Source organism: Lacerta agilis, chromosome 3 (assembly GCF_009819535.1).
Source record: "Lacerta agilis isolate rLacAgi1 chromosome 3, rLacAgi1.pri, whole genome shotgun sequence".
Classification (NCBI taxonomy): Eukaryota; Metazoa; Chordata; class Lepidosauria; order Squamata; family Lacertidae; genus Lacerta; species Lacerta agilis.
In genome coordinates this window covers 47,999,039-48,071,127 of record NC_046314.1, presented here as the reverse complement: position 1 = coordinate 48,071,127, position 72,089 = coordinate 47,999,039, and the positions used below count along the sequence as shown (strand labels likewise).

Genomic DNA, 72,089 nt, shown 5'->3' with positions numbered 1-72,089 from the left:
TGCAATTTTAAATTGCTTCTGTTTGGCACGATAACCCACATTGCTAATATTCACTTATCAGGCCTGTGCAACTTTATTTAAAATATTCTCCTCTGTTCTTTCCATTATTGGTGGCCAAGAAGGCTCACAATACTTACAATTGCCATCTGAAACAGCAACTAATAACCATTAAAACTTAGCTAATAGACCTACAACAATCAAATCAGAAAAACACCCACAGCTTTTATGTATGGTCATATACCAAAGAGCCAATGAATCAGCAGCCTTTGTCTTCATGATATCACAGCTACTGTTAGATCAATGTTCCATCTTCATGGCACTGTTCTTTTACTGCGGTGTTGAAATTCATGACCAATAATATTTAAAACAGTTTCTAATTCCTAAAAGCCACGTTATATGATGACATTATGGGATCTACTGGAAGGGAACAAGGTCCACTAACAAATATGTGTCCGTGAATTCTTATTAACTCCCTCCAGGAAGACTGTTACATAAACAACTTCAGCTTCAGTATGTTTGTGATCACAGAGGAAATCCATATGTATCAAGTTCCAGAAGACGATGCATAATGTGAACACACTCTAAGCATACTGGGCATGTATGACCCAAAATTCTATAAGGCAGTGATGTGCTGATAGAGTGCTCTGTATTTGTGATGCAACAGAACTCTGCATGCACACCTGCTCAGCTTTCAGAAATGGAGAATACACTCCGTGGAAGATAGAAGACTCTACATCCTGTCTGTTGCACAGCATCTTCCCAGGGAAAAGAAGTCCTTGTTGCATATACTGTAGAAAGTACCATTTATTTGTTGAAGCCCTCATATATTCATCAATGTCCGAAATTATGTAGAAGTTCCATTTAAATCCATATTCAGGATGAGGAATGAAGTGTACAATATTTCTCACTACTTAAAAAATTGTTTTACGTATGTGAGAGAGAATGATGGAGGGAGACTACAAGAGTTCTGACCATGATCTATGGCAGCATGTATAATTTTACAGTGTATGTTTAGCATACTCATTCAAAGAACCATAGAATTGTAGAGTTGGAAGGAACTCCAAGAGGAATCTAGTCCAACCCTTTGCAATGCAGGAATCCTGCCCACAGCCTTCCCTGGGTGGGCTTGAACCACCAACCTTCTGGTTAATTGCCAGAGACACTGACTCATTGCAGCACAGGTAAATGAGCAGAGGTTTTACTGCTATTATAACTGATCATAGCACAATTTGACACGGTAAACACATGGGTAAAGCACACATGAGATTCTAATTGATTTGCTTTAACAAGTATGCTAATGAACCAGAGTTATGGGATGTGCATGGTGTGAAGCCATAATATCTATTAAGCAACTGCAAGGAGTCACAGCAAAGAGGTAGGTGTTGTCATAAGCACCTTTCGTTCTAGGTATAATGGTTCATTTGTGAAGGATTATCATCACGCAGTGAAACAATATTTTGAAAGCAAAAGATACGATTGCAAATTCACCAAGAAGATTAGTGTGGAATCCCACTAGTACTTCACCATTTCCTCCTGTTTGTTTAAATACAGTATTGTTGCATTTAAGGCTGTTAACCGCAAGTGGTTTGAACTAGTGAATACTTGTTAAAGACCACCTGGAGTTTTGCTCTGTATGAGACTAAAGGAACAAATCACCTCATGGATGAACAACAGGTCCTTGCCTTTTCTGATTTGTCTTTTCTGCATACGTGAAAGAAATATGCTCAACAATATGTAACCAAGGTGCCTACTTCTTCACTAGAGGGAGGAAATGAGCTGGGCCAACACAGTCAGCAGCAAGGACCTCAACAGAAAAGGCACCTTGAGCTCAAGCAGCACAGTGGATTTCATTTAGGAATAAACAAAATCCAAAACGAAAAGCACCATCTAAAACACTCTTCTGGCTAGCGTAACAAACCAGGTAAAACAACTTAAGACAGATAAAGTTACAGGTAGGTAGCCGTGTTGGTCTGCCATAGTCAAAACAAAATAAAAAATAAAAAAATCCTTCCAGTAGCACCTTAGAGACCAACTAAGTTTGTTCTTGGTATGAGCTTTTGTGTGCATGCACACTTCTTCAGATACTGAAGCTCATACCAAGAACAAACTTAGTTGGTCTCTAAGGTGCTACTGGAAGGAATTTTTTATTTTTTATTTTGTTAAGACAGATAAAGTAAGATGTTAAATAATTAAAGCCACAAAGCCCAGCATCATAACTAAAAGCAGATCAAAATTAAAAGATTTCCAAGTCCAATTTAAAAGCTAGTATAGGAGGAGACAGATGGATATCTCAAACACAAATTTACCTCCACTTGCTATTCACACAAAGTACACAGTGTGCACATGTTGAAACTGAGTAACCTCTGACTTATTCACAGCCCACCTTTCCTGAACATTCAACTATTCTGACAGCCTGACTCTCTGAAACCAGGTTATAGGAGGCATCAGAATTTTTAAACTTGATATCTTTGAATTTTTATATGACAGATCAAAAGCTTTCCATTAAATTCCAGTAGCTACAAGTTTTTGAAAATTTGTGATACTTGCTATGTAAGTTATTTCTTTACATCTTGACCACATTTTGTAGTCTTAAAAGTTTGCTTCTCATAAAGATGACATAGACCGGTGCATTATATGAACACTAAAAGTCAGGAAATGCTCAGCGTACAAATGGGACCAACCAGTAAAACATCTGCTTCATTTAGATGGGAAATCTGTGCACTGGGGTCTTGGAATAAGTCTTTCTGTTGGGCAGTGGTGGTGAGGACTCATGCAAAGACATAATTTTATATTTGGAGTGGGTGGTGGGAAGCAATTTTTGTAGCGGGGCACAAGATTCACTGTAATGCCCAAAGGCACTGCTAGACTAAATTGCAGTCAATCAATCATAATAAATTTTAAGAACATTTGTTGTAGTCACTACTTATACTTTGCAATAACCACAGATATATGTGAGAAAGAATCACAAGTATCCTTAAGGCAGGAAGTATCAAGCAGTATAGCACTGTTTGAGATCTGCAGTTGGGAAATATTTTTATTAGGACCAACCAAACAACCTTCAGAGAGCACCAGGAAGCCATTCTTAATCTGTTCCTTTCAAATGTGAGATCTCAGAGACTCGCTTTAAAATATATGAATGCTAAGATGTTCAAGAGAGTATATTTTCTACCAGACTTTTCATTTGTATAAGTCTTTGAGGCACAAAGTACAATCGCCCCCAGTTCCTCCTTCGTGGGTAGGGGAAGAGATTTGTAAAATATCTTTTAGTTCTGAAAGGAAAGAACCAGAAGCCAACCTAAAACAATTGATCTCTCTCTGTGGCCTATTCTCACAATGATTTTTTTTTATAAGAATTTATTAAATTTTTGATAATACAACAAAACCAAAACACTACAAAAATAAAATACAATTCATAAAAATACAAAAACACAAAAACAAAAATAACAACAAAAACAATAACACTTATTTAATTATACTCATACTATTACTTAACATTGTTAAGTGACCTCCTCACGTCCTCTCTTTCTGCGTTCATTGTATATCATCTTTAGTAATTTCAAAACATTATATAATCATCATTCTCTTCTAATCTTATTTAACATTAACAAATTCTATTACCTAATTCTTATCTTCTATCTTAAAACTAACTAGCTTCCCAACTGTAACCTAATGTATCTTCTTATTTCATTCTCTGATAGCAATCTATTCTCACAATGATAAACCTGTGTATAATTTCAGGTTGCAGTTGGAATTTCACCGGACTGAATGTTCCTCTGTATGATTATTAAAACATTCTTGCACATAGAGAGCAACTAGGTCAGGGAGAAGCACCTTCCCTCTGAAATTTAGTTTTTCTGTATGAAAATGATTTGTTTGTTTGTTTGTTTTTGTGTTGAAGAGCATTTAAGCACCTGAGCCCCTACCTGCCATTTCAAGTAGTTCAGCCCAGAGACAGGTTTACCATTTCAGTACCATGCCCTTCTGTTGCCTCATACTTGAAGTGACTTATAGCTCACAGATCCGGATATCTTTCTGCTAGCCTATGTGCATGTATTCAGGCACATGCTGTACTATACGAGCTACAAAGCTTACCAAATGGATGCTCCCACTTTCACTCCACTGTAGCGAGTTGTAGATTTTGCAAGTTTTGCTCCATAATTCCTGCTGGGAACAAACAAGTTGCTGTATTCAGTGGCAATAGTAAAACAACAAGTCTCAAGGCAGACTCTCTTTAGCTGCATCAAGTTATGCAAAAATGCCACCACCATGTCTGGTGTACAGTCTTGGAAGAACCTGTTTGGATCATTCTTATCGACCTCTTAGGGCAGCATTTGGAGGCTGCCAAATCTGCCTGGCCTAATGCAATGCTATGTAGTAATCATGACAATGACATGTAAAAGACTCTAAACCTCCCCCCTCCCGACTTTAAGAAGTCAAAGCAGCTGTACAAAGAAGCTTGCTTGCTACATCTGTCTTGAGATGAACAGAGCCGCCTCATCTATCCCACCAATCCCGTTTTTAACACTACCTCAGACCATGGGCTCTCCTTAGCATACTGCACCTGCCAAGACTAGGCCTACAAAGAGACAGACAGAGAGAGATGCATCTTATAAAAATAATTATTATGTGGCATTTCTTTCCTTTTAAAGGTTGCTTCTGACAAATCTATCTATTTGGGGCAAATTGTCAGTGAGAAACTTCCGCTCGAACTCTTTGGGACAAAACTCGCTCTTTGAAAGGATAAATCCCATTGCATGAAGGCCCGAACAATGGCAAAATGTGTTGCTGTTGCCTTTGCTGCCACTGCTACTGCTGGGGCTGGGCCTCTGACAAAGGGCGGATTAATTGGTGCCGTGGCTGACTGGTTCGAGATGGCTCCACTCAGAGTGCGCTGCGGGGAGCCCCATTGACTGGGCCCCGAGTCCCACTTTTCACAAACTCCAAACAAAAGTCAATTTCTTTCTTATAAGGCAGGGGAGAAAGAGAGAGAGGGAGAGGGAGAGAGAGAGAGAAAATCACTTGGTGTTTGAGCTGGGGAAGGTGACTTGTTGGATTAGAGGACGTCATGCTCTCCCTGGCTGTCTCTCTCATGCTTTAATGTTATGTCTCCAAGAACACAAAAGTTAAAAGAGAGAGAGAGAGCGCGCAAAAGCAACTCATCTATTTCGATGAATATGTGACTTTCTCTCTGTTGTGCAAGTTAAACCTGGCATCCCATCTGAAGACTACTAAAGTGAAAACAACAGCATGAAGCTGGTAGTGTGTGTGCATCAACAGTGTGCAATCCTATACATGTATACTCAGAAGTAAGTCCTATTGAGGTTGGTGGGTTGCTCTCAAGTGTCATAGGACTGTAGCGCAAGACTTATACTAGCTCTTTATTTCTATGGTGTTTTGATGGGCACTGAATGCTTCATTTATTTTAATAAGATATTGAGAGAAGATCCTGCTGCTTATGGGGTTACTGGAAATGTCTGCTATTTTAAAGACTATTCTCTAAGAGTTGTATCGCAGAACATCACAGCTGCATAAAACACAATAGAAGTGTTTTTCTCAGAATGTAGTAACTCTACATAACTCAATGATACAGGCACCACCACCCTGCTTACAATGTCCTGTACTTTGAAAATTTGGATCTTATATTTTTATTTTGCAAGGTTAACTGGGAAGCAGAAGTCAGCCAGCATGGATGCAAGTTTTACACAAACACCCCTTTGTCTTGGCACATCAGTGTAACATCAGGCACAGGGAAGACTGTTGGAGATGAAATTTCATAACTGGCACATTTCATATGCAGAGGAGAAATTTATGACTTAAACAGGAGTCAAATGGGAAGAAAGACAAATCAAATGTGCCCAGCTCCCTGCAGATTTTGGTTTCCTGCAGTTTTTCAAGAGGCAGAGTTTAGAATAGATTTTTTTGTGTACTACTTAATTACCTCAGTCATTATGATGATTGCATAATAGTTGATTCTTCATGTCATCATCATATTCAGATCTTTTCTTTTCTTTTTAAAAACACCCTGTGATTCCCTGCATAACACCACACAAGAAGAAAGGACAGAAGCACAGCCCATGCCGGCAGGATTTCTTGTTTCATTAGTGTAGTATAATAATAGCTGTGGTCAACCTCCTTAGCATATGACAGTATCAAACATTGCAGGAGTTACCTGGGATGCACTCTCTTGGTGGTATTTTTAAAAGGAGAAATACGATTTTTCCATCATCCTTACAATAATTTTCATTGTTTTTTCATCTGTTTTGGCTGAATTTGTGTGGCATCAAGGGGGGGAGCATTAATTTAGTTTTTCACTTATGCTAAAAGTCCTTAAAATATTGCTTTAGTTGCAATTATTTTGGATCTGAACTGTGTTGTTATTTAAAAGAAAGAAAGAAAAACAACTGGAAACACAAACCGATTAAGCTAGAGGACTCCTTCTACCAGTGACCTCAGGTGGTGAGTACTGAGCCAATAACTTTGCAGCCCAAACATGTCCACTGAGAAACAAGAAGCTGGCATCAACATATTATAGATAACCTTGTGGTTTGCAGAAGTATACAAAATATTTTTTTAAGCCCTAAAGGGACAAGACTATGAGAGCAGAGCACATTCAGTGGCCACAAAGGTTAAGTGTCTGCTGGAAAAGAAAACTTGAAGCTGAGGGGATGATATGGGATGGAATATCTTGAAGAAGCACATGGCTGGTGAGCTGGTTGCCTAAAACTCTCAACAGGAATTCTCCTCTAAGGAGGAGCAGGTGCACTGCAACACTTTGCTGAAGCTCATACTTGTTTAAATTAATTCACAGTGTACATAAGAACATAAAAGAGAACCTGCTGGATCAGGCCAACGGCCTATCTAGTCTAGCATACGGTTCTCACAATGACCACGCAGATGCCCGTGATAAGCCTGCAACCAGGACCTCAGCACAAGAGCACTCTTCCCACTTGTGAATCCCAGCAACTGGCACTCAGAGGCTTCCCGTCTCAGACAGTGGAGGTATAACATTGACATCATGGCTAGCAACCATCAATATCCTTGTCCTCCATGAATTTGTCTAATCCTCTTTTAAAGCCATCTAAGTTGGTGGCCATCACTGCCTCCTGTGGGAGCAAACTTACTAGACACCGTGTTCTTTCTTTTGTCTATTCTGAACCCTCCAACATTCAGCTTTGTTTGATGTCAATGAGTCATGACTTGTAGTGTTATGAGAAGGGAGAAAAACTTTTCCCTTTCCACTTTCTCTATGCCTTGCATAATTTTCATGCACTGCTATCATGATGCCTCTTCCTCACCCTTTCTCTGTACTAAAGAGGCTCAAATGCTACAACCTTTCCTCGTAGAAAAGTTGCTCCAGCCCCATAATCATTTTGGTTACCCTTTTCCGAACCTTTCCCAGCTCTACAAAATCCATTTTGAGGTGACCAGAACTGTATGCAGTATTCCAAACGCAGCTGCAACATAGATTTGTTATAATGGCATTCCGATATCAATCCCTTTTTCTAATGATCCTTAGCATGGAATTTGCCTTTCTCACAGCTGCCACACACTGGGCTGAACCATCTACCACGACCCCAAGGTCTCATACCTGGTCAGTGACCAGCAGTTCAGACCCATTGAGCGTATATGTGAAATTAAGATTTTTGTTTGCCCTCCACACATCACTTTACACTTGCTTACATTGCATTGTATTTGGCATTTTACTATCCATTCTCTCATGTCCTTTTGGAGCTCTTCACAATCAATTTTTAGCCATCCTGAGCAATTCAGTATCATAAAAAACTTGGTCACCTCACTCCTCACTTCTAACTATAGATTATTTATGAACATTAAAAGTACAGGTCTCATTACTGACCCTTAAGGGACCTCCACTTTCTACATCCTTCCACTGGAAGAACTGCCTCATTTATTCCTACTCTCTGCATCTTGTTATATAACTAGTTACTGATCCACAAGAGGACCTTTCCTCTTATAACTGCTAAGATTATGTTCGAGAACTAAGGTACCACTGTACTAAAAAACAGACTAGGGCTGAGCGATATCTGGTTTTCAACATCGTGATATATCAGCAATTCAATATCATGATATTCCGATATATCCTGATGTCTGAAATTGGAGACCAGGTGTGGGGATGAAGGAAGCAGCAGCCATGGAGATCGGGTGGGTGAGGGAAGGAGACAAAGTATCCACTGCATGGTTTGAGTGGGAGGGGATGGGGATAGGGGGACAGCAGACAGCCAGTGGTGGCAGCCAGCGAAGATGTACACCCACTGTGGCTGCTGCTGCTGCTTTCCTGCTAACTGAGAAAAGCTGCTCTGCCTCAGTGCCAGGGAAAGGTGCCTTGAAGTGAGGGCAACCAGCTGCCTTGTTCTCCATTAGCATGAGGGGAAGGCAGCACCTCCCAATTGGCTACCCTGTTTTCCCTCAGCGTGAGGGAAGGCAGCTCAGGTCAGCAGTGTTATCGGCTGATATCATCATGCAATATCAGAGGATCCTTGAAATCCACTGCCCTGCTCTCCCTTGCGTGAGGAGTGATATGCTGCTGCGCATTGCCGGGTCAAAATCATTATTGTGGTGTGATTTTGACCAATATATTGAAGAATCACACAGCACTAAAACAGACAATAAAATTTGTGATATTACCATACAAAAATGACAGAAATTCAGTTGGGAGAAGGCAAGAGATGGGGTCGTGGGCCCCCTGGGTGCATTTTGTGGACCCCCAGGGTCCCTGGACCCCTAATTGGGAACCACTGCTTTAGTAGGTTACTGAGACAGGACCTATCCTTGCAGCAGCCATGCTTGTTCAGCTTCAGCAAAGCTTGTTCTTCTATATGGTTGGTTATTTTATATTTAATGGTTCTTTCCTCCAGTTTTCCCAGGACAGATATTAAGCTAACCAGCCTACAATTGACAATGGACACTTTCCAGTCCTAAGCTGTTTGAATACTCTACCTATTTTTTTAATTTTAAAAACTCTTTCTGTTTATAGAATATTAGATGTCAGGAAGGAGGTTTGTAGCCTTCCTGCTATGCTAGTTTTCTATGTGTGGGTATCTTATTCATACACACCATGTGCTGTAAACAATTGGCTAGTTACTTTGTCATATTCTGGACTCATGGTATAACTTCAGGGGTGATTTTCATCGGTATAGTCTAAGCTATTAACTACCGTAATTAAATAACTTTAGTTGCCTTTTAACTAATCCTGTAACAGTGCAATCCTATACAAGTCTATGCAAAGGTAGACCTCACTGAATTCAATGGAATTTACTCCCAGGTAAGTAAATATAGGATTGCAGCCTAAATATATTTTCAGCTTCCCTAAACTTCAACATGAGGATCTTTAGGTATTGAAGGAAGGATATTTGCTGGAGCTAGGTGGTGGCATTCAAATAGAATCCTTGCCTGTCGTGCTTCTGGTCTCTTAACACTCACTTAAGCTCTCACCCCCTCCCCACCTGCCAAAGCAATCAAGACTGAACTCCTGGTTGGGATTCCATTCTTCTTTCTACACTAGCCTTCCCCAAGCTGTTGTTCTCCAGATGTTTTGGACTACAACTCCCATCAGCCCTGGGCAGCATGGCTGAAAATCAGGAACAATGGGAATTGTAGTTCACAATATCTGGGAAGGCTGCGCCTGCCCAAAGAATTAAGACAGTGTTTAGAAAGAGTGAAAGGCAGAAATACCTGCAACAAAGGGATGTGACAGACACCACCTGCCTTCTTGAGCTGTGGATTTCAGCAGCTTTCACTTGTCTCCATGATTGGTCCCTTAGAGGACAGATGACAGTACAATGATTAACACCATTGACTCTGTCCCAACATTAATACGATTACCATTATCATTCTTCAACTAGCATAATCTATGGCTGAAGAAGGGCATGATAGCTCTGAGAACAGGCCTTATCATTTGTATCAAAGGTGGAGGAAAGATCAAGGAGAAAGAGGATGGAGAAGGAGCTGTTTGACCTCCCTGAAAGAAGGTCATTAATGATTTCTGTGAGAGCAGCTCCACTGGAGTGAAGTGTCTGAAACCAAACTGGAGAGCATCAGAGAGGAATAGAAATGAGTTCAAGAGACTGGGAGGAAAATCATCATGGAAAGACAAGAATGGCAAATAGGAGGAGGAGATGAATGCAATGGCATTGGGAGAGAGAGGAAAGGTTGAGAGGGTAAAGCACAACAGCAGTGGCAGAAGACGTATAATGTAGTGGAGGTGGGGATGTTACAGAAAAGTGATAAACACTGTGAAATGCCTTAAATGTTTAAGTGCCAATATCATATTTATGTCGGCTCCTCATGAGCATGTCACAAAGCACCATTATTCAGAGACTCCTGCATTACCTTTTACAGGATCCAAAGCTTTTTTGAGCCATGATGATACAATTAAAGAAGTCTGCAGAATACTATGGCTGTTGTTACTACTACTACTACCAAATCTCTCTGTGACCTTCCAAAAATTCTCCTGCCCATAAGTCTTTAGAACATAAAGTTTAAAGCACATTGATTACTGGAAGGATTAGAACTTTGTAGTGAGGTTCCCTGGGCCCAGTTTTCAGAATGGCACCATTGTGATTTGATTCTGGTCTTTAAAACATGTTGGATATTGGATTTTAAAACTGAGATTTTCATGTGCAGTGGACTTTGAATATTTTGATTATTTTACTCTCTCTTGTACAGTGAGGTTGATTTTTATAGCCTCTTCTTCTTCTTCTTCTTCTTCTTCTTCTTCTTCTTCTTCTTCTTCTTCTTCTTCTTCTTCTTCTTCTTCTCCTCCTCCTCCTCCTCCTCCTCCTCCTCCTCCTTATTATTCCTCCCATGTATTCAAGATCAATACTCTGTACTTCTGTATTACTAAATAGAGAGAGAGAGAGAGAACTTGCAAGAGGGACCTGTAATGACTCAAATGTGTTAATAATCCACAAAATAAATAGCAGAAGAAACCTTATAATAGCTATTCTAGTTGTAGATCAGCAATATGGGGACAGCTGGTCAATCTTGCATTGATCCCTTTGACCTGAGTGCAAATGGGAAGAGTGGTATTCTTGCCACAGAGGGAACAAGGGAGAGCCAGATACATGTGGGCTTCAGTTAGCGTGTGTCAGGTGGGGTAACTGGCAGCAGGGATTCCTAGTTACCAGCGGATGATCTTTTTTCCACTGGGGAGTGGGATGGGACTACAAGTCCCAGAAACCTTGGTGGAAATTGTGCTGGAAGAGATGGTCCAGCAGGGATGAGGCATGCTCGCTGCAGCTGCTGCCTCTGTCACCTCTGCCTACCCTCAGGGTACATCTTTGGGCCTTGGGGTAAGAAGTGGTGGATGCACAGGGTTTCCCCACAAGTGTTCTGTTGTAACTCTAAAAGGAAGGGGAGGGGAGATGTACATCACTGAAATTGGTAGTCTCCACCCATAAATTGAAATAGGAAAATATAACCTGTGCAGCTCAGTGTGTTTCTGTCAACCTGGTACTGTGGTATCTGATGCAATTAGCTGGGTGCCGTAAACTCTTTAGGAGTGCAAAACAGAGACTCCAAAGCAGAGCTAGAGTCTTGGTCACAGCCTGAGGGCTGCATGAGCCGAATTCCTCCCACTTTCTAAAATGTCCTTTAACAGGTATGAATTTGATAAGTTAACAGAATGAGACCACTGACAACGGTAAGATAATAAAAGAGGACCCTTAAGGCCAAGAGTTCTAAATAAAAATAAACTGCATTTAAAGCCCAGAGTAGTGCTCTAATAGAATAATTCTCTCCTTAACTACCAAATGCAGAATAGGCCTACTGGGTCTATGTGTTGTTTAACGGTGCTGGTGGTGGGATATAATATCACATACAAGGCACTGTTGATTTCAAGGTTCATAAGATCATGTTGGTATTGCTTTGCTTCTGTATACTACATTTAAGCACAGCGATGGCTGTGAAAGGTTAATCTGTCTGACCAAACAATTGGTTCATTAACTGCCATTAAAAAGTCTTTCTGAAAACAAAACAAAACAAAATGGCTTCTGTGAAACAATGTATAGAGTGAATAAGGCATATCCTGTTGTCAGGATACATGTTTGAGGCAATTATCCAGATAACAGGTTTTTTTAAAAAAAAATTTAGCTGAAAGCAGCAGCTATCTCCATGAGATATAATGCGGTAACAGATGAGGAATTCAGAGGTCTGGGGAAGACAGAGATGAGAGGTTTTGTCTGCTCTGCTTTCACACTGACTTCTTCACCCACTAGATAATGGGGAGACCTACTACCAAAATGCTCTTGGGATGTGGCACTGGGCTTCCTCAGAGTTTCCTCACCTGGTTACTCTACCAACCTTTGTGGGAAAGGGGATCCAGCGGAGGTAGAGATGTTCCCTGGGACTTTCAAGACTGAGCCATGGACTGCTCTTCACTGAGAAGCTATAGCAACATGGATTGTCAGATGGGGTAATGCTAAACATTGCAGTCCCTGACAGAGACACAGTGCTGGACCTCTTCTAAGTTTCTTCAACTCCCCCCTGTAAACTGAAGACTGGGGGTGAGTTTGCTTCTTCTTTTCTTCATCCTGAAGGGCCATCATGAGTAATTATCTCAAGCTCAGGTGATGGAAACAACAAACAAGGTCCAAAGAGCACTAGTCCCACTATGAGATTGGGACTGGATGAGTGATCACTTTATGTGGAGTGCAAATGAGCAAGCATATTATGGGTAATTTACTGGGCACCTTGAAGCAACCCATATTTCACAGCCCTGCTGACCACAAGCAGCAGAACACAGTGTGCATGAACAATCTTTTGACCACTGGCAATCTGAGAGTTGTGTGGTAGCAGGGAGGCCATTGTAACCTGTCCAAAGTATCTGCCTGGGATAGAAACTCACCAGCCCTGCTGAAGCTGCCCCCCCTCAATTGTTTACATATTGGAAATGGGCTTACAAATAGATGGATAAATAAAAATACAGCATGCAACCCTTCTATACTATAAAGATGGTCTTTTCAGTGGGAGTTAGATGTGAGTAACTATAGAGAGGGTGGCACTGTGGTCTAAACCACTGAGCCTCTTGGGCTTGCTGATCAGAAGGTTGGCAGTTTGAATTCCTGCAACGGAGTGAGCTCCCATTGCTCTGTCCCAGCTTCTGGCAACCTAGCAGTTTGAAAATATACCAGCGCAAGTAGATAAATAGGTACAGCTGTGGCGGGAAGTTAAAGGGCGTTTCTGTGTGCTCTTGCTTCCATCACGGTGTTCCGTTGTGCCAGAAGCGGTTTAGTCATGCTGGCCACATGACCTGGAAAGCTGTCTGCAGACAAACACTGGCTCCCTCAGACTGAAAAGCGAGATGAGCGCTGCAACCCCATAGTCGCCTTTGATTAGACTTAACTGTTCAGGGGTCCTTTACCTTTACCTTTTAACTATAGAGACTATTATATAACAGAGCAGAATTCATCTACAAGCTTCATATTCTACTTATTAAATCAGCCTTTCTCAACCTTGGGTTCCCAGAAGTTGCTGGACTACAACTTCCAACATCCCTGACCACTGGTCCTAGCTTGGAATGATGGGAGTTGTAGTCCAACAACATCTGGGGACTCAAGGTTGGGAAAGGTTGTATTAGACACTTCCTCCTAGGAGATAAGGATAGCATACAGGTTCATCCCAAGGTTCTATGATGTAGGTTCGCCTGAGGGGGAATGAATAGCCCAGGATCATCCAGCAAGCTCCATGGCTGAGTAGGGATTTGAGACTGAAATTCTCTGGTTCTATTTCAGTGCTCAAATCACCTATACCGCATGGGCTCTATTAGTCCATTCTTCAACCAGACACAAGGTAAATGCAACTCTACAAGCTCCTAGGCTATGTTTCAGCCTAATTGGTTCATTTCAAGTACGTTAAGTCCTGTAATGGTATGACGGACCTTATATTATTTAATGATTTATAATATTATTGTGGATGATTCAAGCAGGGTAACTGAAATGCAGATGCCAGCAAAGTACAGTTAATACATTTTACATACAGAAACGAGTCATCTTTATACTTCTGCATTTTGGTTGGATCATAATTTTTGAAGGAAAAAGATTTGCCCTTTCTACTTTCACTTCAAAAAACCAGAATCAGTTGAGATTCCATCAAAAGCAGTGGCAAAAATTTAACTTCGTGGTATTATTCCGCCGTGATCTTTCATAAACATTAAATTATATCCATAATTTGTAACTAGGATATGGGGTGTGTGTGTGTGTGTGTGTGTGTGTGCATGCGTGCTATTAACTCAGACTCTGCTTAACATGCCACACCACAACTGTTATACAACTGATAGCTGTTGCAGTAGCAATTTGTTCACTAAGCTGAAACCCTTTCATTGACTAACTGGAGTTCACATTCCCTCAAAGTAATTGGAAAAATGCATCTGGAGTTAGATGGACTTTGCTAATTTGTTTTATTATGCATGGAAATATTGGTATAAAAAGGTGTTTCAATTATTTTCTATGGCAGGGACCTATGTATTCTCTGTACTCACAAAGACTTTAAATGGAGTTATTTTTCCCTGCCTGTAATCATTCCCCCCACTTTTAAGTACCCAGGCAGAAAAAAGTAAGTTTACTGCTCCTAGCACAATGGCCCTCTTCACTTTTAGGTTTGGGAGACCTGGGTGACCTACGAAAGTTAATTAGAAGGCTAACAAAGACTAAGACAGAGTAGAATACATCGCCTCTCCTCCAGCCAAAGATGTCATCCATTAATTAGGGAAATCGTTAAGGTGGCCTTTATTGAATCCATTGAAAATCGGCAGTTGGCGGTCGACAGTTTTGATCAGATTTTCTTCTCCCCAATAAAGCTGGCCTTAATGGTACGAAAAGTAGAAGGGATGAGTGTGGTGAACTAGCAAGGAGAAGGGAAGCAAGGGGGGTGGAAACAGGGGAGGGGTGGGAAGTATGTGTTTCAGTGACATTACAGTTAAACAGCCACCAATTGTGATGGCTTTGATTCTCAGGCTACATGGCATAGTTTTTCCATGATGTAATCTTTATTGAACCTGGAATCTGAGGGGGAAGCTAGCTGTTGCCAGTCTCGCCTCTCTTGGACTTGGGGGACTCTGGATGTTGATAGCACAGCGATAAGAGGCGAAACTCACTTGGATTTTGCCATCTGAACACCATTTCTCTTAATACTGAGCTTGTTGCTGGTTAGTTAAAACATCTCTCTACAGTTACAAATATATACACATATGTTATAAATATATACACATGCTTAGCTTGATCTGGTGACACTTGTTTTCAAGAATGGGTTGAAGCACACATTAATTTTGTTACTATTTTTTTGCTGTTTGGGTTTCTCTCTCCTCTCTTTTCGCACTTTGAACTGCAACACTTCCAAACTTTATCTGCATGATATGAGAGTATCCATGTGACACAATATCGCCCCATGCAATCGTTTTCACGTAATAATTTTAACTTGTTTTTATTTGATGGTTGAGATGAGGCTCTCAAATGGGAAAATTGCATGGGGCTTGGTTTATAATTTTATGTTTTTGGGAAAGGGCTGCCCCCCTATTTCTCTCTTACACATACTCCCCCTCTTCCCTGTTAAACAAGCTGTATCTCTTACAGCAATTCACACACTTGAGAATTTGATGTCTCTTCTTGAAATGCAGTAGACAATGACTTACTGCACCACTATCTGTCCATCTGTGCAAGTTTCTTGTATCTAAGCAACTTTTCATTTGGGGTGTATGTGGGGGGGGGGAGGCAAAATGCAAGGGTGTCACTTTGCAGAGAGTGTAACACAGAAAACAGCTACTCCAGAGTGGCATGTTTACCTTCTCAGAATTGCAGCCCTAATCCTGTATTCATTGTACTGATCTAGTGAGAGCTTTAAGTACTTAAAGAATGACAGATCAGGCTCCCTTTGAGTGTTTGGATAAGTGCACATCTTTAGTCTGGAAAACTGTGTAAAAATGTTTTAGAAACTCCATTTTGTGTTGGGTTTTTTTAGTAAGAAAAGTATGAGGATCAGTAGAACTACGTATTTAAAATTCTTTCCCCATATTAACAATGAAATCCTAGGCATGTCTTCTCAGAAGTTCTACTGAATTCTGTGAAACTTACTCCAAGGTACTTGTGTGTAGGATTGCATACTTACCTGGGAGTAAGTCCTATTGACTTCAGTAGCACTGGAGTAGACATGCATAGGACTGCACTGGACATTGTTGTCTTAAATAAAGCTCAAGTTCTGTAGACAAACCAAATTGTACAAATTAACAGATTGTTTTATGTAACGGACCTAGCAGATCATTTTTCTCTTTTTTCCCATAAGCATGTTTCATTGGTATGTTTTATGTTGAATCTAATGCATGACATTTTGTAGAATCTGAAAACTTTTGGGGTAGGACACACAAGCTAGATCATAAAGCCTTTTACAGGTGCTTATTATTGTTTCCAAAAAGTATTTTCACAATCATTAGGGCTTCCTTAAAGTAAAAAAAATTAAAAATTAAATACATTTTCTTAAAATATTAATTGCCAGGGAAAGGATAAGTAACACTGCAGTCATATACATACTGAACTAGGAGTATGTCATGCTGAACACAACTGAACTAAGCAGACATGTTTGCATTGCACTAGAAGTCTACCTCATCAGTCATTTTAGGGGAAAAGGCAATGGTGTCTATCATTATATATTTATACAATATATATATTTATTTCCTTTGGCAATAAAACCATAAATTATCCTGATTTAATACTAGATAAGGCGGCTCCTTTTTGTTAAAACTAACAGTTCAACACTTCAAGTTTAAATCCTATACAGTGGTATCTCGGGTTACAGACGCTTCAAGTTACAGACGCTTCAGGTTACAGACACTTCAGGTTACAGACTCCACTAACCCAGAAATAGTACCTCGGGTTAAGAACTTTGCTTAAGGATGAGAACAGAAATCGTGCGGCGATGGCGCAGTACCAGTGGGAGGCCCCATTAGCTAAAATGGTGCTTCAAGGTAAGAACAGTTTCAGGTTAAGAACAGACCTCCAGAACGAATTAAGTTCTTAACCCAAGGTACCACTGTACTCGCTTACCTGGGAGTAAACATCACATAGCTCAATGGGTCTTCTTACTTCTGTGTGGACATGTATAGGATTACACTGTAAGTGGATTACTACAATCTTATATTGGTCCAGCCTTTCACAAACTTTTTCTCCTGCCATTCTAAGCATTTGTATGATCATTGTTACTCCCTGTCAACAAGTTGGGTAAGTCATTCATTTCTATTTAAAGAAAAGACCCTACTTTCTGGTGAGTTGTGCTTGAAGTGATTCACTGCAGTTGCAAATAGAGATTCAGATGTCGTCTGGAACTTTCTTTGGAGAAGAATATGCTATCACAGAATAAAATTCCTGGTTTGTGGCTCTGTGCCCCCCTGCCACCCGTTAATATATGCTGAGGATCATGGAGGTTGCAGGTCTTCCCTATAACTTATAAAGTGAATGTTCATAACTTCACAACTTAAACTGGTATGTACCCTGCTTCTAAGTGGGGAGAGAGCTTTTTAGACTGCTTTTATGTTTGGAATTCCAAGTGAGCAGATTTCCCAATAAACTTACTTGTATTAATAGTTTATTAACTTCAGCCTCTGTGCCTGGCCTATTCAAATAACCACTATATTAAATTTATTTCTATCCTGCCCTTCCACTGCATTTGCAATACTATAGGCTGCTTGCAACACACAATGAAATCCAACAAAAATAAATAATCAACAAAAACAATAAACAGCAATAAAACAGAAACGGCCATGCAGGTGGCAAAACCAAAAACAGAGGGGCATCCATAGCAGAATTCTGAATGTAGCTGGTCAAATGCCTGCTATATATTTAAGAAGCAAGGAGGAAGAGGGCCAAACTGACCTTCTGAAGTAAGGAGTTCTGCAATCCAGGCATAACCACAGGAGGAAGTCCTCTCCCACATCCCAACCAGCCATGCCTGTGTGTTGTACTGTAAACTACTGCTGAACTGCTATTTTTGTTTTATATGATGAATTGAGACACTCACTTCACCCACCCAATGACAAGTGGTCCAAAGGCAAAGTAGGAAGGCTGAAGGCACTAACTACTGGTTTTGTGTGTGTGGCTATATGACCCAAGGAAATGGTTTAGGGTGCAAGGTTAGGAGATTGGCAAAAATGTTTACTTGTCTTCAAGTTTTCTACAGAGAGCTGCATACCTTGGACTATTCTTCTCTTTTCTCGCTGTGCAAACAGAAGGAAAAAGGGGGAAGTGGATAAAGTTCTTCAGTGCTATGAAGAAGATAAGATACAGGAAGTAGAATGCAGAAGTACATGTAATTTGTGTGTGCATATGTGTTACCTATAGCACATTTTCCTGTGAGATTTTCCTAATAGTTTTGTGCAATGTTCCATGAGGATAAAAAGGAGAAATAGGGATAGTGGTAAGCCAGCAGCAGAAGACCCATTAAGTCTAGAGAGAATATTTTAGCAAGAGTTAGCACTTCATAAATATACAGTTGCATCAGTTGTAATTGTAATCCTATAATAGTTCAACAATGAATCAGATATGAAGGAGTCTGGAAAGAGCTGCCCCAGGTCTTGTGGCATTCCAAAGCCCAATGTTATCAGAGTTGGAGGGGGAACAATCTCTATATACTTTCCTGGAGGGAACCAAACATTCTGACCTGCACCCAAATTCCATTATTCCCATGACAAAGTTGGAGACCATGACTCCTACCTACCAGGAAATTTATCACTTCTCCAATGAAACCCAATCTATGGTTGCAGGAAGCTCACCAGAATGGTTAAAACAGCCTTCACCAACCTGATGCCCTCCAGATATTTTGGACTACAACAGTCCAACACTGACTGACTGGGGTTGATGGAAGATGAAGTCTTAAGTATCAGGAGGGTACCAGGTTTTGGACTGACTAGGGTTTATGGGAGTTGTAGTCCAAAACATCAGGAGTACAAGGTTGACAAAGACTGGATTAGTGTTTTGGGCTTGGACTGGGGAGACCCAGATTGAAATCCCCACTCAGTTATGAAGCTCTCTAGCCTTGTAGTCAGTCACTATAGCTCCTACATAATCTACCTCACTTGTTTGCTGTGAGGATTAAGATGGGGTAATGGAAACAAATCAAGAACAACAAAATCATAAATACAAATACAAATGACAGCAAGAATAAAAAGAACAGTTGCCAATTGCTCAGAAGTAGTACAATTTGACCTCTGGAGCAATGTATGAGCTTCAGAATATGCTTTTGACTATTTGCTGTCTGCTCCATCATTGCTTACTCAGCTAAACACTTAAAAGCCCAGTAGGGCATTGGTTCTCAACTGATGGGTTAGGAACCACTACCAGGTCATGGCCTAATCCAGCCTTTCTCAACCTTGGGTTCCCAGATGTTTTTGGTCTACAACTCCCATCATCCCTAGGTAGTAGGACCTAGGTAGTAGTCAGGGGTGATGGGAGTTGTAGGCCAAAAACATCTAATCCAAGATGGGTCACAACAGAGGAAATACTACTATGCAAATATATGGTGAAAAATTGAGAAGTGGGTCCCCAAATGCATATTGCATAAAAGATGGGTCCCAGGTCTGGAAAGGTTAAAGACTTCTGCAGTAGGGCATCTCCCAAGTAAATAACTCCAGCTCTGAACATAACATATATAAATTTGGCACAACTATCTCAATGAAGTTTGGGCTGCTGTAATATAGACAGACCCTGAGACTGAGAATCATTTTCTACTCCGGTATAGAAAATGGATGTGCACTGGTTCACTGTGAAAATTAGAATAAGGAAATGTACTCTAATGGTAAGTTCTGTGTGGGAGGCTCTAACTTTTCTGAGTGTTTACAAGTTCTAGCTGAATCTGGACTTCACATCGACCTCCACCCCCACACAAGTACTCCATTCATCTGGACTGCACATATAACTAATGGATGAGAACTATATATTTATTATACTTAAAAAAAAAAAAAACCCATTACCCACACAGGTCACAAGTAACTAAACTGGAGGTACCCTCTTCTACGAAACTGGCAGGTTTGGTATATAAAGTGTGATTCTGTAGATATGCTGAAACATAAATGGGATAAAAATATTAATAAACTGACACAGTGTCATAGTATATGAAACATATTTAAATAAAATATAATACAAATTAAAACCAATGTATGTTTCTAATAAAGTCTGAAGCAGCAAAAGGGTTCCAAGTTAGAATCATATGGAATGACCAAGTGTCTACAAACTGCTTAGTATGGCTCATAACTGCCATAAATAAAAATGAACTGAACAAATAAAGATATCCAGATGTGTTTCAACCAAGGTCTTCCTTAGTGGTCAGAACAAAATGATTTACCAGGCATTTTTTTCAACCTAAATGAGAAGCCAGAACCATTAATACTTCAAGATGCTAGGACTTTCCATTAAAGGGGCCTAAATGGCTTGGGGTTGAGATGTGGAAAGGAGCACATCTTCCATATCAACCTGCCAAGAACACCTTAGAGACCAACTAAGTTTGTTCTTGGTATGAGCTTTCGTGTGTATGTTATGTAGCTACAAAAGCCTTCTCAATACATACCCTGACTTTGGTACGCGTCCCACCAATTATTAGCTCCAATATTACAGTCAGCTTGGAAACATTTATATTTGCAGAGGCATTTTTAATGGTCATGTTTAGTCTGCTTTATAGGCTTACTCAAGTTGTCGTTGTGGCCTCTTATTTTGCTAATCTGTTGTGAGGTTTTTTTAAATGTTTTATTACTCTAATATAATATGAATAGTTCTTTTAACACTGTCAAATATGACAGAATGAAGCGGGATACAGCATTATTTAAAATAAACAAATAAATAATTCTCCCTCATTCCCTGCCATTTATTTTCCAACGATGTTCCTTCTCCTCTTAGGAAGGAGAGAGAGAGAGAGGGAGAGGGAGAGAGAGAGAGAGAGAGAGAGAGAGAGAGAGAGAGAGGGAGAGAGAGAATGCGGGGATGGGGGTGGGGAGACAGGGAGAAGGAAGGGAGAGAGAGAGAGACATTTTCTTTCACACGAGCCCTCAGAATTACAGTTCATGAACTATTCAGTAAACTGACCGGCCTGAACCTCCCCTTCAACGGCCTAATCTAAGGGGTGGATCTATGTGTTTTGTTGCTTGTCAAAAACAATCACTCCTCGGCCCATTACATTTACAGCACGTCGTCCTTTAATTGGTGTAACACACTGAGGGCTGAAAGGAAGAAAGTCCTACAAAAGAGCCCGAGTGAATGAACCCTGACTCACACAAAAATACTCTTCAGAAGTTCAGAGCCGGGCACTAACAAGGAGGTAGAGAGTTAGCTGGAAAAGAGGTTAAGTTCAGAAATGTGCCACCTTGAAGATCCTCCCATCAAAGCCATGATAACATTGACAAGAAGAAGGGCAAAGGGGTGGGGGTGGGGGAGAGAGTTAATCATTCCTGGGCTGGGGAGAGTTTAACAAAATAGGGGATCCAGAGGATCCTTTTGCCCCCTCCTTCCCCCCCCCTTCATTTTGAAGGATTTTTTTAAAAAAATTATTCTTTTTTTTTTAAGGCAGCGATATGTGCGCTTTTCTTTTCCTCGGCAATCTTCTTTCCATTAACATGTTTCCTCGATCTCTCAGCCTTCCTCTATTTAATCGAATCCATGAGAAGCATCTTTTTAAAAAAAACAACCTGTGTTTTTTATTTTAAGAGGTGGGAAGAAAAGTGTCTGGAGCGGGCATAAGAACAACAAGGCAAATCAAAGGAGGATTTAAAGATTGGGACTTTAAAATGATGGGTCAGGAGGAGGAGGAGGGAGAAAACAACTAAACTTGACGGGAGAGGGGAAAGGAAGAATAAATAGCAGGGGGTGGGTGGGGTTGTGCCGGGGGGGGGGAAAACCCGAGTCTTTTCTCTGACAACTTTGATTACTGTGATCTGCATGGAATAATTACAACATATCTTCTGTGTCACAAAGTTCCAGGGAGACTTTTCTTTCTCTGAACTCCCAGCCATTTCTTTGCTTAGTAGCTGTCAGGGAATTGGTGAAAAGGAGGGAGGGGGGAGGGGGGAGACTGGGCGGGGAAAGACTTGCTTTTGTTTTGCTTTTTTAAGGCTTCAGTTCAACGGAGCCGAAAAAGTCAGATTCCTCCGTTCTCTTCATTTGTCGCTAATGTTCAAGGGTAGACGTTCCTAGAGTTCCCTATCAAACAACATAGGAGGTTTTTTGTTTTGATTTGGAAAGGATTTTTTGTTTGTTTGTTTTTAGAGGATAGGGACGGATCCGAGGTTTGGGATGTGAGACTCCTGAATGCCCTGTGATGGGCCGAAGAAAAAGTTCAAACTATTATTATTATTGTCTCTTCTTCGCATTCTATCATCATCATCAACAACAAGATGAGTGAACTCCAGATTGACCAAAGCTCAGTGATTGCAGGTCTCCTATCCACTCAAGTCAGGCCTGGAGAGGGACCTCAGTGTCGTGCATAAGAAAGGCAGAAATATGATGGAAGAGGGAACTTTCTTTTAAGGGCGGATCCCTGTCTTCTGCCGAAACTGTGCTCTTACTGGGGATAAAGTCAGCTTTCTCCACCGCCCCACTCCTCCAAATTCCCACTTTAATGAACTTTGTCCAGCACTTCATTCCCTGCCCAGATCGATCTCTCTCTCTCTCCCTCTTCTCCTATTTCTTCTTCTTCTTACTATTTTAATGTAAATGCCATCTTTTGGGTGGGTGCCTGGAGTAGGGAGTTAATGATCCCTCCCCACCCCCACTCCTTGCACCATGTTAATAAATTAATGCACCTTTCATTGCTCCTACACGCATCTGAACCTCGAGCTTTGTGTTTTGCTGACTGACCCTTCGTCCTTTTACTTTTGTGGGCGAGTTGCCCCCATGCTAAAGCTGGGGGCTCTTCTCTTCTCCCCACCTCGCCCCCCTCCTTAAACCAGCTCCCTACAGTCCTACCCGAGTTTGTAATCCGTCAAAAAGCCGTTGATTGCTGCAAGCGTTGCTTTTTCATGAGGGAAACTTCGAAGCAATTTGAGAGAGAGCCCGGCTCAATGAATACATTTGCCCCCAGATGCTCCCCCCTCGCTCCCCTCCATTCTTCGCCTGCACTTGATGAGTTTCTCTGGCACAAATCAGCCCTTACAGGCACAGAATGAGGCAATCCCTTGATCCCCATCAATTGTCATCCCGAGTTTGGGCCACTTTGACCGCCAATAGTGGGGAAGTCAGAGCTAATCCTCAGAAGGAATCACGGGAAAAGAAAGGCAACAATAACCAAGTCAAGCGTAAAAAATGAAAGAGAAATCTCTATTATCACCCACTACATTTCCCAGCGATGTAGTGAAAAAATCAGCTCGTTTGTCATTCGAGTCAGACACCCGGAGAAGAATATGGGGTCGTGGTGGGTTGGTAGACTCACACGACGTAAAGGAGCAATATTTGAGAGCAAAAGGCCTCTCCCTTTGCCAAATCCTCCTCACATCCGCCATAACCATTAAATACAGACTGACTTTATTCTGTATGGGAAGGGCGAGGGGTGGGGGTGGGGGGTGGGGAGGAGCCCTCCGCCACATCGCGAGACAAAAAAGCCCAAAGAGCTCGGAGGAAGAAATGGAAGCGCCCGCAGCCTCAGCCTCCTCCTCCTCGCTTATAATGGCATAAACGGCTCTGCATGGGTGTCAGAGGTTCTCTCTCTCTCTCTCTCTCTCTCTCTCTCTCTCTCTCTCTCTCTCTCTTTCTCTCTCTGTGTGTGTGTGTGTGTGTGTAATGAAGGAGAGAGAGAGGAGAGCTGTATGTCGGTGTGTCAGGACGTGTAGGGTTGATACTGTATTCTATTTCAGAGAGAAGCCGAGGGTCTCCTCAGAATGTCAGTGTTTGTGTGACAGAAAGAAAACTGATACCAAGCTCGGGAACTCGGTGTGTCTGTGTGTTGTTGGTACCTGCGACCAATTGTGCTGGTATTGGCGACCAATGTTCTACTACTCCACTGTTGGGTTGAGTGCCACCTCAGAAACCACGTGCTTTTAGGATGAAAGAAGGGAACCTGCAAGGAAAAGCGCGGGAAAGTCCTGCGCGCGCGCGAAAATTATATTCCTCTGCTAGAGGAGACGATTGTGAGAGAGAATGTTTCATTAAAATGAATGTATGCTGAAAGAGTGTGATTCAAAAGCGAGAGAGTTCAGTGTGCGCGAGAGAGGGAAAGGGAACAGATATATATATATATATATAGTACGCTTGTGTGGCTAGAATATATGAAACGAAACGAAACGAAATGAGTGTGTGTGTGTGCGCGCGCGCGCATTATTCAGAGTAATTGCACTGGCATAATTGAACAGTTGAAAGGCGGAAGACCCTGTGCTGTTTGTGTGAGAGAGAAAGAGTGAAAAGAAAAAGGCACCTTACACAGAAAATGTTAAGGGTGATGGACGGAAGAGTAGCAGGAGAGGAATAGTGAGATATGTTTAGACTGAGGGGAAGGTGGATCCATTTGAACGACTGCATGGCAAATGGTGTGAAAGCGTGTACCAATGAATTCAGAGAAGAGTGGGTAATCATAGTGTGAACGTCACAAGGAGGAAGATCACGCCTGTGTGTGTGTGCCCCCCTCCTCATGCTTCTGTAGGTCTTGTTCTTCACCCATATAGCAGTACTGTATGGGGATGGGGAGAATACGCTGGAATGAGGCGAAGTATTTAGTTGAAATACCACTTCTGAGCGGGAAGTTGCATGCCACCTCAAAAGTGCCTCAAGAAGAAGAAGAAGAAGAAGAAGAAGAAGAAGAAGAAGAAGAAGAAGAAGAAGAAGAAGAAGAAGAAGAAATTGGCAGTGTGAGGGAGGGAATGTGTTTTCCTCAGGCATTTCCATGCACTACCACACAACACGCGTGTTTTGCCTCAAGTGGAGCATACCCCTCAGCTGTCTTCTAGGTTGCACCACCATCCCTGTAAGGGGTGTGCCTATGTTATTATTATTACTTATTTATTAAATTTGTATACCGCCCTATACCCGCAGGTCTCAGGGCAGTTCACAACACAAAATCACAATATAAAATATGCGCGTAAGGGAGCGCACGTGATTGCAAGAGGCGGTGGTTACGCCTGTATCGCAAGTCAAGTCAAGGGAAGCCCCGGGTGCAACTTGGTCAGTTATATCTGCGTGGCTTCTTCGGACACGGACAGTCGTGAGGGAAAGAGAACTGCGAGGAAGTGCTCAGAGAAGGCGGCGAGAAGTATGAACTGCGCGTGCGCGAGGTGCGCGGGTGGCAAAGGGAGGCCAGCCTGCGGGGCTGGAATAGAGCAGCCTCTGGGCGCATCCTGCCTGTCTCTGCGCTGGTTTGATCTGGCAGCAAAATGCCTCGTGTGGAGTGGTCATTGGAGGTTGCGATCCTCGACGCCCCTAGGTGGGAATAAGCCCCCTGAATAGGCTGCGTCGTGTAGGTTGTGAAAGCAGGTGGCTGCCCAGGGCTGCGAGGTTGGCTCCCAGGACCCCAACCAAACTGCCATTTCGGGTGACCTCCAGAGCCTGGTGCTGCCGTGGGTGATGGGGGGTGGGGAGAGACCGAGGTTGTGAGGGAGGAGGAGATGGAGGCAGAGCAGACAGAAAGAGGGACGCCGGGAGGGAGCTATTGAGGGGAAGAAGCAGCTCAGAGACTTGGGAGAGGGAGAGGGAGAGGGAGAGAGACGGCAAACATTGCCACTTTCCACGCTGACACCTACAATTAACCAATCTAAGGGTGTGATTCCTTTACTCCGCGGCCAAGCAAGGGGCGAAGTGAGCACTAAAGAGCCGGCTGCCAAGCGCTGGGGTGAAGGATGGAGGGCTTGGTGGAAACAAGTAAACAACTTCATAGGTCCGAGAGAGAGAGAGAGCTGCGGGCGGATGATCAGGTCCCCCCTCCCATTCTTTTGAAATCATCTCAGAGAGAAGGGTTTTCCTTGTGGTCCCCATAAAATCCAGGGGTTTCGCTCCTTTTGAGGCTGTCCAAGTGGACTGCGCTTTCAGAAAGCGAGGAGATCAAGGGCTTTGAGGAGCAATCCTTTGCATCTCTGCTCAGAAGTAAGCCGCGTTTAGTCCAATGGGGCTTACTCCCACCGAAGTGTGTATAGGATTGCAGCCTGGACGTGTTATTTACACATGGGAAGTGCCATTATGAAAAGACCATGGATCTTTTTCTTTTCTTAATAAGAAACTTTTGCTTGTTAAACGGTGCAGCACATATGGTTTATCAGAAACGCCTATTTATATTTAATTAATTAAATTAAAAAAGGACAATGTTTTAACAGCGATTTTAAAAATAACTGAATTGAACCACTTACATAGAGGACAACTGATTTTGTATTAAAGGGGAATAATTTATTGCTTAATATTTAACATACTTGGGTGCCCTATATTAGGCAAGCATCCCCAAGCGGCGTGCAATAATCACGTGCGTTAAAAGAATAATGGAGACATCTCAAATGTTTTCTTTCTTAAACATGTTGGTGGTTTTCTTGGGGGGGGGAGTGAGGGAGTGAGTCTACTATCAGAAAAGAATTTAAACTTCCCATAGGAAATACGTGTACTCAGAAGACAGCCCCACAAATTTCAGATAAAAGTGCTTACAGTCCTAGTAGAGGCCAAGACCTGTGAAGTTTGTCCCACCTCTACAATTCCCATACGTGTAGCTTATGAGACAGCAATTTCTCCTACTGTCTGCACTTTGCAGTACACAGAAAACACTACTGCTTCCTTTCCTAGCAGAAAGGATGGCTTTAACTATTATCCCGCGGTTTGGACTTTGGCTGAGAGAGGGAGGCTAACTCGAATGACCCATATTTGATGGTCGCCTTTCTTACGCCGGGGAAGGTAGAGAGAATGTGATATGGATGAACAACTACTTTTATTGTTATCCCTATTGTTGTTATTCTTATTCTATCGAAGCGTTTTCCAGGTGTGGGGTTAAATGCTGTCTTGCATTGAAGTACCTTGCTGTTAGCTCAGGGCTGCATCTCACATTTTTATCTGACGAAGGTTTTGATAACATCACTTCCAATATGCACGGGAATGTTTGGGCAGCTTTTAACGCCTGTTGGAGGTTGGGCTCCCGCGTGTATGCGTTAGGTTTACTTAAAAGGATCCGTTGGCATGACCTAAGAGTTTATCGAATAGACCTGTTTCAGAAATAACTGGCTTGGAATAAAGGCTTGGTGGGATTGTTTGTTTGTTTGCAGTGGATCCAGTTCTCTTCTTTCCTTACCAGACAAAGATGAACAAATTTCGCCTGGAGTGAGTCACCCAGACCTCCTCGCAGAAGGGGTCCAGCAGCAAATGTTTGGAGTAAGTAGGTGGATGCAAACGAGACTTCTGGAGGCTGCGGGATTCCACCGTGCTCCGAGCCTCGCTAAACTGAACGTCCTGGTGCTTCATCCGTAGAATAGACAGAAACTATTTTGTAATTGACACTTTTTTTAAGTGTGAAAGGATGGCTGAGGGCCAGATTTCAAAACAACGGAGACAATTGGGCAGCTCGGTAGACCTTTAAAAAAACAACCCCCCCCAAAAACAAAAAAACAGCAAGGCGAGGAAGGTGGAGCTTTTAGGAAGGCAAAATCCCCCTCCACACGCGTGGTAGGTGTTCTCTCTCATCTTTGGGCTGCTGCTCTTCCTTGTTAGACTGAACCGCTGCTTATAGGCAACCTTTCGACTGCGGTGTCTTGGCCCGGATTTACATAAAAGTGCGATCTTTGCATCATCGCAGCTCTCCGAAGGGTGCTTGACGAGCGCGGGAGGCACTCTGCAATCCCTAATTAGTGATTTTTGTCCTCTTGTTACTGGGCTCAGCATCTCATGCAAATGAACTCTTCAGCGCAGGCACCATCCACCCTCTCCTGGCCCCAGAATTAACTGACTCTTATCTTTAATGATATGCTACTGAACTTCGCCGAGCCCGGCTAGCTTTTTATCTTGATTACTCTAATCAATAAGAAATGATAGAGTAGAATTATAAACTCTATTGGCTTTTTAAATGTTGCCGACAAGCCCTCTAGATAGAAGCGCTTCCCTTTCATTGTTATTTATTAACACGATCTTCAGTTAACTGGGGATGCAAATAGGAAAATGAACCGGGAAGGGTGGGGAGAGAGAGTTATTACACGCAAGAGGGCCTCGTTGCCTCTTCCCCCATACGTTTCTCGTGCACACGTTAGAATATCCTGCTAGTTTATTAGCATCAGGCTGGGTGAGAACAATCCAAGAAAACTTTTGTTGGGTGGTGGTGCGGAGTAGAAACAGCAGCAACTAAGCAAGCCTCCAACCTTTCCTCTTTTCCACCCTGTGCCCAACGCCCACCGATATATGGTCCCCCTCTCTCTGGCTTGTAGATCAACACAAAATCGCCTTTTATTAATCAACAGCCTGCCTTCTTCAAAACTGTGAAGTTATATAACGGGACCTACCTTTTAGATCAATTAAAAACAAAAACCAAGCGAGTGAATTTGGCAAGGCACGAACAAGAAAATGCGTTTCACAGAGGACAATGGGTATATAAATCGACCCATCAGTCTCAGACACTAATTAAATTTATTGGCTTCATCGAAGCCTCACATCCTTGACTTCTTCTTCTTGACACAAGTTCTGGAATTTTGCATCCTAAAGATCAGCATATACTCCTATTTTCTCGACTTCTGGCATTTGTGATTGTGTCAGAGAGTACCCATACCTCTGGGGTGTCCAACAGCAAGAACAAAACAAAAACAAACAAACAAACAAACAAACAAAAAACCCAAACGCACAATACGCGTATTAGTCATGAGGCAAAATCAATTTGTGGTCAAAGTTGGTGGGGGACAGAACTCTTTCTAACTGGCACCTGCGCGGCCAATTAAAAACACTAATGGTTAAATAAAGGAAACCAAACACACAAACACATACAAAAAAGCCCCTGCATATTTATGTAGATGCATATAGTTTTCTGACATTCCTCATGAAAAACATTGGACGACTGTGTACTGTACTTCCACCCTTCCATTTTAAGCACCTCTATTGTCTCTTACAGCTCGTTTACTGAAAATGTGAAGGACCTAGCAGTTCGATCATGTACACGTTTCAGCGGGACTTCCTTCCTAAGAAAGAAAGAAAGTTTAGGATTGCAGCCTAGAAATGAAAATGCTTCAGATGATCGGAACAGCAACAAGTTAAAGACATCCACCCGAAGTCAAGCAATTGTACAATATGCACCATATTAATGGGCTGTGAAGTTATTTTTTGCTAATCGACCCTTGGCATTTTGTGCAGACGAGATCTCTCACAGAATCATAGAACTGTAGCGTTGGAAGGGACCACGAGGGTCATCTAGTCCAACCCCCTGCAACGTAAGAATATTTCACCCAATGTGGGGCTCAAACCCACAACCTTGAGATTAAGAGTCTCATGTTTCTTTAGAAGGTTAAATGCTAGGCAGAGAGTCCAATCATCTAAGGATGAGGGTGGCAATCCTGTGCAGTTTACTCAGGTAAGCAAACTGAACGCAGTGGGATTTGCTTCTGAGTAAGCATGTTCTCGAAGCGACTAGCATGAGTTTGGCCAAACTGCGGGAGGCAGTGAAAGGGCGTGCTCTGGTCCATGGGGTCACGAAGAGTCGGACACGACTGAACGACTGAACAACAAGCATGTATAAAATGGGGTTTCACCAATTTTATTACGATCCAGGCTGCCTTTGGCCAGAACCTGCTTCATCATATGCATCTCATAGGCTGCCACCCGCTATAGGGACTCTGCTGTTGTCGCTGCCAATGCCCAGCACGGCGACTCTCCGGCATTTGACAGAAGCACAGCTCAGCCTGCCTGGTTAACAATATGCAGAAAGTTGTGTACTTGAGCGTGGCACTCTTGGATGTAGGGGGAGGAGGGGCAGGGAAGGCTTAATGCAGCCAAATCATGTAGAAATCTCTCGTCCTAGCAACATCCTCGTTATTAGGAATGATGACTAAACTGCCAGGATTATTCTGGACTGTAAGTTATCAAGAGCCCACTAATTTCACATTAAAACCCATTGACTGCAACAGCGTGATTGAAGGGTTTTTAACAATTAACATAATCAGAAAATGAGCGGAGATAATTTTTATTCAACTCATTACTTTTTAATCATGTATTTCTTTTAATTAATATAGTCTCGGTGAAAATAAGAGGGGGGGGGGGAAATCTCCACTGCTGGCTGTGGCGGCGAAAGTGAAATTGACGAATAAACGTTTGAGCCAAATCCCAAGTCAGGGGGAGGGAGAGAGAGAGAGAGAGAGAGAGAGAGAGAGAGAGAGAGAGAGAGAGAGAGAGGATTTGGGGGCAAAGCAGGGGGCCGGAAGCGGACTATGTCTTTAAAGGAATATTGGTAAATCTTACAATCTTAGCGTGTTTCTCTCGCTCGCCCCCCCTCCCCTAAAGTCCATGGATGAAATTGAACTTTTCTAGTATAATGAGCCGGCTCTCAGGCAGAGAATGAGATGACACTTAATGGAAGCTTCTTTACCAAACAGGTGCTGGGATGATGATGGTGATGATGATGATGATGATGATTTGGAAGCTGAGAATGCAATCCAATGGCCACTTACCTTGGGGTAAGCCTCATTGAGAAGGCATACTATTAGAGAGGGGGAAATTTGAGGAGCGATTTAGACGTCACGCGAACGGCATGACCTGATGGCTAAACAGCTTTCAGGGTAGATTTCTTCTTTTTATCTTGTTGCACTGTTGGCAAAATGTCATTTTTAGCTAAAACTCTCTGAGCTTTCAAGAAGCGAGCTCAGTTTTAGGCGGCCGTACGGCTCACGATGCTAGCAGCAGAGTGAACAACCGGGTCGCCCCGTCTGTTTGCCTTCTTCTGAAACCGATGTCGGAAGATTTTCGAAAGCTCAGGGGCCTGGGAGGGGATCATTCTATCCTAAAGGACAGTTTTGAATAACGAGAGTCCTTCAGTTTTAAGCCAAGCAGCTATCGGATCAGATTTCTACCACCCACCCCCGCTGGCCTCTCCCACACAAGTCTTTTTCACGTATGATTTTTGCATATGCATTTTGTAAAGGAGAAAAAAAAGAAACATGAATTTGGTCAAGTTTTGAAATACATGTACAGCTAATCAGATTCTTCTTTCTCTTTTTCCCTTTCGATGAATATCGAGCCCTCGTTGGGCGCCAGCGGTTCAGGAAGTTACTTTGCAAGTCTGCTATACAAAAAAATAAAAAAATAAAAAGCAGACCCGAAAGACAAGTTGCAACTTTACAACGGTTGGCTTCTAGTGACCAGGACTGAAGCAGTAATGGTTTCGGTGACTTAGGTGTTTATTTTTTATTTTTTAGAATGTGGGAAGAGGAGGGTGCGTGGGGTGAAGATGTAAAAATGAATAAATCCGCGAATATCATTGGGGGGAAAAAGAACCAAAGTCGACCCCTTGTGGAAGAAATTGGAAACGCGCTCTCGTTATCTCGATCGGTCGTAACTGATTATGCATTCCGCTCATGGACTTTTCATATTCAGACGAGAAAACGCAAGGGGATAGAAAGTGGATCAAAGTTGAAAAGGAACGGTTTTTAAAAAGAAGCAGGGAAGGGAACGAAGTCCTTCTGGGAACTTAATTTTTGTGTGTGATTAAATGTAAATTAGAATGGTCTCTTCTTTTGGCCAGTATCGTGTTTGTCAACAATACTTTCCGAGAACGCACTTGATTTTATGTATTTTCCTCTCTCGCATATCACTCAGATGAATCAGATATACAGTTTTGTAAGTTTAATATTCCCTCTTCCCAGGGAATCCTGTGAACTTTGGTTCCATGAAGAGGGTGTAAAAAGGAGATCTAACAGTCCCAAGGCCACTTGTAATTCTCAAGATGGGTGGAGTGGAGCCATGAGCTGCTCAAAGACTGATACACGTTTGAATTGTGGTTCATTAAGGATTTCTGTTTGTGGGGAAATAGCAGCTTCACTTAACCTTGACACGGAAAAAGTTGTGGCAGATGGAAAGCTCCCCTCACCCCTCAGTTCTGTGGGAGGTGCAACATGGTCGGTCTTTGTTAGTGAAGCAATATATTTGGTAAATTCCAATACAAACCATCTCTATTTTCAGAGTGGGCAGTTAATGTGGAATAGTCACTTTGCTTACTCATTTCTTGGGGGGGCATCTGCATGACATTGTGAGCGGGGGACTGATGCAGATGGTCTGTCCCCCCCCCCCCAGTGGAACCAGATAGGTTCCTAAATGCTTGGGGGGGGGCATTTCTGGTGGTTTAGAGCGGTTTATCCTGTTGAGGTCCTGGTCTTGCTACAGGATGGTGAGGGTCATTTCTTTGGTAATGTAGAGTCCTCACTGCTTTCATTTACTGAAGAGCTGTGGGGAATGGAGGCTGGGAAATGACTGAAAAGCTGACCAAACGTATTCATATTTGTCCTTTTATGCTAATGTAGAAAGTTAGCCAACTCAAACAGGGATCATAAACCCATTATTGTGGGCAAAGTGCTGTATTCTCTTTCCAATCCTGGATTAAGAGAAGCTTAGCTGTTCCTGTAGCACACATGATCCATATTTCATGGCCTGGAGGTAGGTTCCAAAGAGTGGGACTACAGTAAAATGAAACATCATGCACATCTTTAAAATACAATGAGGTTTCCATTTATCAAATTTGTAGTTACCAAAATTTCACCCAAAAGGGAGCTTATAACTGGGCAGCTCTACATTATATGAATCAGAAGGGGATAATAATTTGTGATGAAACTTCTGTGGCATTCAATACTTCCAGAATATTAACTTCTGTTGGATGAGATTCAACCTCAGGTCAAGTAAGGACCTGTTGATAGAGCTGTGGATCATTGCTTAGGCTGAATGAGCTACACACTCCTGTTCTCTATTCCACTCTTCATGGAGCTAAGATGTGTCTAGTCTACAAACAGGCTGGCAGTCTAGTTTGAACCAGTAAGCCATCTAAGTCGTCCAGGAGATACGGGGGCACAGATGCTGCACAAGCAGGTGATCCAAACCAAGTTCCCTTTGTAGATCATGAAATTACTTGAATTTACCTTCTCAATAGTCAGAGGTCATAATCTGGAAAGCTGGCCAGTCCTTCCACATAAAGGTTCTCTAGCCAGGGTTATGCCCCAGTTAAGTTGTCATGTGCATATGGATCACTTCAAATTCTTCCACGCCAATCAGTTGGCTGTAATAGCAGGCAATTTAGAAACAGGGAGACTGAGATAGGTGGATCCAAGTACTTACCATCCTTATAATGGGTTCAGTACAGGTAGGAGACAGAGATAAAAGTGACCGCTGAGTGCTTGCCAATGGACTGAGGTGCTCCAAATGTATGCACAGTGAGAAAGTAATAGACTGTGGAAATTGACTAGCCTTAACTAGTAGTTGTAATTTGCTTAGGGAAAAACATGGCTTGGCCCTCACCCAGAGAAATTCCTCCCTCCCTTCCTTCTTGCCCTTTCCAACTGTTCCTAGGGCAGGAGTACAAGAGTATAAAAAGGGCCAGCAAATTTTTTTCAGCAGGGGGCTGGTCCACTGTCCCTCAGACCTTGTGGGGGGCTGGACTATATGGGGGGGGGGAAATGAACGAATTCCTATGCCCCACAAATGACCCAGAGATCCATTTTAAATAAAAGCACACATTCTACTCATGTAAAAACAGCAGGCAGGCTCCACAAATAGCCAGAGGTGCATTTTAAATAAAAGCACACATTCTACTCATGTAAAAACATGCTGATTCCCGGACCGTCCGCAGGCCAGATTGAGAAGGTGATTGGTCCAGATACGGCCCCCGGGCCTTAGTTTGGCTACCCATGGTGTAAAACAACAACAAACCAATAAGTCAATAAATACAATTAAAATATCACAAATCATCTTTAAAAACGAAAGATCAAGTAGCAGCAAAAATCCTCATACTGAGTTCTCAGATTTCACCCTACCCTGCAAAGCCTGGGCAAAGATGTGAATCTTCATCAACTGACTAAAAGTCTGCAAGATTGTTAGTACAGTAGATGCATCTCTGAGGGAAGGTTATTCCTCAGGTGGCACACTAATGTAGAAGAGGTCCTTTCATGTGCTACTAGTCCCCAAACTTCACTTAGCAGTGGGACTATGAGAGTAGGGCCTTCCCTGCAGATCTTAATGCCTGGGCAGGAATGGAATGGGTGATCAATAGGTATAAAATAATTTTTTTGAATGTGGTGGCAGTGGTGGTGGAGGGCAATATGCAGATTAATGAGAGAACATTAATTTTATCACATTTATTTTACCACAGAGGCTGAATGGAAATCCATCTGTTTAGATTTACCCTCATAATGCATAAATCCTGTTCATGTGAAAGTATGTTTTAATTGTTTGTGAAAGTGTGTTTTTAATGTATTCTGTCATTTGTATTGTAAGGTACATTGCAATGTATCTGATGGGGAAAGACTTCTGTCTGGTCAGGTGAAAGTTGGCTCAACTTTCTAATGGACTACTGCATTCTAATTTGAATGTGGAAGAAGTGGATTAACAGATAAATAATACGGTACTCAAATGTGGACAAAACTTGAGACACTGGAATGCATACTTCTCAAACAATCCTTGAGCAAGTGAGTTTCTTATTAATCACCTTGTTCCCATTTTGCCTGTTCCCTCTGTTTTGTTGTCCTTTGCTGGTAATTTTTCCTCTTGTTCCGCTAGAATTTTGTATTTCAAAAATAAATTCTTCCTTTTCTTTATTATCTCATACTCCACACATTGCTAAGATCTGTTCTTTCCGTTTCCTCTTTACTCCCTGCCCCCACTGCTGGTTCATTAGTTAATTCTTTTATTAATAGCTTGACTGGGTCATACCATTCTTGCTTGTTGGCTTGCCCTTATCTCATTTTACAGTTATTTTTGTCTTTTAATTATTTGGCTTATCACATTTTTTCACCCTATAAATTTGAACATGCCAAATGAAGAGAAACATCTTTCTCTTCCTTAGTTGCACCATATCCCTTCCATATTTAAGATGTTGTTATTCGTTTTAAAGTTTTAATCCACTCTCTCCTTTCTTCTTTGCTGTCATGACACAGTCAGTATAGATATCATGGCACCGCTAAGGGTGTGTCTGCTGAGCAACAAACCTACAGTGGAAGAATGCTGACAAATATTTCTTCCAAGGTTCGAGCTCAGAGGAAACCTGTTTTCCTAGTTTAGAGCAGAGATCAGATTTGCACAACACTCATTTGCGAGTGTTGTATCAGTCTTGTGGTAACTTATCTCAAAACATTGAGGACTCAACATTTGATCCAGGTGCTGTAAATGCTCTGGTTGAGGAACCAAGGTGAGTTGTGTTGAGGAGCAGACCTTATCCTGCTATTGAGGAATCTGAAACAATTCCTCTTTGAAGGGGCATATGTATGAAAATGAATTCTAATAGTTTCTTTATTCTTTGGGTTCTTTTATTCCTTCTAAATCATTTTTGGTTCTCTGTTTTGTTTGGCATGCTCTTCCTGTTGAGATGTGATCCCCTCAACCATACATTTCTATCCTTTAAGAAACATTTTAAATTAAAATTAACATCTTAACATAAAAAAGTTTCCATTAGCATATACTATCAATCTTGTCCCCTATCCCCCCCCCCAATCCATTTCTCTTGTTCTTGTTGCATTATTCTTTTGACTGTAACTTTCAGGTAGGGCCATTTCCTATAAAACAACAACACACCTCTTTAGAGGTTTAACCACAACAATGGCAATAATAAAGTGTGCAGAAAGCAGAATGTATCACATTGAAGACAAATTTCACATGATCATTCATCTTCCAAGCAGTCTTGTTTAGTAAGCAGCAAGTACTGTAATTCTTGTAAGTTGCACATACTGGGTGGGGGGTGGGGGTGGGAATCCCTTTCTGTTGTATTGTGCCTGTGCCTGTTCAAGTAATTACGGAAAGATAGTGGACAAGCCAGTACAAACTGCTTTTGAAAAAGAGTTCATAAGTGTATATGATTTTTGAGCACACATTATTGTCATTTAAAATTGTGCATCTTGAACTTATGCCAGTCAAAGAGTGGTATCCCATACTATAATGTTGGCTTTGAATATGCTTTTATTCCTTTTTTCAATACTGTTTTGTTCTTCTCAGAAGGATCGTCCTGTTCTCTTGTCATAAAAGATATCCAGTTTAACAGCTTTTCTTTCATTTTATAACGCACAGCACAATTATGGTTTAATTAAAAGCATATGAGTAAAAGCAACTGGGAGCTTGTCAGAATCCTTAGAAATGACATACCACTAAATTGCTCAGACATGAAATCTTTTTCCTTTAAAATTGTGTAAATTTGTTACAAGAGGGTTCTTTTCAAAATAGTATGATTGCTTCTTAAAACTGAACTCATTCCTTGTTATGCTTTCACCAACATACCCCCACCCTTGTTATTTTTTTCAAGGGGAGGGGGCAACAGGTGCATTAAAATAGCATTTCTATTGTGTTCAGCTCACAATGAACACTATAAGTAAATATTTCAAGGCAAAAAGCAGCTCCTACAGATGCCTTTTCCATTAGAATGTGCTAAAAAAACAAAAAAAACAACAACCCCACCCCACCAAAACATACACACCATCTACTGCCTCCATCCCAAAATTAAAATTTGGGTCAAATACTGCTATTCAGTAATATCTGAATTCTGTTCCAAAAGTTAGCCATGCCATGTTCATTCTGGAACATATGTTTTCATTACTGTCAATCTTAAACCTGCACCACAAGAAATTAAATATTTTGCATTACTGTATTATCATCATATTTTTGATATTTTAAAGCATTCACTTTATAACATACAAGTGTCTCTGCAAATTCTCATGAATTCAATGATAATAACTGAGACCTAGAGAGAAGCGCATAGGTAGGAGAATGGTGGCACAATAATTTACAGAACTTTGCAGTGGCCAATGGCTAAAGAATAAAACTTCACACTAGGCCAACTTAGTTATGACTAAGACCATATATTTTGCATGCCACCTTTCCACAGTTCAAACCATGCTCAAGACAGCTTACAACATGAAAAAACACATAATTACAACATGAAAAAATACATAACTACAACATAACAAAAGCAGCTATAAACAATAATTAAAAGCATAAAAATACACAACAAAACTGAACAATGTCCACCTAAACCACAACAAGATCTAAAATAAAGATATAACTAACCAACAGTAACAACTCCCCACCAACAACAAAACCCTCGAAATAACACCCAAGCCCAAGGTACATACTTGGGAGCAAACATCAATGAACTAAGCAAGACCTGTTTATTTATTATAAACTTCATATTATGCTTAATGCTGCAATGCAAATACAAGCTGGCTACTTCTGAGTAAACAACACAATAGACCTGGTTTCCATGTAATGCTAAGCCAAACCATGGTTTAGCACAGATGCATGATTGTGTGTAGGCTCCTAAAACTATCATGGCCACTTTGCTTCTTCTCTGGTCCTACTGCTGTAAGCTAAGCCATGGTTTGGCTTGGTAAGTCATCCAAACCTGAGCTTGTGGTTTGTCTTACTCCAGACAAACCATGAAGTACAACCAAGGCTTGTCCTTGGTTTACAATTCATGGTTTGTCTGAAAGAGATAAACCATGAAACTAGATTCAAAAATCATGCAAAGTCAAACCATGGCTTAGTTTACCACAACTGGAGTAGAGGAAAAGTGGGTGTAATCTCCTCTCTGGGAGCCCGCACACTCACATATTTGTGCCAAGCCATTATTTGACTTAGCGTTACATGCAAATTGAGCATTAAATTAGACTGGAAATCCCATTTTAATTAATAGATCAAGACGGTCATGCAACTCAAGTCCCATTTGCTCCATGAGACTTAGGTCACAATTATGTGCAAACTTACATGGGAATATACTGGGACTTATTTCTGAGTCAATATGCATAAGTTGGTGGTGTTAGTTGTAACTAACTTTAGCAGGATCAGGGCCTAAAGTTCCACGAACTTATCACACTTTTAATACTTCAGAACTCAGGAAACGTTGTGACCTTGCATATGATACTAACGGTTTATGCAGCTTTAAGACTACAACTTCTGTAAAGCTTTATGTCTGCAGAAAAACATCCACAAAAAACACCTGGAGTGTTTAATTAACGTGAGCAATTGACAATACTGAATGAATTAAGTGCAAACTGCAGATGGATATTGCGTGAAAATCTGCTTCTTGGCAATGGGGATAATGGATCTGGAATTCTTCCTGCAGATTTACAGGTTTTCGTTTTATTATCTGTTGACATTTTGAATCAAACTGAGTGGATGAATGAGGATCAAACACAGGTGACTTCGCATTATTTCATCTCGCATCCAGGCAAGGCTGGCAGAAGGATGAAGCAACATTAAATACTGTGGTATCCCATAGTCCTTTTAAAATAAGCCTTTGTATAGAGTTTTGCCATAAGTACAGAATGGGGCATGTCCTGATGTGGAACAGAACTTGGCAATGCAGTTTGTGATTTTATTTTTTTCTACTATCATGGTAGGCTCACCAGAGGGAGGGGGCTCCATATTTTTGTAATGGTGGATATCTGCCTCCAAGAAACAGATGTGATCAAATCCATCACCATCACACAGCCCAGGATCATTCTTTGCAAGGAAATGCAAAGATGCAAGGATAAACAAACAAACAACAATTAAAGTTTAAAAGCTTTATTTCCTAACTGAACTTTTTCGCAGCTAGGGTGTCTTCTCCCTTATGGAGAAGAATCCTGGAAAAAGAAGAATATAAATAGGATGGAACTATCCTACCCAACCAGACTAGCCCTCAGTCACACACATACCAAGGGTGGGGTAATTCACAAAGAAAATAGCCTGGCCAGGGCTCCTTGCAGTAAGCAAAAATAAGAAAAGGAGCAGGGCCAGGGCGGGAGAGTGCTAGAGTCCTGTCTAGTCAAGTTGCGTGGGATCAATTCCAATCGGGATTCAGGCCTCATCATGGGACTGAAACTGCCTTGGTCGCACTGGTCGATGATCTCCGGCGGGCTAGGGACAACGGTGAGAGCTGTTTCCTAGTTCTTCTGCTGGATCTCTCAGCGGCTTTTGACACCATCAACCATAACATCCTTCTGGACGATCTAGAGGGGTTGGGAGCTGGGGGCACTGTTATACAGTGGTTCCGCTCCTTCCTCCTGGGCCGTGTTCAGAAAGTGGTGGTGGGGGATGTGAGTGTTCAGACCCCTGGGCTCTCACTTGTGGGGTGCCTCAGGGTTGTCCTTTCCCCCATGCTTTTCAACATCTACATGCAGCTGCTGGGAGAGATCTTCAGGTGGTTTGGGCTAGTATGCTGATGATACCCAGTTCTACCTCACATTTAAATCAGAACCAGTGAAGGCGGTGAAGGTCCTGTGTGAGTGTCTGGAGGCGGTTGGAGGATGGATGGCAGCTAACAGATTGAGGTTGAATCCTGACAAGACAGAAGTACTGTTCTTGGGGGACAGGAGGCAGGCAGATGTAGAGGACTCCCTGGTCCTGAATGGGGTAACTGTGTCCCTGAAGGACCAGGTGTGCAGTCTGGGAGTCATGTTGGACTCACAGGTGTCCATGGAGGCGCAGGTTAATTCTGCGTCCAGGGCAGCTGTCTACCAGCTCCATCTGGTACGCAGGCTGAGACCCTACCTGCCTGCGGACTGTCTTGCCAGAGTGGTGCATGCTCTAGTTATCTCTCACTTGGATTACTGCAATGCGCTCTATGTGGGGCTACCTCTGAAGGTGACCCAGAAACTACAACTAATCCAGAATGTGGCAGCTAGACTGGTGACTGGGAGCGAACTCCGAGAACACATAACACCGGTCCTGAAAGACCTACATCTTTCAGTACATTTCCGAGCACAATTCAAAGTGTTGGTGCTGACCTTTAAAGCCCTAAACGGCCTTGGTCCAGTATACCTGAAGGAGCGTCTCCACCCCCATTGTTCTGCCCGGACACTGAGGTGCAGTGCCGAGGGCCTTTTGGCAGTTCCCTCGCTGTGAGAAGCCAAGTTACAGGGAACCAGGCAGAGGGCCTTCCCAGTAGCGGTACCCGTCCTGTGGAACACCCTCCCACCAGATGTCAAAGAGAAAAACAACTACCAGACTTTTAGAAGACATCTGAAAGCAGCCCTGTTTTAGGGAAGCTTTTAATGTTTAATAGATTATTGTATTTTAACATTCTGTTGGAAGCCGCCCAGAGTGGGCAGGGTATAAATAATATTTATTTATTTATTTATTTATTTATTATTAGGACACAGATAGTATAGGAACACCCGATACCAAAGAATGCTAAACCTGCCACAGCCAAAAGCACAGATTCCCCACTTCTACAGCCCCCCCTCCCGAGATCAGCGAGCATGTTCCATTTTCCAAAGAGGGCTTTCAAAGGAAAACATGAAGGAACCTCGAGTTTCTGTTGTAACCATAGGATCCAACTCCTAGGGACTGAGGTCCCCAATAAAATATTTGAGGGGGCTGCCCCACAAGTTAATGCGCATTGGCATTCAAATGGTGTGCGCGCGGCATGCATTATGTTCGATTATGCAGGGCGAGGCTTACTTCGACCCAGTATTTTATTCAAGTTGGTACCCTGATTGTAATTGAACGGAAAGGAAGTGCTCCAGAAAAACCCCATCACTTTTTCCTGTAACGCGTTTGCACTGATGCTACCCATGGGTGTAGCCAAGAGGCGGTATGGGGGGGGGCAGCTGCCCCCCATCAATAAAATACAGAGCAAACTAAGGTTCGCCCCTCTGCCCACAAACGGCCTGCCCCCTCCAAAAAATGATTTTAGTCCCAGAAGTCAAAATTAAAGAGTCCAAGAACTCTGGCCTGGCGGGAGATCAGTTTTTAAGTCTTCAAACAGTTTTATTATTATAGTACTGTATTGAAACAAATTCCAGTTGAAATAAATTCCAGGACAAGGCCCTGTTTCGATAATTCTTCGTCAGCTAGATTTTCATGGTCAATTCTCAGGCACGCAGAGAATTCTCTGTGTGCCTGAGAACTGACCATGAAAATGTAGCTGACGAAGAATTATCGAAACAGGGCCTTGTCCTGGAATTTATTTCAACTGGAATTTGTTTCAATACAGTACTATAATAATAAAACTGTTTGAAGACTTAAAAACTGATCTCCCGCCAGGCCAGAGTTCTTGGACTCTTTAATTTTGACTAATGATTTTAGTCCCAGACAACTAAGGATGTTATAGGACAGCGTTCTTGTACCGGTAGTTCATCTTTTCCATTCCACACACACTTACTAGCATTGAGGTGCCGACATAGCTATTGCTCCTATTGCCTTTCAGCGCCTCAAACCCTCCGCAATCGAACAAGCCGCCAGCCCTCAAACCCCGCCTCCGAATCTGCGAGGGCATTCTCGCTACACCCGCTGCTCCCTTCGGCCCCGCCCCTTCTCGCGGCCGACGCTACTACCTTATGACGCGTCGAATCCCCAGCACCCAATGAGGCGCCGCGCCGGGCCTGGTTCCCGAATGTTGACAGCGCTTCCTCTCTCCCCTCCCTGTTGCACGTGATCTGGTTTCGCTTCTGCGAGCAGAGGTGGCGGCGTTGGGGTTCGGCAGGAGGCAGGACCCGAGGGCGCCTTCCCTTCTTCCTTCCCGCTTCTCCCCGGGCGCGGCGCGGGTGGCGGCGATGGGCCCGGCCGCGCTCTTGCTGCTGCTGCTGCTTCCCGGCGCTCTGCTGGGCCTGTGCTCCGCAGGGAGCGGCTGGGAGGAAAGTGCCTGGGGAGGCCGGCGCCGCCCTCTGTCCTGGGAACTGCTGGAGGTGGAGGCGGAGGACCTGGCGTCGCTGGGCTCGGGGCTCGCGGGGGACCTGCTGGACGCGCAGCTGGAGTCGGAGTGCCGGGAGCTCTTGGCTGCCTTCGCCAACAGCAGCGCGACGCTGACGGGCTGCCTTGCGCGGAGCGCCCGGCCTGTGAGGCTCTGCCAGAACTGCTACCGCCAGTTCCGGGACGCCACGGAGCAGTACGAGAACATCGCCCGGGTCGTCGGGGTGCGTTTTCCTTCGCTAGCGCCTGCTGCAGAAAGACGGGGCAAGGCTGGGGCAGGTGGGCACGGGGACGGAGCTTCCAGGATCTCCTAGTGTGTCTTGCGCTGCTGATAGACCAACTAAAAACCCTCTGTGGCGTCTCAAAAAGAGCCCATGGGAGCTTTTGCCATAAAAAACGCGTTAGCTTTTTTGTTTTTGCTGTTACGACAAACGTGGTTTCCCCTCTGGGAAAGAGTGTTTCTGATGGGTTGCAACAAAGAGGTCCTGTTGCTTTCTGTGAAGCTGTATTGGAAACTTACTTGTCTTTGGCCTAAAAAAAAAACAGCAACCCATAGTTTCCAGAATGAAAGTTCGCCCAAACGGTAACAGTGCGGAAGTATTCTGGCAGTGGGATCCTAAGCATGTCTTTCTGTTTGTTCTTCTACCGAGAACAAACTTAGTTGGTCTCTAAGGTGCTACTGGAAGGAATTTTTTATTTTGTTATGTCTTTCTGGAGTAAGCCTTAACTGAATTCGGTGGCACTTATTCCCATACAAAGTGAGTTAAGATTGAAGGCTTAGCTGGGGCCTCCTCCCTGGTTGCTGTGGGATGAAACCAGAGGCCTGCTATTTATGGGGAACTATGAAGTGAGGAGAACAGTAGCAGCTTGTTCTTCTCCTACCTTGAAAGGTTAAAAGAGGAGGAGGGATACTGTATCCTTACACTCATTTTTGCTCATGCTGATACATGGTGTCTGATGGAGCTAAAAGGTATATCAGTTGCAGCCTAGTGGGCTAGCTGGATTTGACAACTAGCTGGGCAAGGCAGACCAAATACAAACACAAAATTAAGGCACAAATGAGCAAGCTATGGGTTTGCAGCTTTCCCTTTTCACAGAAAATCTGAGGCAGGCCTGCACAACTTATGTCCCACCCAAGCTAAGTAATGCTCCTCAATCATATATTGTGGCCTGTTGAATGCTTCACATTCTCTGTTTTAGCAGCCCCAGGCAAGGACAAAAACAAGAGAGCGATTGAATCCTTGGTGGGGCATCATAGATGACCAATGAGCTATATTCAGTTTGGTGGGACACAAGTTATGCAGGATCTGAAATAAGAGTCAATCTACTGAAAACTTGTCTGTATCTGGAAAATGTTTGTAGTTTTGTTAGCCTCTTCTGTATATTGTCTGTGAAGAGACCAGTCACTACTTTGGCTCAGCAGGCACTTGAAAGGAAACAAGAAGTGGCCTGTAACAGCTGGAAAAGAAGTATAGGTCTGACTAATTCTGTCATTGAATTTCAGTCAGTCACATGTGGGAAAAATCACTTCACTGGGGAGAATAACACATGGAAAATACTGATTTGGGATTGAGTACTTGTGTGTGCATTCTGCAACTTCTGCTGTTGGATATCAGCCTCTTCCACAGTGGAAGGGCAACTCTTCCTGTTCAAAGTATGACCTCTTCCACAGTGGAAGGGCAACTCTTCCTGTTCAAAGTATGACCTCTTCCACAGTGGAAGGGCAACTCTTCCTGTTCAAAGTAAAAATAGGTTCTTGCTCTTGATTTGTGGATGAGGCAAGATTGGATCACAGCTGACTGTAAGGCCGCATTTTACATATTCCTTACAGTAAGAAAAAGTGTAATTCTTGGAGGACTTTGCAGGATGTTTGTTTTTGTTTTACAATATTTACTAACTATGTACAGTACTTCATTCATCAACCATAAGCATTCCTAGAGTAGCTAACAAGTTACATCATAAAGTATTTATGTACTGTGTTACCTTGGTACTCAAACTGCTTGGCTCCTGAACACATTGGTTCCTGAATGCTGCAAACCAGAAGTAAGTGTTCCGGTTTGCCAGTGTTTTTCGGAAGCCAAATGTCCTTCGTGGCTTCCAATTGAGTGCAGGAAGCTCCTGCAGCCAATCAGAAGCTGTGCCTTGGTTTTCGAACAGTTTCGGGAGTCGAATGGACTCCCAGAACGGATTAAGTTTGAAGACCAAGGTACCACTGTATGTTGATACTTTGGCTTTAAGTTTGTATGGTTTTAAAAGATAATTAGACAAATTGATGGGGGATAAGACTATCAGTTACTACTAGCCATGATAGTTGTGTTTCCCCCTCTACTGCTGGACGCAGCATACCTCCAAATGCCAGTTGCTGGGAATCACCAGTGGAGAGAGTAGTGTGCTGAGGTACTACTTTGGGGCTTCCCATGAGCATCTGGTTGGCCACTGTGAGAACAGGATGCTGGACCAGATGGGTCATTGGTTTGATCCAGCAGGCTCTTCTCATGTTTTTGTAACAATAAATCTAAAATTTGCAATGAAAAATAATAAAAGAAAAAAGAAATAGCAAAAGATCCCTCAGAATAGCCATAAAAGCTCATTTAGCTGCTTGAAGAGAAATTTATTAGCTATGATTATTTTACCTTTATTAGCTATGATTATTTTATCATTATTAACAGTCATCTACAGTAGGATGTCCCACCAAGGAATCAATCACTCATTTGTTTTTGGTGCTGCCTTGTACTGCCAGACCAGAATGTAAAGTACCTGGCAGGCCACAGTTTATGGTTGATGAACTGTATTCAGCTTGGGTGGACCACAAGTTGTGCAGGCCTGCCTCAGCCTGAAAAAATAAAAATGTTTTCATTTGCCATCTAAATTACAGTAGGCGCCTGGTGAGTTTTCTTGGGGAGGACACTGAAGCAGTCATTGAAAAGGTGCTCTCTTTGGTTCCTAGGTGCTTATTATATCAGTGTCCAGGCAGACCATTGCGGGAGAATGTTATCTAGCTAATACAGATGGTAGTAGGGTGTTCACTCTTTTGAATATTGCCCTGATCAAAAACTCTCAGCCTATGGAAATTCCAGGTTTGGCCATCTGAAAGAATCTTTGCATCTTTTCCACCCTGAGCAATTTGAACATGGAAAGTTGTAAATAAAATTAACTTATGCCCTGCCTTTTGGCAAGTTCCCTCAATGTCACTTAGAAGCAAACCCATATAAAGCATAATAATTAACATATAAAATAAAAGTACCCATACAAACAACAACAAAATGACAAATGGGCAGCATGATTAAGAATATTAGGCAGGAACAACCAAAGATGGAAAATGGAATTGCTTTGAGTGACAGATCACAAATATGAGCTGATACGGACAGACCCTTAAGCTGAGGTCCACAAACCTTTTTAATTGCTGCCAAGTAGATGTAATGGACCAAAACTAACAAGATTAAATCAGTCTAAGGCTAGCACTCCAACTTTGCTGGTTTTTGGATTGTAATGTAAGCTAAAGTCAGTGGTTTAAGTTTTTTCTTTTTCTGCTTGTGCACTGTTTGTAGGGCTTTTGTGGAGGGCCTGTCTCTCAGTGGTGGAGCATAGGTACTGGGTTTAGAAGTTCCCAGGTTCAGTTCGTTGTTGCAAGAATCTCAAGCAACAGATTTAGGGAAAATCTTTGCCTGAGACATTGGGGAGGTGGTGCCAGCAAAGGCAACATAGGGCTAGACAGACCTGGGTTGGTATAAGGCAGATTCCAGAGTTCTCTTTAGAATATACTTAAGACCGATTTGGGCAGCTTATAAATACAGTGGTACCTCGGGTTAAGAACTTAATTCATTCTGGAAGTCCATTCTTAACCTGAAACTGTTCTTAACCCGAGGTACCACTTTAGCAAATGGGGCCTCCCGCTGCTGCTGCACCGCCGCCGCCGCACATTTTCTGTTCTCATCCTGAAGCAAAGTTCTTAACCTGAGGTACTATTTTGGGTTAGCGGAGTCTGTAACCTGAAGTGTCTGTAACTTGAAGCATTTGTAACCCGAGGTACCACTATAGTCAAAACAGCATTCTAGCTCAGTCTCCCCCATCCCAGTACTCTACGGATGTTTTGGACTATAAATCCCATCAGTGCCAGCCCAGCGGTCAAGGATGGTGGGAATTGTGATCCAGAACATCTGGAGAGCATCAAGTTGGGGTAACCTGTTCTTGTTTCTTCCTTTCTTTTGCTGTCCTGTTTTTCTTGTCCCATAATTAAATAATTAAATATATGGAGTATTTCTCCTTGCCTGCAAGAGGCAGGTTGGCTCGCTTTTTTTAGTCATCTTCAATTATTTCCTCTGTGTACGCTTTGAAGGAGTTGCTTGATAAGATACCATGGTCTGAATTATATATATATATCTGAGAATGTATAACAATCTCTCTCTGTCCCTTCTTTCAGAACGCTACCAAGAGTAACCCTTGTGCCAAAAGTCTCTTGATGTCGGATAGACTGCAGATAGTTGTTGTCCTGGATAAGTTTTTTAACGACACATGGCAAAAAGCAAACTGTGCAAGTATGTACTCTGGCTACTTTATTGCTGAATATCTGCATTGTGCATATTTACCTGATTTCTTATTTTCAAGCTACTTGTCCTGGGAGTAACATAAGTCCTTAATAATATGCAATGAAGGGAGAGTATTTAACTGCCTCTCCATATAATGGTCCCACTCCAAATTGCCCCCAGTACAACATTTGGGCTAGGGAAAGGGAGGACCACCTGCTTGGCAACGGTGTTAGAAATCTGCCAGCAGAGATGCTTAAAGCAGAACAGTGATGATTGGGTGTTCCTAAATCATCCACATCTGAGAGCATCCTTAGACTACCAGTGAATTTGAGCATCTGTATGAAAATAAAATGTATGGCTAAGAAAAGAAAAGCAGAAATGAGCAAGATCTCAAATATTAATATCCCTTAGCCAAAAGCAACCTTCTGGAAACAGTTACTGGGATATATTGACATTTGTCTTCTTTCACAGGTTGTTTAAAGAACAACAGTGAAGGCTTATCGAATAGTACAGAGATGTTCCTGGCCTTATTCAATGAAACATTGGCATGCTTTGAACACAACCTCCAGGTATCAGTACCTGTTTATGTAAGGGTACAGTTGAGCCCTCTAATTGTCTAGTGAAAATGTTTTTGGTGGGCTTTTTTTTCCCAGAGCAAAATGCGGCGAATATAATTCTCAAACTCTTATGCAGTTTAGGCAGGTAGAACAATTATCTATAAAACGCAGGTGTTCACAACTGGGAGAACAAAATGCATTCTAATTAATGTTCACCTCCATTTCATATGCAATTATGGCGCTGTTTTGGTCTCACAATAGTTGGTAATTATATAGGAAGAGTCGTTTAATCTCTGCATATAGTAAATCACTTTCTTTCCTTATTCTGGGCCTTGTCACCTCTTGATTTAACTATATGGGTCTTCTGTTGTTTCGTTACAGTATGAGTTTAGCCATAGCTGAATACATTTAACTGAATGCATTTTTGAAAGTTGGGTTTTAACATGTCTGCAAATCGAGTTGTGAAATCTTTCTAATCTAGTATCATTGAGATGTAGCAATGACTGCCTTCTAGAAAATGATCCACCTTAAATTCAGTGCAATTGGGCACCCAGGTTTAGGGTTTTATATTGGTTTTCCACCCTAAGCTTAATTTAGATCAGCACTAAATAAATAAATAAATAAATACGTAAATAAATAGTGTAATTGATAGCAATGGAGCTGTTTACATGATAGTAAAATCAAGACCACAAGACTAAAATGGTTTTATTGGCTTTCATTAGGTGTTGTTCAACACTAGTCATACTCAAGAACAGACCCATTGAAATTGGTTAACTTAAGTCCATTGGTTTCAGTAGGTCTGTTTTGAGTATGGCTAACATTGGATAGCATTCTAGGCAATTAATGTGGAATTACCATGGTTCCTCCACTCATGGGGCATCCACACAATGCCATTATCCAATCATTTCCCTGTATTTTCCATGTGGTCCTTTTTTTTAACCCTTTGAAGAGCTGACCTCCAAGTCCATGCAACAGTGCTTTTCAAAGGCTGTTCCATTTCAAAAGTGTTTTGCCATGCACCTTGTGGAGGAGAGGTGTTGGAGAATTGCTTACCCAAAATCTCTTTAGGTGTGCAGAGCATAGTACTTTAGACATTTGGCCTGAAAGAATGTATACCTGGAGTATGGCTGTTTTAGGATTGCAATGATTAGCAAAACTCCAATTTAAGATTACAAGTACATGTCATTATTTCAACTGACAGCTACATCTTAATGCTAAACTCTTGTTTGAATAAGTTCCCTTTGCTTTCTTTAGAAAGCACTGCCAGATAAGTGTGCTTAGTGCCTCATGCCTTCATAATGTTGGTTGCCTGCTCAAGATTGTGTGTGTTTATAAGATCCTGGTAGCTACTCTTTGTCTACAGTCACATTCTCACTGATGGAAAATGTAGAGAGTTTCCAGTGCATGCCTGTCTGTCTCTTCTCCTTTTTTATTGATGATCCAAGTATCAAATGTTAAAATGTGCTGTTGTGATGGGTTCTGCGATACCAAAACAAGCCACCTATTGTTGATGTACAGTCATTAGCGTAACTGCTTTGCATTTATGTTGGAATAGTCAGTAGCTATTGAATAATGAGTGTTGTCAGCGGGTGGTAAATGAAAAGAATAGCACAAGTTGGACAAAAATGGATAAACTGACAGCTTGAAAACATACAAATGAAGTTCACCCAGAGCCCTGCAAATAAGCTTCTATTTAGTGCATTTTGAAGTACAACATGTCTCTTTCGTCTGCCTTTTCTGCCTAGCTTTGTCCTAACTTGGCTGCTTCCCTCATTTAAGCTGACTCATCATTTTCTCTTTGGACACCATCATATGACAAATGAATTTCTTGTACTTGCATATAATAAATACACTCTAAAGGATATTAATTTTTCTCCTTCACCTGTCTGTTTTAGAAAGCAGGGCATTTGGGGAGGGGATTGGTTTTGGTTTGTATTTTTTTTGCACAGAACTAGGCATCTGGCTGCTGTGTTATTAAAAAAGCAATAATTCCAATTTTTGCTTGTCAGTTGGACCAACAAATTTACACCCTGATTTCTCTCCCTTTGCATAAGAATGGCTATATCTTATGAACAGCTTGCACTTAGTAGTTTTGTACCACTACCTCAATACCCTTCCACATTTTTATTTTAAAAGTTTGTATAGTGTCTGTAAGAAAGCATTCCCCCCCCTTCAAAATAGGAACACAGGAAGATGCCTTATATCAAGTCAGACTATTGGCTCTTCTCGCCCAGTATTGTGCACATTAACTGGTAGCCCTTTAAAAAGTATTTTTTATTAAAGATTTTCTTGATTTACAAAGGCGTGTGCAATGTCTCTCTCGTATTTTTTCCTTGTAACATTTTTACAAATTAGTTTTGGTTGTTGAGACATCAGGAAGAAAAGGGGGAAAGAGGTGGGTGGGATGGGGAGGTGGGTGGGGTGGGGTAATGATGTTTCTATTTTACTTAATATATGTAGGGTTTGGTGTCATTTGTGCTCCTTTGGTGGTGAGAGAGGTCAGGGTTGGCATAGGGTGTGATTGTTCATTTGTGGTTGGCTGTGGTGATCTTTGGTTTCCTGTGTGAGTGCGGTGGGTGGGTGTTTTTGATCAGTTACAAGTAGGTAGCCGTGTTGGTCTGCCATAGTCAAAACAAAATATAAAATCAAAAAATCCTTCCAGTAGTACCTTAGAGACCAACTAAGTTTGTTCTTGGTATGAGCTTTCGTGTGCATGCACACTTCTTCAGATACACCATCTGAAGAAGTGTGCATGCACATGAAAGCTCATACCAAGAACAAACTTAGTTGGTCTCTAAGGTGCTACTAGAAGGATTTTTTGATTTTTTATTTTGTTTTGTTTTTGATCAGGTTAGCCATATTGATTTGTATGCTGTCGGTAGATTTTTGTCATTGTCTTGTTGGGCTGTGTGATGAAGGGGAACCATACCGAGGTGAAGGTGTCTTCTTCTGTTTGTCCCCGTGTCAGTTTCAGCTTACTGGTTAGTTTTTCTAGTAGGGCTGTTTCCCATACTACTTGGTACCATTGTTCCATGCTTACTCCTGACAGGTCTTTCCAGTGTCTGGTTATGATGTTTCTGGCTGCTGAGAGTAGATGGGTTATGAGTTCTTTGTGGTGTAAGTGGGCATTATTGTCTTGGGAGATGTTTAGTAAGACCAATTCTGGGGTGATTTCTAGCACTTGCATGGTTATCTTACATATTTCTCGTATGGTTGTTGTCCAGAATGGTTGGATTTTGGGGCACTCCCACCACATGTGGAAGTATGTGCCTGTGGAGGTGCACCCCCTCCAGCATTTTGGGGAGGTTCCTGTGCGTATTAGTGCTAATTTTCTTGGCATTAGATACCACCTATAGGTTAGTTTTAGGGTGAGTTATTTTCTTTTCGTTGATATGGATTTAAAGGGGGATTTAGACCACATTCTGGTCCATTGGGTGGGGTTGATTTTGTATCCTATGTCATCCTCCTATTGTTTTTTGATTGTGTCTAGGGGTTCGTGGGATTCTTGAGTAGTATTTTGTATATTGCGGATACTATCCCTCTGCCGTGTCCCTTTGTCATTAGGATGAGGTTTTCGAAGGTTGTCAGGGGTCTAGTTGCTGCTGATTTTAGTGCTGGATTGTTTAAGAGGGCATGTAATTGGTGTTGTGCTAACCAGGGCAACTGGTAGCCGTATTCTAGGGTTTCAGTCAAGAGTTTTCTCCTAGCCTTACCTGGGAGAAAGCCAGGGACTGAATCTGGGGCCTCCTGCATGCAGATCAGATGCTCTGCCACTGAGCTACACCTCTTCCCCAGGACACACATAGTCACATTCACTATTTAAATGAGATCCATACTGAATAATAATCGTTCGGTTGGAACCATTTCGGTTTGGAAATCTATGCTGCTTGGTTTTTAATATGTTTGTTTTTTATATTGTATGTTATATGTTTTTGTTTTGTGAGCCACCCAGACAGCTTATATACAGTAGCCACCACAAAACATACATTCACTTAATGAATAAACAATACAGTATTGGAAGGATTTGGCTTTCACAGATCCTTGCCTTTGATATTAATGGGATCTGGTTGGCCTTGCAGGATCGCTGAATTAAAGAGGTAAACAATCCCACCCACACAGCTAAAGCTTTATTTTTCATCTCCCTTCTGGTTTTATGAATGGATATGGCAGAGAAAGATTGGTTTTGGTGTAATATGGGAAGGCTTTATCTGAAAACCTGAGCCAGTTTTCATTTATTTTTCTTGATTTGTATGATGCTTAAGAATCTGCTGGATTCCATATCCATCTTTTTTAACAATTAATTTCCTGGTTGAATCTATAGCGGCAGGAGGACAATGCACCACCAGGTAACTACACAGAAGTATGCAAGAAGTGCAATGTCACGTATGAAAAGTTAAATGCCATGTACAACAGGATGCAGGAGAGTGAGAAGAAAGGTGAATCTGAAGAGCAGGCCCATTTGTGCATTGATGTGGAAGATGCAGTAAGTTTTCCTTCCCTTCATTTCATGTTGCGCATCCCCTACTCCTTCATACTACCCACTGTTCTTTCTGTAATGTTTTAAAACGTAAAATTTTATGGTTTTATTGCCTTTCAAACTCAAGGTAGTTTGTTAATAACTGCAATAGAACATTCCTAGCCTCCGATCAGCACTGCTGGAAGGGGTTGGGATGAGGCAGAGCACATGCTGCCGCTCGTGGCTGTGTCCACACAAATACGGATGATTCTCCCTGATAACTTAAGACCTGGAGTTTCCTTCTTTCTAGATGAATATTACACGAAGGCTTTGGAGCATGACTTTCAACTGCTCCGTCCCCTGCAGTGATACAGTGCCAGTGATTGCAGTTTCGTCATTCATTCTCTTTTTGCCAGTTGTTTTCTACCTCAGCAGCTTCCTTCACTCGAAGCAGAAAAAACGTATCCTGTTTCTGCGTAAGTAAAATCAGTTCATTAATTTTTTTTAAAAAAAGGAATTGGTGGTGGGCAGTGATGAAAAGATCGCCTGCAAGTTGCGCTTTTGTAACAAGGCTGCACCCACAACGCAAGCAGTGCAGCCATTCCAGCCAGAAGTGAATAATTAGGACCTGAAGTTATAGCCAACTAACTTTTGTTTTGAGTAGACTCGTTGAAATTAACATTCATGACTAACTCAAGTCCATTAATTTCAATGGATCTACTTTTGAGTAAGAGTTAGTTGAAAACAAACCAGTGTCTCTGCCCTTCTGGCATCCTGGTGTGCCCTTGGGTGACTCAGAAAACCAACCAAGACACCAGTGAAGGAGTGTGGGTGGAAGTGGAGGTGCATTGAACCAAGCAAGCTCCTTAGGATCTGGCTGCCCTTCTTTCTTGACGGAAGGCTGGTGTGAGCAGTGAGAGTTTGCATCGACCCCTCTGAGCCTCTGGGTGGAATTCAGCATAACACTAAGTGTGTGCACGGAATGAGGCCCATGATGAACTGAGATTGTTCACCTTTCTTCTTCCCACATGCATACCCCCTAAACCTATTCTGTGTTTCTCCCATCCTTTAGAACAGATTTAGGGGGGCATGAATGGGTTCGCAGGGTAGAGGTTGGAGTCCTGTTGCACAAGCAGACATCCTTCCATGCAGGCAGCAATTTAGTTGAATCCCACCCTGGGACTCCAGTGACTGGCCAGATGGTAGTAGCCAATGACTGATAATGAAGCAAGGCCCTCTTGTTTTTTATAAGGCAGTGGGTGGTATGGTTAAGGAGCTTAATGCCTGCAGGCCATGGTTGCACCAGGGGATATACCGTCTGAGGCCATTGTAGGTGGCTTTCGCTAGGTTGACTACACACTAACAAAATTAGTTGCAGCCTTTTCATTGAGTCACATTCATTGAGACATTTTTGGGCACAGTTACCTAATTTTCATAAATGTCACCAGACTGGAATCTTGTCTAGTTGGGTCAACTTGTTCCCCAAAATCAGATCCAGTCAACTGATCAGCATGTGGAAGGTGTATTTTGAAAACCTGTTGCGTAAATGCACCCCAGTTCTGTTGTACTTAACTCCATGACCTCAGAGTCAAAGCAGATCCCAATGTAGATCTTTATTCCTCCCATGTTCTAGATCTTCACCCATCCCTTCTTCCCTGTGGGGGAGTGGGGCGCCATTTTGTGGTTTGCCTCAGGTGCCGAAATGTCTTAAGCCAGCCCTGCTTCGAGGGATTTTGCTTGTGGGAACTGTTTGGTTGTGTCTGCTGGCTTGGATCTTGTATGTGAATATTTTATGTTGAGATGTGGGATTATAAACACTCTCCTTCGTTTTCTAGCCAAGCGGATCCAGTCAAATGCCAGTTTTGCGAACATACAAGACAAATGCAACTGAACCTGCAGAATGCAGACTAGGATGGAATATTTATATACTGATCTGAAAGTGATTCATTCTGGTTTAGGCTTGTGCTGTGAGGTAACAAAGAAAACAACATGCAACTCTCGGATGGGTCCAATAATTGAAAACGCTGGTGTGACACTGTATGATCTTCCTGCTAGAAACAGATGCATTTCCAGTTCCACCTGCATTTGTGCTTTCGAGTCATTTGCTTTCTGATAGGTAGCTTTGGAACACATTCCTGTCCTTCACATTGGATTGATAGCAATCCAATTTTAATTTCCACGTATGATGACTTTACAGATTCACAACCTTTGCTATTATTTAGTAACATTCTTGCTTGTAACCAGTGTTTTTATTATTTTTTAAAGAAAGATGTTATCAGAAAATGAAATTAGATCTACTGCCTTAACTGATTTTGCAACTTTCAGTTCTCTGATTTTGCAACTTTCAGTTCCCCCTCATACCAGATCATTTTTTGAAATGCTGCTTAGCTCACTGACATAGTTTATACACTTTTAAATACTATGCTGTTGGCAACATATACGTCAAAACTACTGATCATCTGAATTATGTAATCTTTGTGGAATTTTGCTATGGCAGAAATGTTATGTCTCAATCACTGCTATGGATGGGGTTCCAAGCCCTTGAATGCTGTACTTCAGAGAATTGTATTTACATGAATCGGGGTTTTTTGAGAGTACTAATGGTGGAAATTGCACTAGCTGAGGCATTAATGCTAAACAGGGTTCATTGCTTTGCTCACCACCAAACCCAGTGTTTATAAAAAAAAAAGTGGCTGTATATTTAAAAGTACATAGTATAAATATATTTCTTGGTACTACAGAGGTATTTTGCTATTTTTGTATATATTGCCATGGGGTAGTCGGAGTAAAGAAAAATGATTGGAGATAATGAGTGCTAGGCAACAAATTAGTTGCCCTAGTGCAGGGATTAGCCCTAGCACAGTGGGTTTTACCATTTCCCCCCCATGCAGTTCCTAAATCTGCTCCAGAGGGTTGGGGACGACGACTCCTGGAACCTATCTAAGGGATGTGCTGGAGGATGATGGGGACAACATTCTGCTGCGCAGTGAGAAATCCTTGTAGGAGTAGAACAATCACCTTAGAACTGTGTTGCATACAACCATCTGAATTGCTTGGCCTAGAACTTATACGGGCTTACAGCAGAGGTTTCCAGACTGTGTCGCGACAAGTTAGTGTGTCAGCTGCAGTGTGTAGTTGTGTCACACAGACGCTCCCCGCATTCCTCCCAGGGCTGGAAAGGGAGCGGGCAGCCCACCGGTTTGCTAGTAAAAATGAATTGCCATGTTGCAAAACTGTGCATGTCTAAAAAGTATGTCACCAACATGAAAAGTTTGGAAAGCTCTGGCTTATAGCATAAACAAGTTCACGTATATTTATGGGAAGTATTGGGTTTTTTTACACAGATATTTTATGAAGATTTCTGAGGTTGATAGTATTTTGTAGCAAATGAGGCACCGATTTTTCTGTCATTTTAACAATATATAAGCAAACTAGGATCTCTGATTTTCAGGGTCTTAGATTAAGGTAGAGCTTAGTGCACCTCTTGGTTTCCTGTGGCTTCAAATACATTTAGAACAGAAGTATGTTATGAGGTATTGCACTGTTTTTACAGATATACCGGTATACCGGTATATGTAATTCAACCCTTGGGTGCAATTTGAAGGTGAAGACTGGTGTGGGGGTGGAAATTTACCCTTTCCGCTTTTCTTCCTACTCCCTACTCCCCATTAAAAATGCTGCTTGTGTTATTTACCTTTTCCATAGTGGGAGTCAAGGCGGTTTTCCTCAAGGGGGCGGCGGCGGGGAGGGTTGATGCTGTTCTCCGCTCCAGAATTCCACTTCAGAGGGCATCCTGAGTGGCTGAATTGTGTGAAAAGGAAGGAAGAATAATGAAGCTGCACATGACACGTAGTAGTATCCTTGGATTCAAATGCTAATGACACGAGGGAGCAAGTGGGACTGGCTTCCCACTGCTTGTGTTTGGAGTATATATGACTGTCACTGAAATCTGGGCCATCCTGGACGTTATGTGTGTGTGTGTGTGTGTGTGAGAGAGAGAGAACTGGAATAATTACTGCTTATTGTTGGGACACAAGATTGAAGACACTGATACTTGCAGTCAAAAAGTGCCACCCTGCAACCAACATGGAATAAAGTGGTAGAATTCTGGACTCTTTTGCAGTTGTCTTTTTAAGAAAAATGTCGCAAGTGAAGCAACCGCAAGGCTTCTTTCTACCCCCACCCCATATTTTTGGATTTCACTGTAGCTGTTACTAGATTGGAGATTTAGGAGCGGGTGAGATTAAAATGTTGCGTTCTAACAGGGGCTCCAATGGTCAAGAAGGCAGGTTCTGCACATGCTTTGCAGAGGGAAAGAGGGGCAGATGAGGCTCATCAACCTGGTAAGGTAGCCCATCTAGGAGAAGGAAAACTGATCCTAAACCTTCACTGCCTTGTGGCTATACACGTTCGTAGAAGTAACTCCTGAGGAAAAATCCCTTGTGGGACATCTTTGGGAAATGAAAAGTCTAAGGAGTAAACGGCTCACAAATCTGAAGAGCTCCTAAGACAGTTGGGTGGCACTTTGTATGCCTCCTGACAACTCCTGCAGCCAAGCTGGTGCCAGATGTATTGCTCGGCTTTCCTTTGGACCACATAAGAGAGGCTGGGGGAGGTGTTGTCTGGGCAGCCCAGGACCCCAATACACACTGCCCAGGCTTGCACCCCAGTGCAGCACCCTTAGTGCTGCTAATGCTGCAAAAGCAGTTTGGGGGCCAGAGCAATTATGAGTTTCCAGTCTTTGCAACCACAGCTGGCACTGATTCTCCAATGGTTTGACTCCCCCCCCCCAGCAGGCCCGTGCAGAAGGGGGGGCAGTTGGATACACTTGCCCTGGGCCTCGGAGGACCCCACCATGGACTGGCTGCTTTTTTGTTTGAGTTTATAACTTTGTTCTAACAAGACTCCCACACTAGGTGTCAGAAAAGCTCTGCATGGGCCTGGCCCCAGAGACACACTCCATTGTCTCTTGAGACAGACGGATGCCACCAACAACATATTTGGGGGGCGTGGTGTGTGTGTGTGTGTGCATGAACTTGAGATTATTTCACAAGCCCAGCCTCGCACCCATGTGGACTGGCACACAATCAGGTGATAGGAAAACATTTTGCCTTGTTATAGTTTCAAGCTACACCTTACAATCGCAGTAATTGGAAATGTAATGATACTATTGTAGCTCTGAGCATTTGACAGCACTGCGCTATTTTTTCTTGTGGAGTTAATTAGTCTCTTCTTTGATTAAAAAGACCCTATGAGACATTACCGGGGGCTTGGAATTCTTAGGTTTATTTCTGCCCAGGGCTGTGTGCATGTAGCTGTTTCGTGGATTTTTCCCCCCCAGTGGGAATTCTCATGTGTACCTTACAACAGGGCTTAATTGGAGCTTAGACACACATTTTCACATTTTCAGTTCCGTCAGCACAAGCATTTCAGTTTGCCTGACAGAACGACCCCATTCAACCTCCTGCATGCTGTTCTGGGGGTTGTCCAGCCCTGATTTGGGGTGGGGGTGCAGGGGAAGGGGGCAAAGTCCCACTGTGCTGGCACCTGCTAACACACCTACTTAGTTTAACCCAGCCCAGGGTTTCCAATACATAGAAAACCCAACCTGATGATATGCTGGATTCATTTGCACCAAGCTTTTTCAAGATGCAGGCTTTTGCTTCCAATTCGACTTCAGTAGTAAAGTATTCTCTGCCACCCACACTGGCATGTTTGTTAATTATTACTGTTTCTCTCAGCCATAGGCGCAGAAAGAGAGCTGGGGCTGTCCCATTGTACAGCATAAGGGGGTATAGGCAATACTCTTTCACAATAGCAGCAGAAGGCCTGGACGGGAAGCATTTCAAAGTGGGTTGTACTGTAAATCATATCTATAAAGCTAAACTATCCCACTATGCATATACCTCTATTTGTCTTTTGTGAGCTGCCTTGGAAGGTCTCTGAACTGAAAGGCAGCATATTAGTACTTTAAACAAACAAACAAGGTATTCTAAATAATTATATCTGCCTAACAGGACGGAAGTTAGTAACACCCTGTTCCTAAATACCTTTCAAGCAGCCCAGGCAAATGAAAACTTCAATAAGCTACTATGGGGAAATCCCACAATAATTTAACAACAAACTAATTCTAATGAAATGAAAAAAAACTACTCCAGTGGAAGTGCATCCAGTTGTGAAATGCCACCTTACGTGCATCCATCCTGAAGCATTTTGATATGTTTGTCAATTCTAAGTCAAAACTGTGTCTTAGTACTTAGTGCAGAATTATAATAAAGGCGTTGGTACATACTTCCTAGATCAAGTAAATTGCCCTTTCTGATTTTGAGTTTTTCCAATCTGTTTAAGAGATCCACAAATCACTTACCGGTAAGTTTACCTGCTGTTAAGATTAGTTTCGTGGGGTCAGCAGCACTAAGCTACTTTAAAATAGAAGTATGCTGAATTTCAGCCAGAAAAAAAGTAGGATTTCATGTTGTAGAATATGCCCTTCATGTAGGTGGGGTGGAATAATTGAGAATAATAGCTTTTGGTCTTAAGTTATGTAATGTTTCCTGTATCTTACTGTTTTTTAAGAGTGGACTACGGTACTTTTGTACCTATTGCATTCAGATTTCAAGATGCTTGGATTTAGCCAACTACTGCCCTTAATAGCATTACATTGAACTGAGGCATCATATGATGAGGAGCGGCTCAATGCAATCTTTCATTCATGCTGAGAGCCCGTGTGTGCGTATAAATCTTCGGAATGACAGCTTTGCTCTCATAAGCAGTGGCTTTTTGAGCGCATTCACATTAAGTAGGTCTCAAAGTCATTACTCTTGGGGATGGGGGTTAAGCACTTAAAAAGAAAAAGCTGCTTTATGATTTTCCTAGTTGCTAAGCCAAATGAAAGTCCTCGTGATTTTTGTTGTTCTTGTTTCAACTTAAGAGTATGAAAGACAACTTGTTTCTAAACTTACAAGGTTATTCTTTTGTGGTATAATGCTGTTTCTCCCCACATGATTTAAAATTTTACATTATGCATTCAAATATATTTTTATTAGACTTTACCCATTTTATTTTTGTACCTACTCTCCATGAAAAATTCAGCAAATAAGCAGAAAGAACTATGCAGAAAAATATATTTTTTGTAATGCTATCAGGTATAATAATTCTTTCTTTGAAACAGCTTTGTGTAATTGGGTTACAGGAATTGCCAGATTTGGGGGTGGGGCATGATCACATTTTGGAATCAATATTTTGCTGAAGGTGCCGTCACAAAATGGTTGCCATTGTGGGCATGGCCAGTCACAAATGCACCCAAACTTTCTCTCTCCCTCCCTCCCCCAGGACACACAAACCAGCCTCAGAGAGAAGAGGAACACATCCCCATTCCCAAAGGGGACATGCTCCACTTCTTTCCTTGCATTGGGTCTGGCTGCCTCTGCTTCCCACAAATTTATGTTTTCCTGTCTGTCCTTTTGAAAACATTCTCTACAGGGCACTCTCCCTCCTTCCAGCTTGGGTGCAGAAGTTAGCCTGGGGGGGGGGGGAACGCATAGAGAGGAAGTGGGAATTATGCAAATCCTACTCCTTTGCTCAGTTCTATGTGCTGTTTACTGAGTACAGGTAGTTGCTCCCTCCTGCTTCTGATGGAGGGGAGAAAAAAAAGCTCAAGAAGCTTTGGAGTTGCTGGGGGAAGTCACCATGGGTGCAATTACTCCTACTGGCATCAGGTTGGTGATACCTGAGCTAACAGTTTTCTACCTCATTGGTAAGAAAACAAACTGATGAAGAATATCACAGATGAGTATTGGTCAGCAAAAAACATAGTCAAAATATTGGTATCTTACTACACAAAGTTCCCTTGTGTTTAATCTTGTGATTAACGGTGATGAAAGTATGCTTTTTCCACTGTGTGTACACAAAGTGGGTACATGCATTGATTGGGTACACTCCAGTCTCTGCATGGAACAGAGATGGGAAAACTCTGGTGGATGGGTGTTGTAGTTCCATATCATTGGCCATGCTAGCTAGGGCTTTTTTAGTCACATATCCTGCATTTCAGGATACAGAATCTTCCCAGCTGATGGGAGCTGAAGTCCAACATCTCCTGGTGTAAGAGAGAAGTAAGGGGTGGCACGATGCAGCTCTCAGCTCTACTAACTTCATTTACAGTTTATTTTGGTAACGTGCCGTGTGGTTATTTGGGAGTATGAATGGATTTATACTTGGGTCCTGGTAATGTTAAAAGTTTTCCACCTACATAAAGGTTTGATTTACAGGGTGACAAAACATGCTTATTGACGTATTTATGCAAAATATCAATGGAGAAGAAGGATATGTTCTTTTGACAGTGTCACAGACAGTGTCCCTCTGAATACCAGTCAAGGATTTGAGAGAGGGAAGAGCGCTATTGCACTTGGCTCTCGCTTGAGGATTTCCCATGGGCATCTTGTTGGCTACTGTGAGGACAGGATGTGGGCCTAGATAGGCCTTTGGTCTGATCCAGCAGGGCTCTTCTTTCGCTTCTAAAGCTAGTCCAAGTGCCCTTGTGTGCAGACATCTGACATGTGCCAAGACTACTACCTTACTGGGATAGAAAAGAAGGTTGAGTGTAGTTGTAAATTTGAAACTCACTGTGGGAAGTGACCGTAGCACAGAGCAGGAAATCCTGGTGATGGAGAGTCACCTGCACTTCATAATTTACAACTGCATTACTGTTTGGTGGATATGGTAAGAGGACATGCATGTTCTGCCACAGCTGCCTCTGTGGTTTGCAGCAGATAATGCATACAACAGTGGATACAGGAAATAGGTTCGCTGTGGCCTTGGTGCTGACGCACACAATCATGTCATGTGCTTATTGGATGGGTATTGAATCTCAGAAAAAAATGAAACCATACAAACAAATCGGAGAGGAGTAGCCCAGAATTGTTAAGCCAAAACCACACACCCTCCCCCACAAAAGGTTACGCTGTAAACTAGATAGAAAATAGAATAATTAATTTGTAAATCTCATAAATTTGTTGGTTGCAGCCAGACTGACCATTTCTCAGGGAGGCCGAAATACGTTGGACTTTTCCCTCATCATCTGGTTAATATGGCCCTGCATATTTCAATTTCATAAAAGCTGAATCATTTTACATGTGTTTCATGAGACACTACTAAGCCAGTGGACTAAGCCAATGACGTCCAGTATATTAAAAAACAAATTCATGGCTGGTGTGTTCCCACTAAATTTGATTTTAATTGGCGTTAGCCCTTTCTGCTTCCATGAAAATAAGATTCCAATTTTCTTGCTTGATCTTGGATGGAGCCTTTCTATGTTATAGTGCATCACAGATCTGTAGTGGCCAGTCACCACTTGGTTCTTTGTTTTGTTATATTGTATGATGTTTTTATTACGTAATAAAGTCTTTGAAGAAAAGAGACTTGTCTGTCATATGTTCTTTCTATGGTTACAGCCATCTCATTTTAATTTTTATTGCTTTCTGAAGAAAAGGACAAGAAAAAAATGAACAGAGGCACAATTTGCTACTAATTTTGCCTTTTAGTTGTGTTTCTTCCTTTCTTTTAAAGAATTACTTCCTTTCATCAAGCTATTTTGTCTGAGAAGATATGGACCAGTAATGGAGCAAGTGTTGTTTAACAAGGTTTATAATTGGCATTCCTTCTGAGCATTAAGGGCTCTGCAACCTTGTGAACAATGGAGGATTTAAAAGAAACTGCTTACAGTAAGGGACACTCCTTAAAATATATTATGCTTTAAAAAAAATGTTACTGAAATGACACTTCTTGTATAGGGGAACTTATTTTGTTCTTCACATTTGATGACTAATTTATAACAGAATGGCTTTGGAACAGCGTGTTAATGGTATTATGTCTGGCTCTTATAGTCTGCTTAATCAAGTGTTCTGGTCTGTCTCTCCTCCTCCCCATCCCACTTCCTAAAGGAAAAAAGTGCCATTTTCATTTTGTAGCAATTATGTTCTTCACCCTGAGTATTGTGTTTTTATGGAAATTTTAAGGAGATTATTGCAGATAAATGTAGAGATTTTGGGGTGTGTGTGTGTGTTTTAAACTATTTGAAATGGCTGACTTACTTAACACTCGCGCTAGAAATTTAGCTATAAATTGACATCTGTAACTTTTGCTTCTTTATGCCTCTAGTTTAGATTTCATAGAATCATAGAATTGGAAGAGACCACAAGGGCCATCCAGTCCAACCCCCTGCCAAGGATGGACCATGTTTTCAATCCTGATAATTCAGTCATCCATCATCTCAAGGCAGAGATAGATGATATGTTTTATCAGTGATACGACGTTCATGGTATGTTCACTTGCTTTCTGATCTTGTAAACAGGTTTGGCATGTTTTTGTTATGTTCGGAAATCTCTGCCTGATTCTAGCCTCATTCTGATCTTAGTAATGTTATCAGGTAATTTGTGACAACCATTTGGATGTTCACATAGGGTTGGTGCTTCTGACTGGCATACTTGTAATGTGTCAGTCAGCACCTGTCATTCTGAGGCAGCTGTGAGGCCTCAGTGCAGGGCCAACAGCACTGACAGCTGCTCTGAAACCTCCAATCTGGGTGCAGGAGCTGCCATTTTAATTCCCCACCATGTCCCTGATATAGCATCTAGGGCATTGTGGGAAATTTGCTACTCCTGCTGCTGCATTAAGCCTGAGAGGGCCAACAAGAGGCCACTCCTGGGGTAGTTTATGGAAGAACCACAGCTCAGTGGTAGAGCACTGAGAAGGTCTGTGGTTAAATCCCTGGCATCTCCAGTAAAAACGATCAGCTAAGGTAGCAGGTGATTTATATTTATTTACAAAACACACACACACACACACACTTTTCACAGCTTCTGAACCCTCCTCACAAGAGCCTTCAAAGTGGCATACATAAAAAAGAATCCCAAGTAATAAAACTAAAAACTAAACTGTTAAAATCAAAAGGAGCAGAGTTAAAGAACAACAACCTTCCAGTCATATTTTAACAATGATTAAATACCATGTGGTATAAGAATTATTTTCACTGCTCACCAAAATATCACCAGGGATGAGCCTAGTCTCACCTTCAAAATGTCCTCACTCATGTTCCCACCAATGGAACTTCTTTTGGTGATAGGATGAGTAGCAGGGCCTCCTATTGTCAAAAACCTCTTCTTGGATCCTTGGAGCCACAACTCTGGGACCAAGTTAGTATGTTGCAAAAACAAATCCATGTAGAGTTTGGATGTAAGAAAGAGGTAGTTTGATCACTTTCCCATGTGTCTAGCTCACAGCTCAGCCACTTTCTAGCATCATGTTGTGTTAGGGGACAGTAAACATACCGGTAGATCTACAGGTATGTTCCTCTCCCACCCCTGGAGCTCACTGACAGAGGCATGCCTACAATTGGACAGATCAAGTGCTGAAGTTTCTCACTTAATTTGTGTTCATTTTCTCCTTGTGTGACACAGGTGCTTACAAGCCAAATCTGTATATTAGTGATATTTTATGGATTTCTACATGCTATTGGCATACTATCTCATTTCATCTTAAACCCTGACATTCCTTCATCAGTAACGAAGCTCTAATCAGCCAATTCAGGATTTTCTCCAAACCTTCTCCAGTTTTCTTTTAGCTGGGCATTCTTTTAGAGAGTGTCAAATCTGTTTACACTTTTTACTAATCTGTATATTTGGCTTCCTGCCCAGAATACTGAGTTTCTTTGGAGAGGTGGGGGAAGCAGCACAATCAGCAAAATCATGCTGTGCCTCATCTGAATCTCTGATTTATGTCACCAGTATAGTGCTGCTTGCCATATTTGGGATATCTTGAAGATAAACCTCTTTTGCACAATAATATATACTATAATGTTATCTTCACAGACACCCACTCCATTTTAAATACTGTATGAGAATTAGATATTAGAAGCAAATTTCCATTTTCTGCAAAAAGTCCAGGTGCATCATCCCACTTGAGGACCTTGGGTTTTTCGCCACTGCTCTGGACCTAGCAATTCTATGCCCTTTGGCTCCTGTGCTGTTCCTTTCTCCAAGTTTTCAGTTTTTTTAATTTCCCTTGTGTAACTTTTTCCTGTTATTAGTTTCCTCTACTTCTTCTTGATGTTTCCTAGCACTCCTTTCTCCCATCCAGGGATGGCCCGCCCATGAGGCAAGGTGAGGCGACTGCATCGGGTGGCAGGATCCACAGAGGCAGCAGATCCAGCCTGGAAGGAATGCATCTCTCACTGCCACTGCTGCAGTGGCAGTGACAACTGCAACATGCTCCTTGGAGGCTGGATTTGTTGCCTCCTCAGCATCCTTTCCCCATGCCAGCTCTTGCAAAGTAGGAAACACTGCTGGTCTTCTCCCACCCCAAAGAGGAAATGATGGGAGCTGCCCTCTGGGGTCTTCTAGGCTCTGCACCCACTCTGTCTGATTCAGGGCAGTCCCCCCCCCCCCGGTAGAGATAGCTTTTGCTTCCTACTTCAACCTTGGGGTAATGTTGAGTTCATTCCCACCTTGTTCCTCATGTAGATCACTCACTCCTTCCCTGGTGGCAGAGGGTGCCATGCTGTGGTTCGTCTCAAGTGCCAAAATGTATTGGGCAGCCCCTTCCAGACCTTCTGCTATCAAGGTTTTTTTTCTAGAGGCCCCTCTCTTTAGCTCTCTTTTGCCCCACTTCCATGCCTCCTTTGCCTTTTTACATGCTTCCACCTACTCTTCTTTATAGTTCTTGTTTCTTAAGCCATTGTCGGCTCTGAACCCTTCAGTCTCCTTGCCTGTTCCTTAGATTTCCTACATCTTGGGACCTACCATTCCCAGTTTTAAGCCTGCTTCTGTGCAAAGTTTTAATCTTGGCCAAACTGAACATTTTCCTTTCCCACACAGAAAATGGACTACAGTGTCCCCCAAAGCCCTGAAAACTCTTATCCTGCCATCACCAGCGCATTCAATCAGTGTTGATGGCTTTGCTACCACAAGAGAATACAGGATGGATAGCCAGCTTTCTAATATATTTTTTCTCTTTGGGTCTGCAGTTTTTCTAGAAAAGCAACTTATGATTCGCTTTGTCTACATATATAAGATGAACCAGGGCATCTTCCAGGAAATTATTTAAAATATTTAATTAAAGTGACTCTTGTTAATCACCCAATCATGCTTCAAGTTAAATACTGAAAATTCCACTAAGGGGCCAGCACCATAAGTATCACAGATTGCTGCAATTAAATCCGATATCTTAAGTTATTCTTAATACTCTTTCTGGGCAACTTTTCCACCCGCTTAAGCATCACTCCACAAACATTTATTAGACCTGGTTGTTGAAAAATGTCAGGACAGCCATTAAACAGAAATCAATACAATGCCCTAAACAGCTTTAATGTGTCTTTCTACTTTAATAATACCATAGATCTGTGTTTTATTTGCCATAATGAACATGTATTTCAACTGGAATAACATTACCTTTGTAAAATCAAGCATTAAACAGGGAGAAACTTTAATAGTGCTGTTGTTTGTTTGTTTGTTTGTTCAGTAGTTGAATTATACTGTATAGCAGTGGCTGTTTTATTTTTCTGTAGGGGTTGAAGCTTTCCAGCAGCTCTAAATTATTCTGAATGCTAGATCCTGCTGTTACAGCTTTATGAGTACTTCACGTTCTCGCCCAAAGTCAACTGGTACTAGCTGCAGAGTATTCTTGAGACACCACTTGTATACACTGCAACAGTTTTCGAGTTTCCCTTACCCACTTTCTCCTACACAGAAGGGGCTGAGATCCAGAGGAGGCTCTCGCTGGAGGAAAGGAGGAGGTTAATTGTCTCCAATTCCCCCTTGCAGCTCTCCACCACCTCCCATACCATTCTGGAGGGTCCTCTAGCCCTCAGGAGCAGCTTTCCAGGGGAGTCACAGGGGCCTGCAGGGAAGATGGAGAATAAGCAAAAATGGTCCCTCTTTCCTGCAATGAAGGCATCCCATAAGTGGATGCCAGCATGTCTGAGTATCTACTGTCATTTCACATGTATTGGCAATTGGGAGAGAGGGCATTCACATAGAGGGAAATTTGTCTTTGGAAAGGGTTTTTTGTTTTGTTTTTGTTTTACAGGTAGTGATGTGGAAACTGCAAGCAGGTTACAGTCTAGCTTTGTCAGTTTTTTAAAAAAGCCCTCTGTGTGCAGGCACACACACATATGAATCTTCAGTTCTGACAGATCTACTGAAGGTTGAGCAAAGGTATTGTTGATCTGTGGTGTGAGTTGCACTGGACATTTTTGGTGCCCATTTTGTGATGTTACAAGAATACCCCTTTCTACCATCTTAAGTATGGCAGGAAATTTAGTTCCCCAGAGGAAAACTCTTATATTAGGGAAAGGAAATTTTGAATCTCCCCACCCTGAAGGTGCTATTCCAGTTCTAGGGTGTGACTTTGTAGGTGAATCTGAGCCCTGGCATCTCTCCTCTTAGAAATTAAGCACTAGGTGAGACATTTGAGCAGAGCTGGCAGTAAATGAACATGGGGAGAACGATTCTGGAATAAGCTGAGCATGAAAAAATATGTAGGGAAAAAAGTTGTGCCCTGCTTAAGCTATTTGCGGCCAATGCTTATACAATAGGTAACCCAAACTGACCCTGACCTCGCCAGCATTCACAGAATTGTGTTTAAGCAAAGATTAAACATGTTTCTTTGCTGAACAGTTTAGCCATGCTTGTTGATGCTGGCAATATGCACATTCCCTCCCAGTGTTTCTATTGCAGCATCACTTTAAAAGCAGTGCACAGGTTGACCTATGCAGATAAATTTTCTTTGCCTAGCATAATATCTGCGTAATTGCCTTCATCTCTAAGCATGCAGAAAACTTTGACACCTCCAGTCGTTCCATTGCCAGTTTATTAATGCACAGTTTTTTCAGGAAGATTTGTTATCTTGTTTGAAGCAGAACAGGGTCCTGATAAACACACAGCCATATAGATGTTTAAGGTATTCCAGCTGAAATGGATCGCCCTGTTACCCTTATGTATTCAATATTTGGCACCCCTGAAATCTCTCATTGCTTGGAAATCGGAGTGCACATAAACCTGCAATCACTTGTGGGAAGACTGTTGGAATAGATTTCTGGATTTCATGAGATTATTGAGGAGAAAAAAAGATACTATAGTTGCCCTGACTGGTATTATCTTAGATGAGGCATCCACCATATAGGAGAGAAGGGGGCAGGGACTCCTCTTTCAAAATTATGCTTGCCATTTGGAGTTTTTGTTGTTACTTTTAAAAACTATGCTGTCCAGTTAATCAGTGGTATGTTTTAAATGGATTAAAACATATAAAATAGGTAAACAATGCCAATTAATTACGGTTAGGCTGAAATGATGTAATGTAGTGGTTCTTCTGGAGCAATTTTGGGAGAGCAAATGTCAGCTTTATACAAATTTAATTAAAAACTAACACTTCAGCTATTTAATATTAATCCAGTCATTATTGTTTACCCACTTCCTGAAATGAGTAAGAGTTTTGCCACCCTCTCTTGCCTCAAAGGTCATTTGAAAGTCAGGCCAAACTTTAGAATTTCAAATGCTTGTTTCAGGACTGCACTGAGACTCAACCAGGCCTTGGAAGCTTACCAGAACACCGTTGAGCCTTCTTTCTGGTAGTCTTCTTTCCGTTTGTAAACGGCGTGCTCTGACTTTGATTGTGACATTTCACGATGGAAATATAAACGGATGAAGCAAAAGGCTCATGTTGGAGCGGGGAGAAGCAAAGTATGCACACAACAATTAGTTATTTTTCAGACTGCTATGCTTGAACACCTGCAGGGTTATTTTTAAAAGTGTTTATTCCATACAATGGAAAACATGGAAGGGATTAACTGTAAAGGGAACCTTTGGAGCTCATCCACTAAATAACCATATCAATGGCTCTTTTCAGTGCCTTCTCTGAAAGACATAAAAGTCATGAACTGTGAAGAACATGCATCACAGGACCAAATTGTCCCATTTATAATGAGCAGGTGCTACTACATTTATGTCAGGGAAGTATAAGCTAGACCTGAATTTGCCTTTCAAATTTTAGGAGAGGCTTCTGCTAACATTGTAAATATGGGCACCAACATGAAAATAGATAGACATGCTGGGGGGGGGGGGAAACTGGGAAGGTAAACTACATTACAGCCTAGCTCAATAACTCCCTTGCAAAGCATCTCTTGGAAGGATTTGCATCAGTTCTTAACCTTTCCTTTGTCTGTTGCTTCTTGCACAGCTGCTTGTACTACCACAATGTTTCTGTGTTTTTGAGAAAGACATAGATCTGGAATACTGGTGTAGGAAGTTTCAAGAGGGAAGGAAATGGCAGGGGACGGGTCAAGGGGAACCTCATTCCCTTCCATCACTTAACCCAGTGCAAGTCAGCTCTCCTAAAGGACTGCCTGACATACAGCAGCAGTGCAACATGTAGTTTGCTCCTACCTAACAAACAGAATTTGGAATGCATATAATGCAACATATGGACTGGAAAGGAGATTGTTGTGGGGCTACTGAAATGAGCTGCTAAACAGTGTGGCAAATAATCCCTACTTATCCAAGGGCTCAAAAAAATACACCCCAAATTTTTTATTATTATTATTATTATTATTATTATTATTATTAAGCCTAAAGAAATAAATTGTGTAAGAGGTGCTGAAGCTGGGTTTGCAAATTTTAAAATGCATCTTGTAGATCTGTGCACTGTATGAGGAGACCCACACTTTTTGCCAGAGGATGTATTTGCCAGTTCATAAAATGTAGAATAATTTCCACATAAGATATGTAAACTTAGATTATATAGTTGTGCACATTGGTCCTCAGGTGCTAAAACACAGAAGGTGATCATGGCAGCTGCTGTTTTGTCACTTTTTCTCTTGAGCAATTTGCTTTATGATAGAAGTCAGATGCAGCATGAATTCGCTCTGCTTCCCCCCCCCCCGCCCTTTCATTAACTGTCTATGGGTTTCACACTGGCTCCAGCTTTTTAAGAATATGGCTCTACAACAAGTAGCACTTGAGGACTGTTGGGGAAGATGGTTCTCAATATCAAAGGCATCAGCTGCACACTGAAAGGTTCTGACATGTGATCTGACTGGGATGATGATGCCACCAACAGCTGACCTATCACAAGACCTTAGAGGGAAAAGAGTCAAAGGGAGCCTTATTTGTTAGTTTCTAGTGCACAGCTTCCTGCTAGTTGATGCTTGGAAACAGATTGACTAACATAATAGAATGATTTTGTAATCTGCTGTAATACCATAAGCTACAGCCCCATAGACTTTGACCCCTCACAGGTATAATAATAAGCTCTTTTATTCAGCTGCACATGTTCCCTTGATGGGGAACTCTTTTTTTCTAATTATACATCCACAGCATATGTTTTGCCCAGAAACAAAGCATTATATTCATTAGGGAAATCCTATAAGCCGGTTTCTTTTTAGCAGCCAGTTAACTAATTGTCGGTTAAGAAGTTGTATTAATATCATGCTGTAACCACTCAGTCACCTAATCTGACAGCTTTATTAAAATCATAGCGGTGTCCCCTTGTCACTGCTCATATTAAGAGTATTGTCAACATTCCCATCAGATACCAGTATTTTGAACAGGGTCTTTAGAAATTGGCTGCAAGAATTCACTGTTTAATATATGCCTGTCTTACGTCTTGGATCCTGTGTCAGTTATTTAATCTTCTGAGGAAAGAAAAGAGGGAGACTGCTTTTCACCTCCTTAGCAAATCTCTCATCTTCAGTGATTACTCTGGAATTTGACGTGTAGTTAGTTAAACGTCGATAAATCAAATCTGACAAAAAAAATCCAAGTATTATAAATCTGCTGGAATGATTTAAACTATTCAGGGTAGCCATATTGTGGAGACCTCAGTACACACCTCTGCTTTGTGCATGGTTTAAAACAACACAGCCCTCATTGAAGAATGGCTTAAAATAATAATACTGTTTCTGTAAATTTGGATCCATTCCTTTTCAAATGCATTAGTTTCCCCTCTTTAAATAAACTAGTTATCAAGATTCAGAGATTGTGTGAATGTGTCAATTTATTTTCTCTTAGCTTCTCATTCCCCTCCCCCTGTTTTCTTCAGTTTGACCCATTTTTACAATGGAAAGCGTAATGTTGGTGGTCAGCAAAAGAGGTTTAAAGACTGTCTCAACGCAAATCTAAAAAAATGTAGTATAAACACTGACAACTGGGAAAGACTGGCCTGTGAGCGCTCCAGTTGGAGAACAGCCTTTACCAAAGGTGTCATGGGCTTTGAAGACTCTTGAACTCAGGATGTAAGAGAGAAATGTGCTAAGAGGAAGGCATGCTTGGAAAATCCACACTGTGATCAACTCCCACCCGGAAACCAATGTCCCCACTGTGGAAGGACGTGTGGATCCAGAATTGGCCTCCACAGTCACTTACGGACTCATTGTTAAAACCGTGTTTATGGAAGACAATCTTACTCGGCTATGAGTGATCGCCAAAGAAGAAGAATTTTTCAAAAAACGTAATCATGAGAATTAATATGCATTTAGTGCATATTTCTTTAAATATACACATTTTTGCAACCAATTTCCTCCAATAAAATGCATATTTGCATATTATTTTCTCAAAAAAGTATATTTTGTGTTTGTGAGCACTTTTTCCTAACAGACATTTTGGAATGTAGTTTTTTTCTGGTTGGAGAACTGCATCACACAATTCAGAGAAGTGTGAATTTCTAAGGAGAGCTAACCAAATAGATTTATCCCCATCCATTTCCAGAGGTATTCAAGGAACTTCCGACTAGCGAGGTGACACAGCTGAAGTGCATCAACTTCTCAGAATTTGACATATTTTGCTCTGTATGCTTCAATGACCTAGATCAGTGTTTCTCAATCCTTTTCCAACCGTGGCCCCCTGTCCTACGGGTAGAAAGGCAGCTATTTAAATGTTTTGTTTGTAAATAATTTTAATAATTTATACAAAATACAATTACAAAAACAATTAAACTTTAAGTATTTCTCGATCAATGTGACCCTCTTGCTTGATGACCAGAAACAAGCTTTTTTAATATCCGGTTCTATTGCTGTGAGGGATCACTGAAGATCACCTCTGTCCATTATGTTAAGGTGATTCCGTGTTAGGCTGAGTAACTCTTGCATGCAGCAACACACCTCCTTTCGCAGAAATACTTGCGTGAAGGAACAGCACCCCCCACACTAACACTGCTGCAGCCACGCACCTTGCCCGTGACAAATGAGATGCGGACAGCTTGGTGCACTCAGCGGTGGAGTGCAGAAGTGGGAGGGAGAAAGGAGCGGAAGAAGCGAAGTTGCTGCAGAGAAGCACGTGGCGATCCATCCCCTGGGAATCATGGTCACTCCTCTGTTCATTCTTCTCCATTTTCTGTTTTCCTTTCTCAGTCACTTCTCTGTTTTCTTCACTTCTCACTTCCCTCTGTGGCCCCCTAGTTTCGTGCTCCCCCCCCCATTGATGTGATTTTCACCTGTGGCCCCTTTGGAGTATCCTGGCCCCCGGGATGGGAAACTTCAGCAGCAGGCAGAACAATATGAACTATCTCCAGGGCTTTTTTCACTTGGAACTCACCAAAACTCATGTTCCAGCACCTTTCAGGTGGGCGCCATTGCCACTATAAGGGAACCAGGGAGGCTTTCATGGTGAGTTCCCCCTTAAAAAAAACAGCACAAAAAACTTTTATTGAAGATTTTCTAGATTTACAATAGTACGTCCATTGTATCTTTTTCAGGTGTTAGAGTATTTTCTAAAATAGCCCTGACTTTCTCTGTTAGAATGTTTCATTAAAAAATAATAATGTGGATGTGAGGGCGATCTGGCTGCGACATCTGTCACCCCATTGATCGCCAGGGTTGATTCGGCTGATCTGGCTGGCTAGGCGGGTGTCCCCTTCCTCCCTCACCGCTCCATGTGTGTCCCTCCCGAAGCTGCGCGCTCGGTGGAAGAGGACGACCATCCCAGATAGGAGTGTACCATTCTTCGGTCAAGGGTATACGATAGCTGCGCTCCCCTGCTAGAACCTCCAAACAAGCTCAAGGTCCAATAATCCCAATTTTTATGTGGTTCTGTTCATTTTGAGTTTCAGGTTTTTCCATACTCTATACAAGCAACACTGCTGTATCTTTTCTTCTTGCTGGCTCTTTTCCTCACTCCTTTACAGTGGTACCTTGGGTTACAGATGCTTCCGGTTACAGACGCTTCCGGTTACAGACTCTGCTAACCCAGAAGTAGTACCTCAGGTTAAGAACTTTGCTTCAGGAGGAGAACAGAAATTGTGCGGAGGTGGCAGCGGGAGGCCCCATTAGCTAAAGTGGTACCTCAGGTTAAGAACAGTTTCAGGTTAAGAACAGACCTCCAGAACGAATTAAGTTCTTAACCCGAGGTACCATTGTATTTCTAATATTACTAGGCACCATACACAACATTTAAAAAACAAGCTCCCTTGCAGGTCCCACTATTTTTCATCATTTTGGAAGTATCAGCCACTGGCATGAGGTCTCTGTATCTGTACTTCACATGCATCCTACTTCCATTTACCATTTAGATTAAGGGTGGACCTCCAGCAGTTATTGGACTCCACCATCAGCCCCAGCCAGCATGGCCAATGATCAGAGATGGTGGGAGGTGCAGGCAGTTTATTGCAGTGGATGGAGTGTTGGACAAGGGCTTGGAAGCCCAGGGTTCAAATCTCCTATCAGCCAAGAAACTCATTGGGTGTTCCTGGGCAAATCACTCTCTCTCTCTCAGCCTAAATGAATGAAGAAATAAGTCCTGAGCTTAGATGTTTC

General features: G+C 42.1%; 1 protein-coding gene across 1 annotated transcript; it reads left to right on the top strand.

The window, feature by feature from the left end:
* The first annotated feature begins 41,549 nt into the window (after positions 1-41,549).
* Positions 41,550-53,619, top strand: OSTM1 (osteoclastogenesis associated transmembrane protein 1). Its single transcript, XM_033143547.1, has 6 exons — positions 41,550-41,980; positions 46,177-46,291; positions 46,754-46,851; positions 51,161-51,322; positions 51,606-51,771; positions 53,131-53,619. The coding sequence occupies exons 1-6, from the start codon at positions 41,621-41,623 to the stop codon at positions 53,184-53,186; spliced, it is 957 nt and encodes a 318-aa protein (XP_032999438.1). The 5' UTR covers positions 41,550-41,620; the 3' UTR covers positions 53,187-53,619.
* The last annotated feature ends 18,470 nt before the right edge of the window (positions 53,620-72,089 follow it).

Bases quoted from the DNA above. Each gene is read 5' to 3' on its own strand.
- OSTM1 (XM_033143547.1), top strand. From the start codon at position 41,621: ATGGGCCCGGCCGCGCTCTTGCTGCTGCTGCTGCTTCCCGGCGCTCTG. The intron at 46,292-46,753 runs GTATGTACTCTG...CTTCTTTCACAG, and splicing joins GCAAAAAGCAAACTGTGCAA to GTTGTTTAAAGAACAACAGT. The intron at 51,323-51,605 runs GTAAGTTTTCCT...CCTTCTTTCTAG, and splicing joins GCATTGATGTGGAAGATGCA to ATGAATATTACACGAAGGCT.